Raw genomic sequence first — 71,674 nt, 5'->3', positions numbered from 1 at the left:
AGTTTCATGTGAGCGAGGCAAACAGGCGGCCGGTGGGAGCCTCATTTTTACCGCACAGACCTGAATATGGGGTATCAGTCTTTTAAAGAATGTCAAACTATTCGTTCAATGAGATGAGTCATTATAACTGAGAGTAATGATGGCTGAACTACGAAAATAGATGAAGATGTTGCAATGAACTCAAATTCACGTTTTATTTTTGCACACACTACTCACTCAGACATCGTTTTTCAATACAATCATATCTGTGGAGGTTTCAATGAAATTACATCTGTAAAATGATCACATTTCAAATTTAAAAAAAACTGTGTTGTGATCTTTGTCCATCACAGTGTGGCCGGGGTTTGATAGTCTGCCATGCTTTCGATTTGTCACTGCTCCTTGGCCTTTGCACTCAACGTTGACATTCACCATCAGCTTTGTGGCCATATGTGCACATGGTGGTTGAGTGATAAAAAATTGCCCGTTTTCATATTCACGTCTGACATATTGAGGAATGGAAAGATGCTCGTGGAGTGCTTGTGGGCAAAGACGGTGACATAAGGACACTTTTCTCTCTCTCTCTCTCTCTCTCTCTCTCTCTCTCACATACACACACAACTCTTGGTCAGCAGCACAGATGAGTTCTGGGAAAACAAGCAGCTGCAGAAGGAGGAAAGGACCATAAGGCTGGACGGCTTGCCAAATTTCATCATCTATTATGGATTGCCTGAGATGCACACGCTCCTGCAACCAGGGGCATGTCTCAGATTCACAAGCAATCACAAATCTGCGTGCATGGTCACAGGCACACCTCTAGAGCAGCATTTCAAACCCATTAAACCCCAAAGAACAAGAACCGGGAAGAGCATAGGGAACGTTCAATGCTACATTTATTCATGCATGATGCGTTTCAGGATGCCACCTCGGTCATAATAATCTTCTCAGTAAAGTTTTACTTGTAAACTGGGTTTCAAGAGAACAACTCTATTCACTTTCTAGTCGCAAAAGACACTATAAGGATTTGTGGTTTCTTTATTTTGTGCTAATCATTTATGACATATACTGTATATGGCTTGAATATGTCTAGCTTGCATTGCTATTTACAGTGTCAGTGACTTGTGAGACATAAAAGACCGGTATCCTACAGAAACAAGAGACAATAGGGTATGCCAACAGCAGATGGTGCTTAAAATGTCATCCGAATATGTTGCTTGATTCCAAAGTTATGAAGTCTAATTGTTGCTGAATTTTTTCTAATTTTATCTCAAAGCTCTCGACTCATCTGATGGCCTGTTTTCCGATTCTTTACATCATAATTAGAGAAAAACAGTTGTTGTGAAGTTCAAGCTGTTCCTCAGCAGTCACTGCCGGCCTACTGCCCGCCTGCTTCTTCGCCGCACTCTCATCTTTCCATCTCTCTTGATCTCCCTCGGTTCACCAGTCACCAACTTGATCCAGTCACTCGTGCACTTAGTGTCTGAATCACCTTGGACACTGACTTTGGAGCAAGAAAGGACCTTTTTATTGTTGTCATAACCTAGGCTACCTATAGGCACTCTCCATCTTTTAAGGGAAAAACTGTTTTTGAGTTGATATGGTTTACTTGATGTACTATATTTATGAATGTTCATCAACTTACATTTAATATGCTTACCTTTGAAATGATTGGTTGTTGTTGTTGGTAATATGTCTAAATCTCCATATCAATTCTCCAGATTTCATAATCTCAGCAATGGGTGAGGGTGCTTTTTGGGGTATGATGTGATAGAAGTGGCTCGCTATATAGTTTATTCACCTCATGGGCAGAGGTGCCTCGTAGGGGGACGGTCAAATAGCAGCTGGAGCCCAGTTCACATACTGTATAGTAGACTTTACGTAACAGCTGTTGTCAAGCTCAGTATCTAATGTGCTTTTATGCTGTGCTGAGCTCGGTGGATACTTGTGGTGATGAGGACTTAACACCTAATAACAATGTATTTGTGCGTATATTGCTCTGCACCCTTTGTGATATTCATGTTATACAGTATTTACTCTTTCACTTCGCTGTATGGTGCTGCAGCTGGGATCATTTGCTAACGCTTGGTTTTGCAGCGGCTGCTGTGGCTGGTTTTGTGCTTATAGTGTTTAGCATTTCATGAGCATAAAGCAGATTCTCAGTAGTCATAGTGGAGTGTATTACACCTCAAACCCTGAGTTTCTTGTATGCTTGTGGTGAGTGACACGGTCAAAGACAAATAACTTTCACTTTCAATATATTGTCTTTTAATTAATTCAATGCATCGCATCTTTGCATATAAATGCGGTGAACTCAACCTTTGGTCTCAATGGGATTTCTATAGCAAAAAAAAAACATTTAAGTTATTAGGAGATGTTCATGGCAGATTTTTGGAATGAAATGAGTTGGACTTTCCATGAAGTAGAAGAGAAATACCTTCGATGCCTCATGGGCCCCAACAACACAATCACTAGTCCCGTAGTTAGATTTTATGGAGTGGTCTTGGCATTCTTGGTCTCATCTTCAGGAAGGTAGAACTTGTTGTTGTGCATGTTTGTGTATCTTTTCAGAGGGAGCACTTTGGCAGGCACCATTACCGCCCAGCAGTAAATTGCCTTGTAAATTACAGTGCAGGGGTAATAAAGCCAGATTTGTATATCACCGGGAGTGGAGACTGTGTCTGTCTTGTAAATTTAATTAAACAGCAGGTGCAAAATCAGGTCATATGGCTTTGATGTGCCCCATGTGAGAATGACAGACTAGACAAAGATTCTAATACGAGCAGCATTTACATATTTTTGCATGCAACGGGCGGCTTGTAAGGAGATAGGGGGAGCCTTGCCTATTACCTTGCAGTGTATTACATTTTCCCCAAATTAAAAAGGATTCAAATTAGTTGTCACCTTCTATTTTAATAGATCTCAACTAAATAAATGGTACCGCTCTTTAAAAAGCAGCTTCTTGCTTGTTCAGAGTATGCATACACTCAGCCATTACCAACACCTTGTGCTGAATGAAACACTTTCAGACTAATTGGCTTCTATTGCCTGCCGACTGTACATTACACAACATCAGAATTAACCCATTAGAATGCAATTAAAATCCGTCTCAAGAACTTCAGTTAAACAAGATGTGACATCCAGCCGAATGAATGCCTGCAGTATATCGTGTACTGGAAAAACTGTTAGCTTCTTGCCAACCAGAAGTGTGTTTTTAATATAGATCTCCGTCTGGCTGATGTGCACTGAAGCCAAAAATCATCCTCTTATGGCCGTGCTTGACCTGTGACACCGTCAACGTGCTGTCTGGGCTCCAGAAGGCCCTTTCCTGTACGTCGGTCTGAGCTCACTGCCAGAGAGCTTACCAACGTGTCAGCGGCATCAGTTGACCTGACGGCAACACCTTGGCTTGTTTCTTTTTTTGTGTGTGTTGGGAGGTAGTGGTTGATAATTACCACCTAGGATGTAGCCATCTGTGCCGCCCTTTCACGGCCTGTTAAGCTCGCTTTTCAGAAAGTTTACTGTTGACAGAGGGCACGCGAGAGGAGTGAATGCCAGAGCGCGTTAAAAAGACTGCACACTCAAGCAATATTAAACTCAGCGCTAAGGAGCTGATTTACAAGCAGAAGGTGGAGGAGGAGGAGGAATAATGGGCGAGAGGGGCGGGAGGCCCGAAAACTTGCACTTAAATCTAACGAGTGAGCAGCGACACGTCGCACACCTCAGGGTCACGATCCCCCCGTGGTTTCTGTCCCAGCATGAACACTTTCCACTTGTTCCAGCTCTGTAACTTTTCATCAAACCCGTCCATCACTCAGAGCTGCCTATTGTCGTCCGCCATGAGGGACACCTGTGTTTCTGCCATAAGGCAGCAGTTATCATCAAGCTGTCGGATATCTGTCACTATGGCAGGATCTATGTGGAAACCTTTCGCTGTCAAAACCTGTCAAATTTCACAGTCTTTAATGAGAAAAAGCCAAGTTGAAACCACAGGCGCAGACGCGTGCGTGTTTTGTGTGAGAGCGAGAGATACGGCAGGCTGGGGGAACAGGTGCATGGCTGGAAGCTGTGGTGGTGGTGGTGGTGGAAGGAGCAGTAGGGGCTCCGTGCAGTACGTCATCTCTGATGGCTGACGGTTGCAGTCCCACTAATCAAAGCTGCCAGTGACTCAAAGACACGTGACGGACATTACATAAAGAGCAGTGGGCTTACAATTGATCCAACTCCATCTGAAACTCGCAGACTTCGAAACGGACTTTGTTTCGAGCTTCAGGTATATGAGAAAATAAATGAAAAAATCAATTTGTAAGCTGTGTAAAAAGAAAAAGTTTCTTGCTAAACCAAACATGAATAGAACATGAAAACATTTCTGAGTGATTTCCCTACAGTTCATGTTCCACCTGGCAATATCGCAATCAACTCGAGTCTGTTTGTTTGGACGATGTGCTCATTGCAAACCCGATCCCTCAGGCCTTCGCTGATCTCAGGTATGTCATCATGACAGAAAACAGAGTTTGTTCCTGCCCTCGACAACCGTTGGTGGGGTGGGGAGGATCAGGTGAATGACCCCAGGCATACGTCTCTCCCAGATACTATCAGAAGAAAGAAGGGGCGAGTGGGGAATGAGACAAAACACGTGTTGTCGAGCAAGAGGTAGGACGAGGTAGATCTGAGTTTTCTTACGCAAAAGCTGAAGGTAAAGGGAGCGGCGGTATGTGATGACACATGAAGAGGGAGAGAAAGAGAGTGGAGGGGTATAAAGTTCTCTCTCTAAGTCCCATTGGCAGCTTCTTATGCAATAGCCTCGTGTGTAAAGGCAGTTGCCATTCTGACAAACTGTATGTGACCGACAACAGTTTGCACGGTGTGGAATGTAAAAGGATTTCACTTCTAGTTTTTATTGTGAATATGAACATGCTTTTTTTTTATTTCATGAGATGCGAAGATCAAAGCTACAGCAAGCAGCTTTGCTTCACTTTGCAAAGACTGGGAACAGGAGGAAATATCTGGCCTGGCTTTGTTTAGAAGTAAAAAAGAAGTCCACCTGTCACAGGGTAATACTTTCCCTGTAGGTTACACAGTAATATCTTCATCACCATCATTATTCAAGCCGGTTGTATCGGTGTGTTGCTCTTGTTGTGCAGACTATCCGTATACCAGCAAAGCTAACTATGTAAGTGCATTTCCCCTCACTACTCCTTTAACACATTGCATTGGTTTATCTGTTCTAAATCCTAAGGGTTTACAACAACACGTTTCCCGGCAACCTCACAACGGATCACATCTTGCTGTAATATTTTAATGAATTCCATTGACGATCTCTTTGCCAGTGCTATTTATTAGAACCATAAGTAATTAATTGTGGGGAGAACATCTTTTGTTTTTGAATTGACAGGCCATAGCCTTGCCTTGTTGAACCACAGGGAGCTAATGAGCGCTAATAGGCGTCCGTAGGCCTTCAGGGACAATGAGCAGTACAACTGCATGCTGGGATTAAATAGATCGGAGGCGGGGCCCTGTCATCTTATGTCAGTCACCGGTTGATGTACAGCGGTCGCTGGTCACAATTAGAGTCCTGTGTGCTGTGTGTGTAAGTATGAGCAAATGCAAATGCCTATGATTAACCCTTAACTCCCCATCGGGAACTGGCAGGGAGCTTTTTTGATTTTAATGTCAACGTGTGTTTACTCGAATCTTTCCTCCGCGGGGGCAAATGCTGCCCGTCAGCGTCGCATGTCAGGACTGAGACAAGACCCTCTAGAACGGACAGCAATGCTCAGTGAGACAGAAGCCAGTGTGTTGCCGTTTGCTGCACTGAAGACGGCCCTCGGTGACACATGAGCGAGCAGGTGAAGAGTGCTGAACCATTCAGAATGAATCCGTGTCTGGGCCCGAGCTGCTTAGAAATTTGGTGGTGCTGAGGACATTTTGCCTCTCAGTTTTTGACGTAGCCTATCAAAATTCAAAAGTCAATGTGTACTTTATATTTGACAAACAGGCTGTGCTGTTTTACCAGCTCTCTAGTTCCCTCTTCTGGCAAGCAGATTCACCAGTAACGTCACGTAAATGATAATATTACTCACAATACAACTACGGAAAGGCTTCAGGTCCACCAAAGTGCTCATGAGCATTTACCTTTAGAAATAATGTGGGTAGGCTACAAAGATGTCTCTCAATACTGATTTATGGTTATGGGATGATCATTGAGGTAGCTGACACTTACAATGACATTCATAGGTATGGCCTCATTTTCTGCAGCATGTAGTCTTAGTCTATCGTAGCTTTGGTCAGGGAAAAAATATGACCACTAACTTAGAAATACATTTTCCAATTATTTGACTCTTGCTGCACAGAGTATGCACACAGAGCCAACAATCAACAATTACTGACAGTACAAGTACTGTAGGTTTCTCCACTTCACCTTACACATTAAATATGCATTCCGAGATCAGTTTTAACATGCACATTAAATTCACTCAAAAACAACCGTCATGAATTGTGACAGTAACAAGACATCCCATGATCTCTTGCATTGCTGCTATAGTATTAGGGCCACACGGTTAAGAGTGTGTTGGCTGGTTGGTTTGTGCTGATGGGGAGCAGGAAGAGGATTTGGCAGCAGGGCGTTGGCAGGTAAAGCCAGAGCAGACCCGGCTGATCGGCCTGCAGCCAGCACACGTGTGACAGCAGAACCTTGTGTTCTATACAGAGCAGGTGCAAAGGCCTTGTCTACATTCTTTTCATCCCTTTCTCAGCGTGGCCCTTTGTCTTCTCGGTCTCGCCGTCCATCTCTCCATTTATGTTCCCCCCCCCCCCTCCCCCCCTAGCCCTGTATCATACTTCATTTGCTCCAGATAACACAAACTTCCAACGCCCATCCGCAAACTCTGTCACCATGATGCCCACAGATGGCAACTTCCTGTGGTCCTGCCCAGTGATTGGTGGAGAGACTTCCAAGCAGAGAACAGCTGGTGAGGGATGATATATCACCGAGCGTTTGCACTTTCATTTTCAGGGTTGTCTTGTTAATGCTCCCAATCCAGCATCTGGCAGGAAAGAGACACAAAGGCAGAGCGAGGGAGAGAACAACCTGTTCTTTGGCAGACCTTAACAAAAGACTGACACATGTCTGATGAGCACACAGAGCTGCGATGGAACAGACAGAGCTGCCGTGAATATGAACCAAAGATGCTTGACGCACGACGAGATAAGATGACGTGAACATTTTCACAAAAGGTCGTTGCTCAGAGAATTACAAGGGGAAGATATTGTTGGTCTTCTTTGCATCAGAAATAATACTCGTTTTCATTCTATACTATAACTTGTTATATTATAATTTATTTATTTTTAAAAGGCATACTATTGACGGTTTTATAAAATTCCATACAGTGATTTTTTTTAATGAAATTTTTTGTTTTAAGGCTTACAATACCGTGCCTTTTTAATGGAGGTTATTCAAAACTATATATACCTTATTGTGACAAACTATACTAATTTTTATATGATCTACTAAGTTAGTATACTAAGACATTTAATATCATATTTTTTCATGGGGTACTATACCAATGCACAATTTTATACGATGACCCAAGTATAATGCCAAACAAAGCTGTATTTTTCTTTTTTCATACTATACTTTGTGACATGTCTATATTTATGTGGCATACCTGTTTTTTTATTAAAACATAATATACCACGATATTCTTTAATGATCTTCTCCCATCAAATTGTCATGGCACTGACATTTGTGACATTTTTTAGTACATTACAGCAATACATCACAATTCTTTATGCCACACCTTTTACATTTTTATGACATACTATATACACTATTACTTTTTAAATATATTTTTATGGCATACTTTACTATGACTTCTGTGACATCTTGTATATATATCCTCTGCTTCAAACTCACTGTCCCAGCCGCCACCTGTCAGTGGATCATAAAGTTCCTGCAGACTGGAGGCAGCAGCTTGGGGAAAATCCCATCCAGCAACCGGCCCATCAGCAATGGCGCCACCTAGCGATGGGTGCTCTCCTCTCCCTCGAAACCAGCGACTGCGCCTCAGGAATCTGTGAAAAGAAATGAAACTTACCTCCAGGATACCTGCCTTTACCCAGTGTATTTAAAGATAGATAGATAGATAGATATATACTTTATTAATCCCCAAAAAAATTACACATAAGCAAAAAAAAAAAAAAAAAAAAAAAAATGAAGTAAAAAAACAATTTGTAAAAAAAAGAAGTGAGATCTGGCAAGAGGTGAACTGTTGTAGAGCTGTATCTCCTTGTGTCCTCTAGCGGAGTATCTCTCCCAGTTCTCCTGAGTCTCCTGGAGAGGGTGGTCCGGTGGGAGATGGGTGGAGAGGGTGTCCCTGTAGTCCTGGTCTCCACCACCTGGGTGGACACCCTCTTCCACTCTCCTCCCAGCTCCCAGTGGCAGCACTGGCAGCAGATGCCAGCCGTTAGCCGGGCCAGCCCTTTGTCTTCCCGAGCTGGCTCATCCCCCCAGCGGACATGGCCTGCAGACAACTGGCTCACCAGCAAGCAATGACAAGTGCCGCAACTGTTGGCCTTGCTGCACACGCGAAAGGTTCGTTCTCACGAAACAAAAAGGACGCACAGACTTTCATTGCACCCAGAGTTCGACTATGTCTTTCTTCCAGTTCGGCGGGCTGTTGTACCTTCCACCCACCGTCCACTCCCCCACCGCCCAGCCACCCAGAGGTGTAGGACTGTCGCCCACCTCCACCAAGTCTCTCTGGTCTCCACCCACCCTCTCTGGTCTCTCCCATGGTTCTCTCTAAACCTTTCTCACCACCACTGCCCTGTACCTCTCCTCCATCCCCTCCCACCTATACTCGCCACACTCCACCTCCAGAGGAAAGGAGTGCACCTGTTGTACTCGCAACTTCGTATGAGTCATCTCACTGAAGGAAAGTCAAGAACACTGGTGAAGAGGAAGAAGGAGAGGAGGAGACACGTCAGGGAACATCAGGAGACAGCCATCGCTCCAGACAGCACCCGCCCACTCTGACAAACTGTGGTCTGCCGGGTGGCTGACAGTCCGCCATGGCTCATGTGGCAGCAGCTCATCGCCACACAGCAGCTTCTGGAGAAGCAGTGGGGCCTGGGGTCAAATGCTCAGGGATAGTCAAAGAAGTGGTTCCATCCACAGGGAGTTGAGTCCAGGTCCAGACCCGAAGCTGGGCTAGGTGAGGATCCTGGCCCAGGCCCCACAACCACATGAGGCTGGTGGCCAAGAGAGCACCCAGGTGCGCAGGAGCCTGCGGCGCACGGGGGGAGACCAGCCCATCCCATGGCACCATCACATGGGAGGAGAGAGGGGGCAGAGGGTAGAGGGCGGAGGCCAGATGGTGCTGGGGACACAGGACAGGGACCAGGCACAGGACTCCCCAGCCAGCACCTCCCAGCAGCCTGAGAGGGCCTGCAGGACACTGCTGGTCTGGGGGCACTGCAGGCTGGGGCAGGCAGCTACCCCAGGACCTCCTCCAGCTGCTCGCTGGACCCAGCTCTCTCTTGCTCTGACAGTGAGTACTCAGAGAGGGAGAGGGAGTCAGGAGGAGAGAGGAGACAGGGAGGGCAGAGGAGCAGGGAGGGGGAGAGGAGGGAGTGGGGGTGTGAGGGGGAGAGGAGAGGGGGAGGGGGGGAGGGGACGTGTGATGGACCTATCCAACCAGCTGTTCTCTCTCAGCTTCCAAAAAAACAGGCCTGTCCCTCCCCACCTCCAGTTATTCCTGTCTCCCTCCCACCCACCCTCCTTCAGTTGGAGTTTGTCCCTCCTGGCCCTCCAGCTGCTGGAGTCAGGCCTCTTGCCCTCCCTCTTCTTCACCTTCTCCTGCGCTCAGGCTCTCTCAGCCCATCCCTGCTTCCAGCAGGCTCAGCTCAGTTCATGTTTCAGGTCCCTGGTGATCCAGCTTTCTTGTTGTTGTTGTGGAAGGATGCAGTTCAGGATGCAGATGTGGATGTGTGTTGACAGAATGTGATGATGGTGGTGATGTCATGTCCCGGTCCTTTCGTGGATGCAGTCCAGTACAGCACATCCCAGTCCGCTGACTCGTCTCCGACTCAGCCAGAGCGTTAGCCTCCCAGCACCACCTCCTCACCCCCCTGGTGTCCTGCACCTCTTCACCAGAGGAACATACCTGGGTGTCAGGTCCAGGTCACAGGACATGATCAGACCTGGGGGAAGGCAGCAGGAGAAGGTGCATGTTATTATTCAAGGGCAGCATTGTTTGTTGTTGTTTATTGTTGGTGTTTGGCATTGTTATGTGGTGATGGGCTTGATGCCTTTTCAGTTGTGTTGTGGTGTGGTTAATGTTTGAGTGCCAGCTACTGATGATTCAGCATGATTCAGCAGAGCAGACACACAGTGCCACACAGTCCAGCACCCTCAGCTCAGCCCTCACTGCCAGCAGCATACGACAACCACAACGACGCGCGCGAACAACTCTCGCAAATCTCGCAAATAGTCCCACGGCAACCAGTTCAATGTTCGGAGTTCGAAGCGCGCCAGGCTCCACCACACACCACTGCACCACCCACACAACACCCACCACATTCTTCCCGCCTTCTTACCGCTCCGCCCGGCTCTTGCAGTGTCGAACAGTCCTGGCCGTGATCCGACAGGTCCGCGCGCCGAGTGATCCGGGTGAGCCACGCCCAGTGAAACACTCAGTGAAACAGAAGAGACTAGTCTCTCATCACATTACCAGCAGCCGACGCGCTCATCCTCGCCAAAAGCCATCGCCAAGTCCTCCTCGACGTCCCCGTTATGATCACCGCTATCCTCCCTTCTCTTGCCTCGCGCCTCGCCCGCCCGCCCGCCCGCTTAGCCTTCTCCGTAGCAGCCAGCGGACACACAGGTCTTCTCCTCCAGGCAGCGCCCAGCACAGCTCCGCGATCAGCTGAGCAGCAGTACGGCAGCGGTCATTGTTATGCTTATGCTCACACCACCTCCGACAACAAAAACAACACAAAAGCAGTAAAGTCGAAAAAAAGTAGTGTTATGGTCAGTATCGTCCGTAAGGAAGACACATGAAAGAAAGAAAAAAAAAAAGAAGAAAAAAGAAAAAAAAAAAAAAAAAAATAAAAACAAAAACAACACTATAAAAAAAAAAAGAGCCTGGCACAGCGCTTCCTTCCTGTGTACATGAATGAGTGACTATTTAGCAAGCCGTTATAGGATTGAGGGTTCTTCTATTGTAACAGGGCAGAACTGGAAGTGGCGATGAAGTCTGGTGCATGATTATTATTATATATTTTTTTTTTTAAAGGTATGAAACTTGCCTCCAGGATATCTGCCTTTACCCTGCTTTAGGTATCCCCGTTTACTAAGAAAGTATACACTTTCAACACCAGAGGGAGCCGTTTCACAACATGGACCACAAGACTTCATATTTTTTACATGCAAACTTATAATATTTCAACACACGTGTGACGTGTGAATGAATAAAGAGGGCAGAATCACAAAAAACTACAACCTTTAATACCTGGTGTCACAGTATTAGTGGAACTGTAGATATACCGAGATGTCGTAGTCGTACAGAACGGTTCCAATTATGCCATTTTACAATGTTGAAATCTTTGTATCACCCAGGTTGATTAATGTTCTATTACTACCTAAACTAGAGCCATTGGTTGCTATCTCTAAATACATATGCGTGGTGTACAGACAGCATGTCCTTTGAAAAGAATCCTCTTACTGAGGTGACTGATTTAAATTGAATTGACCAATCAGGCCTGAAGGATTCCACTCTTAGAAAAAAAGTTAATTAAAATACCACAAACTCTGATGTAAAACAGGCTTATAAAAAAAAAAAAATCGAAATCTACAAAAAAGTAGCAGACATAATTAGCCAACCTGCTGAAAAACAGGTCGGTCGATCGACGCTGTATATCATATCGCTGAACATCAAAACATGTTTTTTAAACTAATATAAAAACCAGGCCGCTGACTGATACCATTCCATAGATCTTTAGAGGCTACAATATCGTAATATTTAACATGTAGAAGTCAGAGAAAAATCATGCAGCTTCATCTCGACACTGCCAGTTGTAAAATATAAATTGCTGCGTGAAATTAAACTTGATCTTAGGTTAGTTGCAAAGTAGATCTTGAGCTGATACATAGACTCGACCTTGCTTATTATTCAAGCGCCAAATCTTAGAAGCAATCCCTTAACCCGGTCAGACTGTCGTATTCAGACACCATGACTGATGTTTCATCTGCTTTAGTGGTAATATACAGTTGGTCTTCATATTGAGCCCTGCCAAGCCTCTAGTGTAGAAGACGATATACAATGAGACACTGCAGTGATTCTAATGTTTGCCGTTCGGCCCTTTTATGTTGGTTGCATAATTCAGTATCCACCTGTTCAGAGTTGCCAGCAAACAAAGGAAAAGGAGGATGGCGTCTCAAAAAAAAAATGGAAGCGGCAATGATTTCAGTTAGTTTGTGCCTGCTCAAGATTTTGATGATGGTGAAAGTTGTGTGTTTAAATGAACATGTCTGCACTATTTGAAATGAATCTTTATCATGGTGATATCAGAGCCCTGGTAACATTACATAATGATACTCCTTAAAAAGGACAGTTGCAATCTCCCATATGTATATTGACTTTTCTATTGAGTAGACATTGATTTCAGCTGCTAAACTCATCAGTTAAACAAAGCAGGCACCATACCACACACACCACAGATCATATCAAGAAGCAAAACAATGAAACCCATATACAGTGCAGAGTTTACATAAAGAAGCATTACTTTTTTGTTTACCCTGTAAAAACTGTTATTACATTACAAATACATGGGCAAAATGCACACACACAGTAGACCGCTCTGTCCTTATCCCTTCCTGGAAATCTGCTTGGCACGATTGTCATAAAAAAAAACATAAAATTGAAGAATTTACCTTTTTCTTTTTTTAAGGACAGCACCAAACTTCAAAAAGTAGAAAATTGGGCTGTCTTTGATATCAAATGATCATGCTCGTACAGTCGGTCAATGAAAGTAACAGAGTCTACAGTATAGTAGTCAAAATGTAAGGCTTCTAAAAATTAGGATTATCATACTGAAAGTCAGAGCTAAATTTATGAGCAGTGAAGTGAGTTGCAGATTGGCTATGTTCAGTTTAGATTAGCTACTGTTGTTCAATGTTATTACACTTTTCAGGAAATGCTACATAAACACTTGCAAATCACCAGACGAGAAAGGCAAAAGTAAGAAGTAGTAAATTACTTATACAAAACATTCAAATGGCTATGCATGGTAACAAAGAAATGAGAGAACATTATTTATAGTTGAATGGCTCTACCTTTGCTCCTCGATGAACTGTTTTTGTGAAGCTGAGATTCCCCTCAAATAAATGACATGAACAAAGAAAAAGTGTCCGAACTCCGTCCTGGCTTTCAAGCTAAAAGACGGATAGCTAAGAGCAACTTAGAAGATGGAAATACAATGGATATTTTTCTGACTGATTCCCTGATTAAATAAAAGCTATGATATGCAAACTATATGGTGACATTCTGCAGCTTTCACCAGATAAACCTACTCTTGGCATACAGTTGATTATGACCAATCAATGGCCTTTTTAAGAATGGAAATGCACAAACTTGCATAGATAAAGTGATATAGTATAGAGCAGCTTCATATTTAGGTGCCCAAAAATGGAATTCTTTTATATTCACTCGATAGACTTTTCTTATGCCCGTTACAGGCAATAGCTGCTTGTTATCGGAGCTCTAACTACCAACAAAACAAAACATCGACACTCTGACCACTTACATATGCAAGTTTGCAAATTGGGCAGGTATTTCTTAAGCCTCAAAGACGGGGAGATCTAGGAGTTGAGCTTCAGCTTGTTTGTGACTCTCCTGCCCAAAAAGGCTGAGGCAATACAGGACCTAGGTCACATAGAACATCTGTTGAGGGCAGTTTTTATTCTTCTTTTGTTTTTTTACAGTATGGTTATTAACAGCGTGGCATAATGGATGACATCATAGAATCATCTGAATATAAAGGGCTTCGTTGACGACATGCTTTCCCTGGGATTTATTTTTTTACTTTAATGCACAGGGGGAAATGCCTGATTTTGGCTATTCTCAATGTAAGGCTATTCATATCCATTTGGTTAAACCACCACCGGGGGGACTGAGAATTACACAAGTGACATCTCTTGTAGTGTAGTATTAAAATGGTTCCACAACATGTGGATACAAAGTCCTCTAATAGACTATACATTATTGTTGAACCTAAAAAGGGGAGTACCACTCAATTTGGGAAATCTGCGTGACATCCTTCGCACACAATGTTTCTGTCTCTTGAAGAAATGTCCAGAGGTGTCAAAAGAAGTGATTTCGGACAGATGGTAATAATGAAAAACCCAAGCTGAATGTTGAACAGAACTAGTCTCCATTGTCAATTGACCAAAGATAATTAGTGTGTTTTGAAATGTGAGTGGCAATGCCCTTTAATAAGTGTACCTTACAGTTTGGAAAACACTCAAAACACAACACGTAGACACAACTGAGCACAGTTCTGAAAGCAACAGGTTATAAAACATTGACATCATCAAGAGGACGTGCTATACATTGAGTTGAGAGTGACAACAGCCTCTCATCTCCACCTCAGTCCTGAACATGATATGAAAATCACGTTCCGTGTGCAAATCGAGTGAACACCAAACATGCGTGGTGCAACTCTAATGCTACTGACTGAATCTCTAGAGCTACGTCGGGTGTGGTGGTGGTGGTGAAAAAGATTCTGTTGCCTGCGACAAACCGAGAAAACAGAGCGATAAAGTAAAAGTCCTTTGAAAAGCGTCTCCTGCATTATTATGTTCATACAAGAGAAAAGCAATCGTTGACTACGGTAGCAACTGAGGACCACTTGAAGTGACCCAGACTTCCCCCACGTCCCGAAAACACCAACGCGTGGACACAGTGGCCCTTTGACCTCTGACCTGTGACCCTGCCCCTCTCTCCAGGCCAAGGTGTAAGGTCGCTTTCCTACCACGCCTCTCTCATGCAGAGCAATGGATCCCGAAGCGGCCAGGGCTGTTGCAGGCTCAGCCCACCCCCCCAAAAAAATTAAGCAATTCAAGCTGGTGGGAGGAGAAGAATGTAAAAGGGGGTGAAAAGGAAATAAAAACATGGCCCATCCATGAAGCGCCTCTCCGCTCCAGCTTTGATGGCGTGTTTAGTTTGGCAATGGGTCGTCATCGCCTTTGCTGCACTTGCACTTGCAGCAGAGGACAATGGGAGTGGCCAGAAGGAGGAAAGGGGAGGCGACCAGCAGGAGCAGGCCAAATCCAGCGAAGATCCCCACAACCTGCAGAGAAACATAAGAAAAAGATAAACATATGAATGTAAAAACACTTTTATGCATACGGTGTGTTCATGTAGGATTTGGATGCAGCATCATCGTGTGTATTGGATCAGAATGCATCAGAGCTTTACTTCAGCTTGGCAATAGAACTTTGGTAAATCACAATATAATGTGATGAGTAGGTACATTTTATTCAGATGATAATGGTGATTTACTTGGTATAAATCTTACCGTTTCAAAAAGGTATTGCCTTGAATCCTTCCAATTAAATGCAATACTAAAGGTTGGCCTGCAGGTGGCGATCAATGCCTCAAAACAACACGTTCTCAGCACAGAAGTCTTTGTTTACAGTAAATTAATTAGGTTGCGTCTTCCGACTGACTTGCTCTCCAGGCCGCACTACATTCTACTCACTCACGGACATGCCCCTCTTCATCATAGTGAGAGAAAACACTGGTGTACAAAACAAATATGGAAAGGGAGGACACACCCACTTGTTCTCGTGCAATAAGAGTAGCTCTTTGAAAAGCCTGGAGGAACTGAACGATACAAAAGGGAGGAATATATTTTCACTCCCTGATTTCGGTATCAGGACGAAGACTGGAAAATTAGATGGAAAGGAAATTAAACGCTGTCAACTTTGGAGAGGATGTACAAGATTCTCGCAAGTTTTCATCACCCATATATTATTTGTTTACCGTTTAGATATTGGAATGTAATTTAGTTGCTAATGTACAGCGAGTGTTGCTAGGGATCTCCTGCTTATTTAAATCAATTCTTAAAACCCATTTTTATAGAACAGTTTTTAAGTGATCTCATCCTTTTATGCAGAACTTTGGTTCCCCCTAATTTAGTTTGTCTGTTTTTTATTTTAATTTTAATATATATATATTTGCAATTTTTATAAATGTTATTTTTGTTTCTTACTATTCCATTTGTTTTGCCTTGACTCTCTGTAGAGCACTTTGTAAACATTGTTTTTAAAGCTGCTATATAAATGAAGTTATTATTATTATTATTGTGACACACTTGTTAAGTCTTTAAATCACAATGCTCCGACACAACTTTAACATATTCTAACGAATCATTAAAGCCCCATAATGTAGTTTTTCCCTTTTAGCGACCCCTTCAGTTTTTGAGGTATTTAACGTTTACTTCAGTGTCGTAAATACCCAGTTACGATAGATGCAGCCCGGTAGAAGCAATCCGGCGACTGTTTCTATTTTGGATTCATACCAACGGGCGGGATCACTAATACGAAGACTGCGCAGGAACACTGTGAACTGGGCCCAGCACCTACCGGACTAGGGTGAAGTAGCGCGGGGATTGAACGCGGCGCCTCGCCACGTTTCCGCCTGGTCGGTCAGCTGTTTGCCAGCTTTTGGGGGGGGGGAGGGGTGTGTGTGTGCGCGTGCAGTAATTTACTTTTGTTTTGGGGGACTGCAAAGACTTTGGGGACTGTCGGGATTCGGGGATTATACTTTGTTTTGAGTGGGTTTGATTGTTTGTAGTGTATGTGTTCATTTTGGGGGCTTGCAGATGCATTGAATTTGATTTAATACAATAAGATTTGGGTTTCCGCATATCGACTGTGTTTTTCTTTTACGACCATTTGAGCAGAGAGCGTTAACACCAGAATTCGCAGATCCGCCCATTACCTTTTTTTTTAGCGTATTGTACATTTTCCCCTTGATTGAGTTGCTAAGGGCGAATTGTTACAACATAACCAAAAGAATGACATTTAGTTTAGATGAAATACCGATCGCGTTTTCAGCCTATATACGTAGTTTTCTAAATGTTTGAATGTGGAGTACGTGTGATCGAATACAATATTGTTGACAACACCAAAAAGCTACATAAAAAAGCTACCCTTATACTGTAGCTGCGAGCGTGGAGTGGCACTATATGACATTGCGTAATCACTGCCAGAAAGCAGGTCGAAGTACATCCGCCCCGGAGCGGGCGGCTCCAGAATCCTACATAGCGGAGTTATTTCCCCAGACCCCCGATGGCAATGGCGGAGGCGCAAATCGCCATATTAAAAGTCATTGTAGCGGCACAATTTTTTCAAGCTGTTATTTTAAGGTACAATTGTTACATAATGTTACTTTAACAAACATTGTGTGAAATACCAACATTATCTGAGACTCTTCACTGTTACTGTCGTTAGTGACCACATGGGGGAGCCAGACACCATCAAGGTCAGAGCTGCAAAATCAAATGCATTACATGGAGTCAGGTGCCACAGTGCCTTTGTTCTTTTTGCAAGATAGGTCTGCCCTGGAACATGTTGTATTCATAAAGGAGGCTTTTTAGATGTTGAGGATCGAGGGGGAGGGGGGGAGAGGGGAGGGGAGGAGCGAGACAAAGACTCAGAGCAGTGAATCTATACGCTTACACCAGCTGAACTGTAATCGTATGACTCGGTCTGCCCCACTGTCAACATTAGCGAATGCTAATGTTAGCGTATGCTAATGTTGACAAAATAACAAGTATGTTGGACAAGGAGCCGTAACCACCCATGGATAGATAATTGGGCTCGGGAGAGATACCAAGGAGAAGAATATGGAAACAGAACACCGTCGGCCTTTGTGAAAGACTAAAACCATGTCATAATTAATCCTCCGTAGCCTATGCTACCCATCATTTCATTTGGTAACCTATTAAGAAGATCCTTGATGAGGAAACCTTTCTTTTTTCTTTTCTTTTTCAAGTGTACGGCGTATACAATAGGCTTAGTTGAAAACAGCGGGACACTGACCACCGGGCACTTGTCACTGCATGCGGATCAAGCCGTCTCTTTCCTGTTGTGCCGTCAAGATGATGCTAGTACATCATACGAGTGTGTGAGCCGGTAAGAGAGGACGAGGCAGAACCGGGGAGCACCTTCATGGCCACATGCTGCATCGTGGTTTAAGGTTGTGAGAGAAAGAGGGAGGGGGGGGGGGGGCGGAGGATGGGTTTTTCACCTGTGTTCTGTGCCAGATAACAGATGCCCTGGAGTGGCCCAGCTTGTTCCGACAGGGCCCTTTGTCATAGTGGATCAGGAGAAAGTCGTCCTGTCAGACAAAGAGTACAGATGAAGAGTGACCATTATTGGTTCAAATTGGTCTTACGCAACTTGAGATTACATAATGCACCATTGTTCATAAATCACCCTGATCCAAGCTCAATAACACATATCATTCCTTTCTTATCAGGACCAAGGTTAAGCTACAATATCCTGATAATGAAAGCCATCGCCGTCACAGGGAGACAAATGATATCTACATCAACGCACTGTGCAAAAACACAGAATTGCAATATTCAACGTTGATATTTTTAGTGTTAAGACAAATTAAAGAAAATAAAGCATATTTCTCTCCATTGCAATGGACATCAGGAAATAAAGCACTTCTGAAGAACCGACTCACATCCAGGGACTCCAGACAGTACCAGCAAAAGGCGTGTTTGCAGTTCTTGCACATCATCTGTGCACAGCCTTCGTCCCTCTCAATGTAAACTTTACATTTAGGACAGCGCTTGATTGGTGCGTCATCCTCTTCATTCTTAAAGAAAGAGCTGGGAAGAAACGAGACAAGTGATTTTCTTTATTCCGAACCAAAAATATTATCCAAAAATCACATCATATTCACTCCACAAGAAGCACTGCAGAATTGGTTTAATGCGGCAATCAATATTTACAATCTTTGGTGTAACAGGATTGTGTGAAACCGTGGAGAGCTTTAGCTTCGGAGTCTACAACTCTTCTCAAATCCAGCAGTTACTCAACAGCCCTGAACGGCCTCCAACTCTCTCATTCTGCCCTCCTGTCAGTGTCAGTTTGTCTGGATCTATTTCACTTGCTTCAGTAAAGTGCCGATTCCAGAAATCTGCAGGCGAGCAGGTAGCTGGCATTCTGGGCGATGTCCTTGGACAAATAACAAGCCCATTCATTCCTAGTGGAAGGGGGAAGTCATTTAAGCATCAGCATGCAGCTTTTTTAAACACTCTCACAGTGAACAGGTGTCGTTCAAAAGGAGACCCGATAATCCTCTCTCTCCCTCCACTGTGGCCTTTGAGCTTGGCCCTGAACCTATGCAGATAGAGGAAAGCTCTGCAGAGCCAAGAATATTTCTAGAGTGAGATGATATGACAAAGAAACGGGTTAGCCCTCTTTTAACCTTACAGGCAGAACCTGAACCCTTAAAAGAGTACTAAGCCCACCACAGACTACTTTACGGCAGTTTAGATTCAGCCTATTGTTTTATATCTGCCTATCAATTTGTGCTTGATCCCTGGCTGATGCTCAGCTGAGCCTCAACGCAGCCAAGAAAGCTGTCGCTCTCCATCTAAGAACAAACTGAGTGACTCCTGCTGGATATTCACGCGGTTCAGCAGTCAATGTGAGCTGAACAAGACTTATGGATTGGTGAACATCATTCTGAGGGATCGCATCTGCAGAGATGTTGCAGCCATTCGTACTGTCACGAAATGCCACAACATTATGATCATGTTTTAAAGGTTGAAGACAAACATTGAGACAAATTATAAATGGAATGGATATTGCTGGTGAATGACACTTTAAATGCCTCGATGACTTGTTTTTTGTTTATGTAAAAATATGTTCGTCCAATATAGGCTTATACTCACCTATGCAAATTAATTCTTATCAACCTAGCATTTTTGTTTTTTAGGGGTTATTCTTCTGTATATTTTAAATCCAGTAGCTAAAACTATAGGGCTGCAACTAACTTTATTTTCTTTAGCGGTTAATCTGTCAAATATGTTTTCAATTATGGTCCCTAAGATGTCAGAAACAAAAGTGGAAGTTGACAGTCATATCTTAACAAAAAACAAAAGATGCAGTATTTAGTTCATAAAAAAGAAAACCTTTGATTGATTAAAAATTAGTACATTTTTGAAATAGTTGCAGATACATTTTGACTGCCGATTCATCATAATATAAGATATGTGGAGGTCAGAATACAGAGGTAAGTCACATCCATTCTAATATCTGATCTGTCATAAAATAGATGAGAGAGAAATTGGGCAGCAAATTGCTGTGATCATAAATGGGTCACCGGCTGTACCTGTTTTCTCCCGGCAGGTAGGAGGTAATGGGCAGGTTGTTCTCCTGGCAGGCCTGTCCGGGGTGCCAGTTGGTCTTGCATGCGGCGCAGAACTCGAGGGCACAAACGGCACACTGGACCAGCTGGGGTAGCGCAGGAGAATCTGCTTCCTTTAGTTGGCACACGGCCTGGCAAGTCGAGGAAGGGCACCACGTCCGGCATGGGTCCAGCAGCACCTCTAATAGAACAACAATATTTTGTTGAACACGAATAAATTGTTTTTATTGGGAGACTATTTTTTTCTTTTTAGTAGAAAATAGTAAAAAGGACATTTCCGATGATTTCCTTTTTGTGTTTAAAGCAGCACATCTCTATTGTTGCGGTGGTAGCTGATGCTCAACTTTTCCAAACTCTTTTAAATGTGTGAAACTGTGTTTTATTGTTTTGCCAGTTTTGTTTTAAGTTCCTTGCCCTCGTATCCTCTACTAACGTCCCCTTACATCTCTGTCAAGGACTCGAAGCACACATTCCACATGCACTCTTGGCCCGGCCTGAGCAATATACAATGGCTACAGCAACTGTTCTGCCTGACTGGACTTGGACATTGAGGAGACGGCTGACTGCCTTCATCCAGGCAGGCAGCCTCAACAGCTACTTCTAAGGATTTGTATGAATTTACAGGACCCCCTGTCTGTTTTTTAATGTATTTGTGTTCATGCATTTATTTGAGATGTATAGTGAGATCTGCATGTTCTGTGTCCAATGTGTGTAGGCAGAGAACCCGCAGAGCAACTACCACCAAAGTGAGAGAGGACAGCCTGGTTGCTGCTTTCTCTGGTAGCATGGAACTCTAATATTACTTACCAGCACGTCGACTCTCACACGGACACGTTATCTTTCCAGCAATGACATCCCAGCATTTTACCAGTTGGTTAACCTATATTCTACAAACAGTGTTAACTGCAGACATTGCTGACATAGCTGCACACTGAAGCAGAGATGAAGGGATTTAACTCAAATATCTTGCTATGCAAAGAGACCAGTCAGTCAGACAGTTTGCGAGTCTAAAGCCGAACCAATCCAATTAGAAATTCCTTTCACAAAGTATCCTTGGAGAGCCCACGTGAGCAACACAGAACCCACTGAGGGACGCTGGACCCAACACCGACGTGCCGCAGCTGCCTTTCCATTGACTCACCCCTTTCAAACTGAAGCTTCTTGTATCTCTGCATCATCTCCGTGGCCACCATGCACTCAATCTACGGGGAGAGGAGACGTGGGAGGGAAATAAGCAGCTCATTGTGCATATTTATAGACAGCGGCAATAATACATTCAGTATGTGAATTTCATTTCCAGAACAATGTCCTATTCAAATTGCAACAATGTCTGAATTTACCACTTGCTTACCAACAAAAAAGAAAAAAGAAAAAAGAAGAGAATACAGTGTCCTGAACGTCTTCAAGGTGCAAGCGGAAGGTTAAATGCAAACATGTATTGGGCAATGAAATGATCATCCAGGCGTTGTCAGAGTGCAGTCAAGTATCGGTCAGGGCATTGCTGTCAGAGCAGACATGGCTGTCTTTGCCTGAGTGGCAGCAGTAGCTGGGGTTCCATGAAGGGCCAGTGACACTGATTGATTAGAAGCAGAAGGCTGTGGTGTGCTGGACCATGCTGTGCCTACGGGCCTCCGAGATAAGAGAGTCCATCAACGCTTTGCCCTGAGATTGACCTTGGCTGCTCATTATAGTGAAATAAACACACGGGCAGGTGAAGCGCCGTGGTCATCTCGAGCTTTGAGGGGGTGTGTATTTTAAACTAAATGGTATCAACTTGTACGTTATTTGTGGCAGCGAAAATCGCAGCGTAACAGGAGACATGGACACAATGTACCTGTGGAGAGAACCTCCCTGCTGTTTCGCTCATTCCAAGCACTTGCACTGCCAGTTCTGCACATGCTCCATTTGAATGGACAGACAAAAAGCTCCATGGACAGACGTTTCACGCAAACTTCTGCACACTGCCGTGTGACAATTAGAAGTTGCAATTGCTTTTGAATAGTTTTGATATTAGCAACCAGTCACCACCTAAAGGGCAATTTAAACTGATGACGATCAAAGTCAAAATCATAGTGTTTGACTTTTTATCAATACCTCATTTTCCTGCAAGTGTCCTCTTTTGGGACAGGCAGAGTCTGGACAGCTAATTGCAGTTTCAAGGCCTTCTTTGATCAGGAGTTCCACGTACTGCTTCAGGCACTGAGGAAAAACAAACGGAAAGACAAATAAAGCACTGAACAGGTTCAACATCCAGTCAGATTGATTAAATACAAACAATAAAACACCCACACTAAAGAAAGTTGGTAAACAGAGACCGACCTAAGAGTCTGTCACCTCAGAAAAAGCTAGCTAGCTGGTAAAGAAAATGGAGCACTCAAGAGCTAAAGAGCAAGATATTTCCCTGAGGCTGAGGAGTCCGTGCCGACGAGACCAAAACAAACCTTTCACCGGAGTGAATATTGGAAAAATGCATTTGCTGACAAGAAACAACTCCATATAAATGCTTATGTTGCTGTTGGTCTCCTGTAATGTAAATACTAAATTGTTTGCGAACATGTTTAACTTTATAAAAGGTGATCAAACTTGACGTTTACAGGTTGTTCTGCTGGCGTCAGAGAGCCCGTATTGTTGTTAGTTCTTTGAAGTAAATGTAGCATTTTAAGCAAAAAACTATTAGCTCAAACTAATCCTTTACAAAGCTGAACAATCTAGTCTAATAGTCTTGCACTAGGCTTTCATTAGCTTATATTCCACATTTATGCATTTTGTTACACTGTGGATTTTGTTTTTATCATCTGAATCAATTTAGAAATATTGGTATCAAATATGGTGACACAAAGAAAGTAGCTCATGTGGGGTAAAGGCATTCTTTGTGTTTCTATTATTGACCTCGGTGGAATAAACTGTACCAACTTAACTTTGGAAATGACTGCCACCGCCCAGACTGTGTTCGAGGAAGTGGCTTCTATTTTTAGTGCTCATACTTGGACAATGTTCCCTCATCTATGGACTAGATTGGTTCAGATATGATAGTCAATGGTTGTTGCTAATGCTCTGCCCCGGCCTTTTCACACAGCATCAGTGTTACACACGAGGGGATCTGAGGTTTGTTATAGATCCAGAGTTCATGATTGGTTTTAATACAAATAAAACCCAGTGTTTCTCTCACTACAAACATTTACTTCTGACAATACTTGCACTGCAGATCACATGTTTGCCACTTCTACTCTTTGAAGCATATCTAATGAATCATAACACATTTCACACAAGAGTATTGCTTAATAAAACATATCTGATATTGTTCAACCTTGACTTTTGTGACAATTCATTTCCTCGTAAGTCATCATTCTGCCGAGTATGCAGTACTGTGTAGCGTGTCTCGCTCACCAGTGTACAGAAGACACATTGGCACTGTGTGATGGTGGTCATCTGCTCCAGTGGGAATTCCACAAGGCACAGCTTACATGAGACCAGGGGGTCCACGGCCAGCTCCCAGGTGGGACGGTACCGCGCCGTGGTCATCTTCACCGCCTCAGAGCTGAAACAGAGAGGGCGAGGAGGTACGGTTAATAAAGCCAAAAGGCATCCGGAAATTAAGTGAACAAAGCGGATCGTGGGAATCTCGTAATCCCGCTGATGACAAAGAATCCAAACGGTTAAAAAAGATCCTCAAAGTTGGTTAGCGATCAGCCAACTTGTGACATTTTCACGTGGCTGAAATAACACTCTTCTTTTTTTTTTCTTCTTCACCGTGCGTCATCGCTTCTCTTTTGTGATCGTCGGTGAGAGTTATTTTAAGGCCGTCTTGTCTCACTCTCCCTCTCCTTCTCTCCCTCCCTCTGCAGCTGAGAGCGAAGAGCACCCACTCGGCTGTTTACAGGAAGTGGTACCAAGCACACAACGTCAACACAGTCAAGCTCTCCCCACGCTGCTTAGCAACCGGCCAAGGGAGAATTTCGGAGATGGGAGTGTGTGTGTGTGTGTGGGGGGGGGGGAAGCGTGGCTGAGGAGTAGACGGGGAGAGATCAGCTTGCTTCCACTGGTCATGGTACGGTCTGCTATCCACAGACAAATAAGAAGGGGAAGGTGAGGAGACTTCACATTATTGCTCCACGGACTCGAGTCGAGAGAGAAAAGAGAGACGGTGTGTTCTGGTATAGCAGAGATGTGATATCCCTTCACAACACATTTCATCTTTTAGGAGGAAAAAAACAGCCTCCTCCTTAGATCACCTTCACTGGGATGCGAGGTGTAGGCAATCCACACACAAATACAAATATTTAAAAAATGAGGTGGAGAACAATATGCTGTAGTAATAAATCAAATCCAGGAATCAATGCGATTGCTGTGCAGCCTTTATTACAAGGTGATGTGTCAAGAAGAACATGTTATTTATCTTATTTCATATCGAAAGAAAGAGAATGTGGGTGTGCCATCAGTAAGTAAGTAAATCACTTTTCCTACTGCTGCTCAAGGAGGGAGGGAAGAGGAAGACTCCCAATGGAGACTTCAGTGATGATGCAGGACTACATCCTATGTCTACCATTAGGGACACTTGTTGAAAAATGTACGATTGTTAATAAATATTATTGTGAGCGATCTTCACTTTGCTGCAGTTTGGTCAAACTACAGCAGAGACAGAAGAAACGGAGGAGTAAGAATATCCGATTCCTTATTAATAATTTAGACAAATATATTGGACGCGTATTAACCCTTGTGTTGCCTTCGGGTCAATATGACCCGATTCAATGTTTAACCCTCCTGTTACCTTTATATTTACTAACATATTTTACCCTTGAGGTCAATATGACCCCAGCTATTAAAATCTCCAGAAAATTATTAGAATTAATATTGTTTTCCAAGTTTAAGTGTGAGGTACTTTATGTTTGTTTGTTGACTCCCGAAAGAACACCGACATTAAACATTGAATCGGGTCAAAATGACCCGAAGGCAACACAAGGGTTAAGTGAAGCTTTCAGAGGTAAGATGGAATCTTTCATTCACTCCTTTTTCAAGACACAGCCAAGGAGGTTAATAAAGTCATTGATTGCACCACATGCATGTCATTTCATTCAGGCAATCTTTAGCCGACTTGCGTCTAGTTTGTTTTCATTTCAGCAATAAATACTTTTTGATTGTTTGCAAGTGCTGTTCCTATGAGTCACAGTGGAGTAGCCAAACTATACAATCGTATTGGGCAGAATAAACAACAAATATTTAGATTTTCTAAAAAAGATCACTGAACTACTTTAACATCATTATAATTATTTAGGAATGAATTTACAAGAGGGAATACATAAATATCTGTAGATGCAAATATGAAAAAGACAATAAAAAGCAAGGAAACTGCTCGTCAGATGGAGCAGATTTAAGTGACTTAATAATATTGTCACTACATTGCGTGAACAACTAGAATGACTGTGCATCTACCAACCAGCCAAGAAGCAGTTGTACGTTCCAAAATGTCACAACGTCAACATTTTATCATGTTAGACATTTTTATAAAATTAACTAGAATATGAATTCTTGAGTTATAGCCAAATGCGGGTTTGAGAGGTCAGTGACCTTTGACCACAAAATTCCAAAAGTTCATCCTGAGTCTAAGTGGACATTTGTTCCAAGTTTGAAGAAATTCCCTCAAGTATTCCTAGAAGTACATAAGTACTGATGGACTGATGCCAGAAAACATTGTGCCTCCCGCCACTGCTGCCCATGACGCAGAGGGACAACAACAAGATGGAACAGAGCAGCAACAAGCCCATGTCAGGTGATCCAGCCTTTGCAGCTGTTCTCTGAGTAAGTGAGTCATTCAAATAATGTCACGAGGAAAACACATCACATTTGATGAAATAAGATTCCCTCAATACTTCCTCGTCCTTTGCTTCCCGTCATCGCACTGAGCAGGTGGACGGAGGAGAAGTTGTGACGCGAGAACAAAAAGATGAGATGCTAAACATGCCTGACTCACTCAGATCACCTGACATTCATCCATGTATCCACCATCCATTACGCCGACCAGGAAGCCCTGGATGGTGAGGAAGCTCTAGTATGGAGTTGTTGAGCTTGTATACAAAAGCTTAAAAGGCAATTTGTTATCAGGAGGGAGCCAAGAACTTAAGAACCGTGACCCTCTGGGGAGTGTGTGGGGAAGAGGGTGCTTTGGTGGTCCTAAATAATACGTTGACGGAAGACGGCTTGGAGTAATTGAATCCAAATTGGAAATAAGTCATATTTAAAGTAGTTGAGTGGCAGCTTTAAGTCAATTCTGAGTTAAGTAGTGACATGAAGCATGAGTGAATGGTTCAAAGTACAGGTCGCAGGAGCAACAGCCGTTAAAACGTCAACATGATGTAATGTAACAATATTATTTTGCCAACACAGACCAACTTCCCAGACAAAGAGGGAGACCCGGGCCCACTACCAAACACGAAGGCCTGGGAAACCTTCTAAACACCTCTATGGTGTACAGTCGTACCACGAGGACTGAAAGGAGTGTTTCTTTAACTGCTTCCATGTCTACGCTGCTGGACTCCATCAGCCGTGTGGCAAAAGAAGCGGACTGGTAAACATGAATATGCACTGTACTGCGCAGGACTTTCAGGAAAAATGTCAGGGGTCAATGAGGACAAATGAAATGGTTTTGTAAGGATGGCCTGAGGAGAAGAAAGGGAAGAAGAGGGAGAGAGAACAAATGGAAAATAAGTTTTCAGGACAAAAGGTGGTGCAGTGCCATAGGGCTGCTGCATTATTAACGAGATGGTCCATTATCACCAACAAACACAAACGCAAACATTGGTCCAGTGCATGCAGGCCTCTCATGCACTGTGTGTGCTCATTTCAAATATAGCCCTCCCGAATACTATACATCTGAAGAGGTCCGGTCATAAGATCAATAAAGCGGGAGTCAGTCAAACATCCATTCGGAGCAGTGGTCACCACACGCCAGTCTGAAGGGGCTCCACTCGCAGCTTCCCCCGCTACAGCAGCACTTATGCGGTAATGACTCTATAACTAAAAGAGAGAGACATACACACACATAGAGACACACACCTAACATTGTGGAAAGGACTGGCTTCCATAAATCCTCATCTTCATAGTAGGTCTGATTCAATTAATGGATAACATGCTGCTTCCAATGCTAATTGTCAACACAATACTGTAGTGTAAGTTCATTTCTTGATCATGTTTGTAGAAGCCAGCAACACTCGAGGCCCGATTTATTATCGCAGCCCCTTTAACGTCGTTTTTTGTTAATTATCGGAAATGTCTTTTAAGTACTGAATTATTCTTTGCGTCATAAGTCAATAAACTGTTGATCAGCTTTTTCCGTGGGAATGCTCTGATGCATGTTGGACTGTTGGTGCACAACACAAGCGATCTGAAGCCGTCACGTCAATAACATCTTAAAAATACCCATTCCAGATTTTCAGACACTTAATTGAAAAATGATTAACAGATAAATATGCATCAACGAGGAAATACACTCGCAACCAGTGTGTTGCTGTTGCCATCAGTTTCCACCCCTGACGCCGCTCTGCATTCACGCAAACGCTGCTACCGAGCACACAAAGAAAACAATGACGAGAGATTACATGATAAACCTCACGCTGCAGAGCCACGCAGGCTTCATTCAAGAGGAACTAAACTCCACTAAGTGCTCTCAATGCACAAGTGTGTGCACTCGACATTGCCACGGCTCCTACAGAGATCAGTGAAAGCAATGCGAGAAAGAGGACAATAAAAAAAGGGGCCAACAATCTTTCAGGCCTCCATTATTTTTCTTGGTCCGACAGCTTTTTCTGTGTGTAATTATATAATTTCACAGTGCATTGCGTAAGACTATTTATACACCTCACCTATGGCTCACGTGAAAGAAAGCTGCGAACAACTGTTAGCAGATCTGGGAGTGGGAGCAGCACACCTGTTTTTTTTTTTCCTCACTCATTCTCTCGGAAACACAGACACAAATGATCATTCTTTTAACAACAACGTCCTTCAGCTGATTCACAAGAATGTGCCGTCAACGCATCAGACAAGTCGGAGAGTTCAATGACGGATGGAAACTGAAGACCAGCTGGAGAAGAAGGCAGGGCTGCCGCAGGAAAAAGGACTGAGACCGCGAGGATGCTATCTTAAGTCGGGGGTCTAGCCAATGCAGTAGATGTTGAATTGTGTTCTTATTTGCTGCAGCAGCATTATATGTAGAATAAGAAGCATGATATACCAGCTGACTCAAACCTATTTTATTCCGACCGGCCTTATAAGTGTAGCCTAATCTATTCTTAAATTTACTCTCGTCAACATTTCTGTCCGGCACACCGCTACAAGCATTTGCTACGGTCTCACTGGAATTGCAGATGCAACTTCATTTCATTCAACAAGAATACATGCGAGAAATTCACAAAGCGTGTGAATTCATTCACCTCAAAATCGACGTATATTGAATCCGAGTGAGCTCAGGCTCTGTAACAGGCACTTAGTGATCCTGCTTTTCCCTTCCCAGTCGCTTCCTCCCATTCCTCCCTCAACAGCCCGGCCATGCTCTCCATGGCCAATTAGAAGGGTCTTCAAGTTGCACTTATACCACATCCCCTCTGGGTCCACTGCTGAAGGAAAAAGGAGAAAGCGAGCGAGCGAGAGAGAAAGAAAGAAAAGAGAGAGAGAGAGAGAGCAGCAACGTGGCACTTTTTCATCCATTTCCAGAATCCCCTGGCTCGCCTTTACTGCCTGCGCTTACTTCTTGTCACCTGGCTGTGAAGCTCTCACTGGGCAACGGAGCAAACAGGCAGAGCAGCTCCGAAGCACAAGATGGACCGAAGCAAATCCTCCCATCCGCCCATCAGAAATGGAGAACAAGACAATTGATTGTCTGCCATTTGATCAACAAATCCCCACAAAATATGTCCAGCTCACCCCAAATAAATTAAAAACAATGATTAGATTTAGATCATTTAAATCACTGTCTTCAAATGGCTGAACCCACTTTGAGATTCAGCATAAGAATTTGCACGGTTTGTTTTTTGGATGATATGAATTTAAAGTTAAAGGATGAAAGCTAATAAATGCAGGTCACTTAAGAACAAGGCTGGTCTAAAAATGCCTTTATAAAGTAGATGTGCTGTCCTTGTAACACTTTAGATATTCACCTTTTGTTATGCTTGAGGGTACATTTTGAAGAAATACATTAGAGTGCTGTATTGCACAATAAAAGTGTTCCTTTTATTGGTGGTACTATTTTGTACTCCCAGTATACACATTGCAAAGTGTTTCTGTTGCATGACAAGCTGCCGTGTTCACTTCCTGGGGACGACACGAAAGCATGGTTGCTAAATACACAATTGCATCTACATTAGGCAACAACTTGTACACAACACTATTCTACTTAAATCCTTCGCATCTAGCAGTGAGCACTGCATTGGGCCTAGAGTGGTCCCCGCTTACGCTCAATCTCACAAAAAGACAAATAATAAGCAACGGAAAACCTTTTGATGGCCGCCATCAACCCGACACAGGGTACGGTGTCAACAGATTAATAGTTAACGAGAGAGAAAGCTGTATATGTGGAAACAGCTCTCCTCACGCATATACCGTGTTAAAGCCTTACAATAAAATGACAAGCACATCACCTGCAGCCAAATACACAGCGATGTATCAACATCTTCTGTATTATTCATACATGATTGCTCTTGAACAGCCATGCAAATGTAAAAACAACAAGTCCAGTTACAAACATAATCTAGTCAAAATAAATAATGACATGAATTACCTTTCAGTGAAAGGTAATTCATGTCATGTACATGTATCATACGGATATATCCATGTATATATATATTAGGGCTGTCAGCGTTAACGCGTTAATCTATGCGATTAATTTGGCCGCGATTAACGCACTAAAATATTTTAACGCAATTAACGCAACTTTGTTTACTTCCGGTGTCGTTGAAGTTGTTGCACTCCTCTGAGTGTCAAGCCGCGGCAGTCCGCCTCCTTCCTCCCGTCTGCTCCTTGATATTCACAGAGAAGCAGAGGGCGACGTGTCGGTGACGCGGGGCGGAAGGTGCAGGTGACTTTTTCTTTGTTGCTCCGCCCCGATGCGCGCGCTGACACGCCGGCATGGAGCTCTGCGGCCGCGAGACGGAGAGAGAAGAGTGAACGACACGTCGAGACAGAATGACATGCGGCTGTAGAGACGATCAACAACAGACGTTTAGTTTAATAAAAGAACAAAGACGTCTTGAAGGAAAGAACCGTACATTACTTCTGCTGTAATCTGGCGCGATAGAGAAAATTACAGGGGGGCGGGGCCTCACCCTGATAGAATGGTGGGGGAAACACTGGTATGTATCATATGCAAAAGCCTTTAAAAGGTGAATTTACATGTTTTTGTAAAATCGAGAAAATGAGCCCAGCCTCCAGAGGGTTAACGTGACATATTTGTCAGTTTACCAAGGCCACTGGTTCTGCTGTTGTTCAAGGTTATAGATGACAGGACCAATGGGGTCTCAAATATCCTTGTTTTACTAATCTGGATGTTTCACTGAAGAAACAATTTATCATCCACGATATTAAATACCTCGCTGGCACTTTATAGGTAGGAGCCTCTTTGAAAACACAGCTCTGTGTGAAGTTTTGTCTTTAAAAAAATACAATTAAACAAGTGTCTAAAATACACGCTGTCTGAAGGGATTACTCGTTCATTTAGAAGATTTAGTCTTTAGAAGAAAAAAAAACTTTTAATCGCGATTAATGAATTTCAAAATGTGCGATTAATTAGTTAAATTTTTTTAATCGATTGACAGCCCTAATATATATATATATCCATATAAATGTGGATATGACCACCTTTTCTATTTCTGCACTCTTATAGTTTTGACCCAAAATATTTGGGCTGCAACTAATCAGTTATTTTCACTGTCGATTGATGTCTCAATTATTTTTACCGTTCATTTGTTTTGCCTCAAATGTCATAAAATAATAAAACTCGTCGTCAAATGTCTTGTTTAGTTCGTCCACACACACATATATATATATATATACATAGTGGGTTTTTTTTACCAGTGAGGGAGTGACAGCTACTCGTTGCCACAATATGTCAGTGATAATATATATTTAAAAAGAAGTAAAGTATAAATTCTTTTTCATCTCATTTCAAACGTAGAGAATGCGTTTTCTCCCAGAGAGGGAGTGACAGGCGGCCACAATGTGTGCGCCTGTCACTTGGTGGGGGAAACCGAAGTGCTCGGAGGAAACCCACCCTGACACCGGGAGACGTCTCTCCGTCATGCTCCGAAGAGCTTCTCCTCAGTCCTCACTCCTGCATGACTGCTACAGCTAGTGGTACTGCTAGCGCACTGTGTCAGCCGTTTCGTACTTAACAGCCCTTCTGCAAACAGAAGGGCTGTTGCAGCCTGCTGGAAATCACTTCTAGTTATAGACTCTGGTTCGGCGCTCCGTGACGTCACTAGCAACGTCACAGAACACAGACATACGTCAGAGACAATGGAATGGAATTCTCAGGCCAGGTTACTGATGCTAAAACCACTAGCACGCGATTAGCATCCGCTAGCTAAACGGCGCTAGCCTTAATTAACCGTCTTTTCTTTAACTACTACACACTTAATAACTATCAAAATATAGCACCGCCAAAGCGAGTGAACATAACATTAATATATATATGGCGCTTGTGTACGCTTCTCATCTGTAAATGAACAGGGTTCAAAACAGGGTTCGTACGGTCATAGAAAACATGGAAAAGTCATGGAATTTTTAAATGGCTATTTCCAGGCCTGGAAAAATAAAATCCCAACATTTTTGGAAAAGTAATGCAAATGTATTATATTCAAATGTGAATTTACACGGTATATACAGGACTGTCTCAGAAAATTAGAATATTGTGATGAAGTTCTTTATTTTCTGTAATGCAATTAAAAAAACAAAAATGTCATGCATTCTGGATTCATTACAAATCAACTGAAATATTGCAAGCCTTTTATTCTGATTTATTGCTGATTATGGTTTACAGCTTAAGAAAACTCAAATATCCTATCTCTAAATATTAGAATATCATGAAAAAGTATACTAGTAGGGTATTAAACAAATCACTTGAATTGTCTAATTAACTCGAAACACCTGCAAGGGTTTCCTGAGCCTTGACAAACACTCAGCTGTTATAAATCTTTTTTTTAACTTGGTCTGAGGAAATATTAAAATTTTATGAGATAGGATTTTAGAGTTTTCTTAAGCTGTAAGCCATAATCAGCAATATTAAAAGAATAAAAGGCTTGCAATATTTCAGTTGATTTGTAATGAATCCAGAATGCATGACATTTGTTTTTTTAATTGCATTACAGAAAATAAAGAACTTTATCACAATATTCTAATTTTCTGAGACAGTCCTGTATATGGTATGCTTTGGAATTCTCATTGTTAGTTTAAATACTACACCTTCTCACTTTTATTCTCTGATATACACATATACATACACACATCGATATAAATATACATGTACGATACGATTCTCTGAATTAGTGTAACTGAGGGTTTTACGTTCTGCTCCTTCACAATAAAAGCCCCGCACCGGAACACTGGTGAACTAATATCTTACATTAGGTTGTTCAGCTGTAGTAAGACGGCATTGAAGGCCTAGGTCAGGGGTCGGGAACCTATGGCTCTTCCGGTGACAGCATACTCTTTTGAGTTAGAGTTAAAAAAAAAAAAAATCTCCGCCCGCCACTCTGTAATTTTCTCTATCGCGCCAGATTACAGCAGAAGTAATTTAAGGTCCCTTTCTTAAAGACGTCTTTGTTCTTTTATGAAACTAAACGTCTGTTATTGATCGTCTCCACAGCAGCATGTCATTCTGTCTCTAGGTGTCGCGTGAACACTTCCCCCCCCCCCCCCCCGTAGCATCATGCAGCACCAGAAGTCGCATTAAAAGCAAGACATTTAATTTATTATACATTAAAAATACTATATGGCTCTCAATGGAATATATTTAGAAATATTTGGCTTTTATGGCTCTCCCAGTCAAAAAGGTTCCTGACCCCTGGCCTCTGTAGAAAATGCACGCCCGCCACTGCCTTTTACTACATATACCAACACACAATCGGGTGTCCTTCTGAAATGTAACATTGGTGCACTATCAACATATAATAAATGTGAGACATGAAACTACAATATACAACAAGATCGTATCTAATGGAAAAATAATATTAATAAATTGTGCCAGCATCTATTTCCAGCATGTTTCAGGCCGAATATGGGTCATACGGTTTTTATGGGCCATAGGGTGATGGAGATCAGACAATACGATTCAAAGCTATGACCCGAGTACTCCAGCCACAAACCCAAATGTAGAACCCGGAGCACTCGCATCAGGACTTTATTTTTAGACGGCTCAATTGCTGAATGTGAAAGGTAATATGCCTTCATGGGGGGGGCAAGAGTTAGGGATGGTCTCCGTCCGTCCGTGACAGCGAGGGGGCGCTAAGAGGATAGCTTTGAGTGGTGATAGACCTAGTTTCTCCATGCCCGGAGGAATTACACAATGAACTAGATGTATGTTGGCTTGGTTAGTGGCGTGGAGAAGCTACGTGTGTGTGCAGGGTTTTTCCTGGGTCAAAATGGGTCTTCCCCCAAAAAAAAGGTTGCGCGCTATGCGCGCACGGTCTGTGTTATCGTTTCACCGTAATTAGCAGACATCTATGTATTTTTTTTTTACCCATAAATTATGGAAGCAATGCTTGAGGAAATCATTTTGCTAAAATAGATAGGCTAATAGATTGACAATTAGAGATGCACCGATCAGGTTTTTTGGTGCCGATCACTGAAATCAGTATCTGCCGATCCGATAATACCGATCACGGTGTTGATTGAAGCATTCTATTTATTGTGTAGCATTATTGCCTAGGACTATGAGGAAATACATATATAAAGCACCTCAAACATTAAAGAAATTACAGATTTCTTTAAACTTTTAGGACTTTTCCAAATTGATACATTAAAATTGTTTGATTGCTATGTAGGGATTTCAGATATGTATGGAACACATCTGCATTATTCATTTCCTGGAACTCTTGGGGAGATCTATATACAGGACTTTTTTTAACATACAAAAGTCTGACTTATTTTTATAAACTCTTCCTTGGTACAGTAAACATGTTTTATGTTTAGGGGGAGGGGGTTTTTAGAGTTTTTGTGTGTGTGTTGTGATGCGTCGGCGCGGCGCATCACGGCATACGTATGGGGAGCAGCGGCGCGGGGCTTAGCCCAGAAGAGTGAAGCAGCGAAATTTGTAGACATAGAAACACTCTCAGACAGCAGCTTGCTGTTACGTGCGCCTGCTGCCAGTCTGACTCCGCTGTTTTGGGTGAATGACGTCACTTGCGACCTGGAAGTGTTAACCACTTGTGTGCCAAATCTTTTTATTTTTATTAACATTCGGGGCTAATTAAAAAACATCCGGGGCTTTAGCCCCGGGTTTTTTAGCCTAGGGACGCCACTGGTGAGGATCCCCTCGTGGACCTCTCACTCTGCGGCCCTCGCCAGGCGCATCGTCTCCGTTGCGGTGCGCGGCGATTGAAACGTCTGATAGTTTTTCTCGCAGATGTTACGTCATCTGATCGGCCAAGGTTGATACGCCGTTTTGAGAGCGCCGAAAAAAACCGATAATGGGAATATTGGCCGATATGGATCGGCGTTGATCAGATCGGTGCATCCCTATATAGTCCAGGTGTATTCGTGCACGTCGGGCTGTTGAGTGATCAGCAGCTGGCCGCTCTGTCCATTCGCGCACCTCACAGTTGCGTATTGACCAGACAAGAAGACACGCTTATTAACTCGATTACTATTGATCAAAACAGAACGAGGGTTCGGCTGTAGCCGACTTGAAACATACTATTGAGAACATATTCGCTGACATGCACGTGATAAACACAGTTTTTTTGTTTGTTTTTTTCCATCGCGGACTTTTTTTGCCTTAGGCGCTCTGGAAAACGGCGTAGGCGCGCGCCCAAATGTTCTCTATGCAGGAAAAACCCTGGTGTGTGTGTACGTTTGTGTGTCTGTGTTTGTTTCCTGGCGTCAAGCAAGTCAACGTCCGATTTGCAGAGTGAGCCAGACAGACGCCGACAGTGGTCATGCCTGGGTTTGGAGGACGAGAAAAACCTGCCTCATGCCTACTTGGTCTCTTGCCATTTTTCTGCTGCAATGCAAGCTGAATATCTCCTCTCTAAGCAGAGTGTACAGTTACTGCAGGGGCTGCAATTGCTCTGCAGCTGGTTTGCCTTTACATAAAGTTGGGCTTGTTGATTACGAGGACAACACCAAGCAGGCTGGAGAACAGCGAAATGACTCAGGCATGCTGAATGCATGTTCTTCGGATCCAGCGCACGTGGTTTCATCTTTCTCACAACTGTTGCTACAGCTCTCTATCAACGAGAGAATTAGAAAAGGTAACATGGTTATTGATGATAATACCAGCGTAACCCCGTTAACACTCGGACAAAAAAGCATAGTGTGGCCTCAAGGACCAGTTTATTCTTTCTGGAGTACGGTACATACAAGTTCCAGAAAATGTGAAATACCAGTAACTCTGGATTAATCGTCATCATGTCTGCAACTGTGTCCAGAGGCAGACGATGCTAAAACACGTTGCCCAGAAGTCTCACAAGCCACAACAGTAAAGATGCCCCAAGACAAAAAGACAGAAATAAAGCAGAACAAAAAAAAAGGAGCGACAGGATGAACTAAATAAATAAAAAGAGGAAGGAAGCTGGGGAAGGAAAGTGATGAAAGTGTTACAAGAGTGAAATGTTGAGATAAAGGAAAAGAAAGAGACAGTAAACGAAAATAATCCTGTGAAATTGGGATGAAGAAAGTAAAATCTCCCACACCCCTGGAAGCCGCCTACGTGCACTTTTAAGGATTAAGATTTCAAAGGTTTTTTGTTGTTGTCGTGTGCTTTTCCCCCTTGAATGAGGGAACCCAGATAGCTTCTCCGTACCTGGAGGAGACGGCAGATCGCACACACACTGCTGCTGTGATTACACAAGAAAGACGGCCGACTTCATGACCTCTCGGTGGGCAACATACGCAGAGCAAGAGAGTGAGGCAAGAGGCTTCCTTCCCCACAACGTCCTATTGTTCGGGGCCGTGTACTGAACAAGGGAGACAATATGCAGTCGAGTCCGAGTAGAACAAAGAACGTGCGAAACAAGATAAGACCGATAGGACGTCCTTGCTGGAGAGAGTCATACATGGCCAACCCTCCCCTCCCCAAAAGCCGTTTCGGCTCACGTTGGTGCATCAGAAGCTGAGTAAAGACGACAGGCGTGCCACTTTGAGCCGATTTCTATTGACAGATGCAGAGAGCCTGAGCAAAGGGTCGACTTTGCAGGAAATCTGTTGTCACTCATTGCTCTCCAGCTTCACTCGTGGTGTTTACATGCAAACTAGATCCAGTTCACAGAAAAATCGGGTTAAACTCTCAAATCATTCATCTTGAAATGCTCCCCTTCCTGGATTAATAATAGTTTACATTTACACCCAGGCCAGCCATCAAACTGCTCAGCTCAGCTGGCTATGTACATGTCGTCCTCAACTGCTCTCATATGCATGTGTGTGTGTGTTATTATGGGAATTTATATTGAGTTTCTGATCAAAAGACACACACATCCAGAATTCCCTTTGAACTTCCATCCAAAACAGTATCAAACTAAAATAAACTGGCACACCTTACTGTTTTGATATTCACTCAATTGTATTGGTTAATGTTGTTGGCTTAATCTTTATTATTTCAAAGTAATTCTCCTGCCAGGTTATGTTTTTAAACAGTTTCTTCTTTTGAAGTAACGCTCATTAGAATGAATTGTGAATTTCCATCCAAAATAACATGTGAAAAAAGAACAAACCCACTTTATTTATTAATTTGGGCTGAATAGATTTAAATGGAAAGTTATTTTCTCCAAGGAAATCTCAATTTTAAAAACACCTGGTAACACCCACCTAGGGCTGAAAACCAACAAATATGGGCTGTGTTCACAGTAAAGTGACGTAAGCCGTGGACACTTCAGCACACCGATGGCAGCGTTTATGAAAGAAAAAGAAGAGGCATTTGGCTGCTCGCCAAATAAAAGTGGCAGCCCATAGAAAACCTATTATTAGAGAGTCACAAAAAACAGATGATAAATAGGAAATTTGCTTAATTTGAACTGCAACGCAATCTCCAATCCCACCACCACCAACCATGCCTCGTCACTTCATGACTAACACTTAGAACATTCCTATCAAAACAGGATTAACATCTAAATAACATGACATGAGGTGGAACATTCGGATCGCTTCACTTAATGTTCGAGCCGCCTCATCGGCTTTATCATATGCAAATGACAAATCCATGATGTTACCGCACAGGACCAGCTGCTGTTCCGCTCGGACGCAGGCTCCGAGAACTGATCGTGTTCTGCAGGCGGTTTACACAACTGACTGCAGAACACGACGTCCAGAACAACACGAGCCATTCTTACTTCACTTTCATCCATATCCGCCAGGCTCCCACCCTACCATTATTTAAGCAAGCCCTCAAAACACACCTCTTCCAACTCGCTTTCACCTGCTAACCCCTTGCCCCCGATACGACTCACAGCTTCTCTAGTTTGCTTTCTTTTCTTATTGTTACCATATGTCCCGTTTGTTAGTTTGGTCTGCTTTCTTTTTGTTTTGTTCCGTTTGTTTCTTGTCTCCTGAAAAAGCGTCTTCGTGGAACTAGAAAAGCTCTAGAAGTCTGAATTATTACTATTATTGAATTATTATTCAAAGTGATTGCATAGAACAGGTTGCGACACTTAAACGAGGCGAGACTACATCACCAGTTCACTGAAATGACAACACGCACAACTGGAACCAAACTAACGAGTGTGACTGCTGCACGGTGAGGACCGCCGTCACACCGCTGGACAACAGGGCTTCCATGGTCTCAGGATGAGAGGCACTCTGAGCCTTAACCGCAGGGTACGAAGACACCCTTACAAGCAGTGAACTATTCACACGCAATGTCTGTAATCGCTGAGTCGGGGCAAAGCAGACAAAACAAATGCGGACGGACTCGAGAATGTGCACGTTTTGCTGGTCATCTCAGTATCTCGAGCAGACTCGGAATTCGCCATCTTCTTTCATATCGTCGTCCTCCACAGAGGGCTCTCTCACATCTGATATATTTCGCCACAACTTCACATTCTGGCTCTCACTTGTCTTTCTGCCTTTCGGCCGCATCTTTGCCGTTTGGTGAGCGGCCGCCTCGTAAAGCGAACCCAGGGTCTCGAGTCCCACTGCGGGGGAATGGAGGAAGCAAAAAACTATCTTAGGAAATGCGCTGGCGTCCTGTTGTTGGGTTTGATGTAGATGCACAAAGGATGGAAACGCACTAAAAGTGAGGAGGGAACACTCCTAAAACAGAGATCTCTCTCTCTCTGTGATTACAAATGTCAAAAGAGGGAAGAAAGGCCACGGTGACACATTTAAAAAGGCAGTGCCATGAGCATCTAAATCATCTTTTTCGCTGAATGAAATTATAATGCAAACATTTTGCTGGTTGCTTTAAGCCTTTATAGCACATATTTAGACTTTAGGGCTCGACACTAACGTTAAAAGTGGTTGCCGGGCTGGCAACCAGCTTCAGCTTTTGGATTGATAACGATCAACATTCTTTGTAAGCTCATATTTTGAGTAATTAAGATATTATTCATTATATGCCTAGTTAATAATGAACATGTGTATGTTGTTCATGATTTGCATAATAATGTTCTGCCCAGCTCTAAGAGGCCGGGACTCTTTGAAGACCAAGACTTAACAAATCTCCTCTTTGTTTCTTCTTGACATTCATGGGGTTCGTGAGTTAATCAAGATGCACATTCATTTGTGCCGTTGACACGTTAGTCACACTTTTCACCACGCAGTCAGGAACAGATGTCGGTGCGCACGTGAGTAAACACACGTTACCACATGTGCCGATGTCTGGTTTGGGTTCCGACTAACAACAATGATCAAATATCACTAATGTAACAAATATAAAAAATGCATTTACTTTCGGTGCCAGTATTGCTCTTCACTGTCCCTATTTTCTACATGTTAAAAAGTGGTTGCTATGGATAGCAAGCATATGCCAAGAATTGGTTGCCAATGGCAACCAGACATCCTTTACCTGCACTGTCGCGCCCTGGCCATCACATGTTCTCTTCTTCGGGTGTAGGATCTCTAGTCACAGTGGAGGTAGAGCTGAGTGTTTGATCTTGTGTTAAACCCCACTTGCTGTTACCACGGTAACCCCTGGTGTTGCCAAATCAACAAGGACCGCAATATCAAGGACTCTAACTTTAAAACTTTTTGGGGGGTTTAAGTGGACAGGTCTTGATATAAGGCTCAGAAATGTATCCAATGCTGAGAGAGTTACTGTGTTCCAAGCATTAGTCAGGCCCTCACAAAAGGAAAACATTATCTAGCTCGAGGTTTAGGCGTACTAAGCCGGAATGTTATCAGATCTGTCTTCAGTGTCCTGAAATGCTCGATTTTCATACTCATTGTGCCGTTCATTGGTTCTTTCCCCGTGGTATTCCTGGTTTCACCAGCTTCTGGCTCACAACTGCCCCCACCCCCCAGATCCCGGCCTACCTCGTGACTCATCTTCTTCTACTTCTACTTCAGTTTGAGATTTTCAGAGAATGACATTGAGCAGAGTTCGAGTCTGAACATTCTGTTTCTTTTCGGTGGGGAGCATCATGATGGAGACAGACATGGTAAGAACAGAGAGTTGTTTCTTTCCCAGTCGAGTTGAACCCCGCTATTGAACTCTAAGCATCTTTTGTTATTGTCGTATAGAATATTGAGGCTACTGTGTGTGGGAAAACTACTCCTTCAATGAAAAGTTCCTTCCGGACTTTTTTCCAATTAAGAAACTTTACAAAGAAGCCCTGGCAGGGGTGAATGTGTGGGACGGATGCCAAAATTAGAAGTGGAAAAAGATTTTCTAAAACTCCATTATAGCTGCAGCGGAAATATCCAGACTGGTGTTGCATTATCTATTTTCAGGCACTTTTCTGCAGAAGCCAGTCAAATCTGCCACCAAATAAAAATTTATCCAGAGTCACAATGGCATCTGTTTCTACTCTGTTGGCTGTGGCCCTCATTAGGAAGTCAGGGCGGAAGGATGGATAGTACCACATAATCCTGGTGGTAAAGCCAGACTAGACAATATGACACATACAGTCAGTGGAAACAGTTTTTTTTCTAATGAATGAAGAGAAGAAAAAGGCAAAACCTGGATGTTCAGATGAAGTTCATTCCTTTTCTCATCTAAAATGATGACTCTCGTAGCTCGTTTGTGCGTTTCTCTCCCAACCCAGAGGGCTTGCTGCCATTTACGCATTCCTGAAATCTTGGAGTGTGTCAGCTGAATCGGTGGCGCACGCATTACATAACAAAGCAGTGTTTCACTTTACTAACCCTACCTGTCCGAAAAACGGAGCCTTTACGAAGCTCTTCTAAATGCCAAGCGGCCGTCTGGAAGGAGCACGACACACGAGGGCATCCCATAATGCCATCGTAGCCAATCTCCATCTCATTCGAACTGGCTGGATACAAGCCATAACGCACTGAGCCACAGTGCCGTCTGAGCAATGAATATCATTTTCAGCAGCTATTTACAACCAACATCATTGCATTGCTGACTGTCTGGTTCATACTCTTCCTTCCTTCCTCTTCACCACACACCCCCACCCCCTACACACACACAATACGGGAAAACCCAGCACCACCCTTGAACACTCCCAAAAGCCCTGCTGAAATGGCATTTTCGATGTTGTTGCATAATCCTTGGCAACCGGACTGCACAAAGGCAGAGCTCCGGTGTCAGATTACGCCAAAATGTCTGACAGATGAATAGATGTTCGAGAGCAAGTCAACAAGTGTACGCTGCAGTAGCGTCCTGCATATTTGAGGCAACATAGTGTCTTTAGAAACGATAGATTTTAAAACTCCATCATGTCCTGCCCCCACAGACCCTCCTCGGTGAAGCCACTCAAATAACAGGCCACGAGGACCCGACACTACTTTGAGTTGTAATCACTGTTTAAAAGGTATTTAAACAACCGGGTGTCACATTTCTAGATCAACTCTCAGGCCGACTAATCTCCTTCGCATTAGATGCTGCCGTGTGATGTAAAAGCAGGCAGATGGCCTCTTCAGGTCTGGAAAACCAAAGCACTTCCTTGTGTATTCCCTAGAGACACACACGTGTGCGATTGCAACAGAATGCAAAATGACATCCTACAGGACATCCTTCAAGCACCAGAATGTGAGGACAGCATTAAGCAGAAATATTGCGGTTACAACCCTGCTGTGTCATTTTCACCCATAAAAACCCGTCGACGGGGGATTTGCAGAACAACAATCTGAGGATTGTGCAAAAGGCCCAAAGCTGAGTCAATGCAAAACAAATCCAGTTTCAAACTTGCCTGGAATCACACTGTTATGTTTACCAGAGGGCCTTAAGGAAGCAGTGATGTGGTCATATGTCAAGGTCAGGCAGCCCCATGGACGGCTTGTTATCTAAACATGAAGTGTTTTCTGAGCTTGTGCTTCGTGAGGCTTTGACAGCGCACCAAAAAACTATCCCGACCCCTCCCTGTCTATATGAAGTGCACTCCATACATCCACGCCCGATAACGTATGCGTTCCCATGTCTCATGCCTGTGTATTTCGGACCCGTGCTCCCTCTGGACTGGAACGGCACACAAGAGTTCTGGCCACCATAACTTCATTCCCTCTCACTCATGTCCACTTTCCCACAGGGAGCCTGCTGCCGGTCACAGGAATGCGTTGCCGCTCTGTACAAGACGTCTCTTGTTTTCAACCAATCGGCAGCGGCAACGTAGTGGCTCCATGCAGGTATTCCCCCAAGTGGAACAAGTGCAACACAACATCGCCTGCATGTCACTCACACTGGTTCACAACCAGCACTTGAATACACAATTTCTAAGTGAACCAGTTTAACTCCACATAGTTGACCTCTGACCGATAGACTTCACAGGATGATGATGATGATATTTGAGAGAAAAATAGAAAACGGGAGAGGAAGATAAAGAGAGAGACGAGAACACGAGGTGCGGGAGAGACATTAGAAATGAACGGCATGTGCACACACACACACACACACACACACACACAGTTTGTCCAGTAGCCCGATTCCTCCGCTCGGCCTCTAAGGGGACTGAACCCTGAGGCAGGACCTGCTCCTTCAAATGGAAAGAAGAAGTCACTGTGTGACCTTTCCTGTTGGAGGCCTCCACTCTGGGCATGCTCTTCGTAGAGTTCAGAAGCAACGCTCTGCAGTTGCCCGATGTGACACCAGTGCGATGTAAAGCTGTGGTGGGCAACGGCGACAGCAACTTTCCTCAAGTGTCGGCACACACACGCACGCACACACACACACACGCACATGCATGCATGCACACACACTGAAGCCCTTCCTGGTGTCCTGTTTGAAGCAGCTACCTGCAGCCAGTGCTATGTTATCGTCTATCGACTCCCCGTTTACTCTAAATAGGCCACATGTTATACACGTCAGCTACCGCAAACAGTGTGCGGGTCTGAGGGTCGAGATGCGGCACATTTGTCGCTGTGGATACGAGGAAATGGCGAAACATTAAATGCGACAACAGTGTTCAGGCTCACTGTGACAGATTGCTGTGGCTCAGACCGAGGAGACGCGAGCTCCGAACAGAAGCGCAAAAGCCGCGTACCTGGCTTCCTGGGAAAAACGCCGTCCTGCTGGTGTCACTCCAGGAAAAAGGTTGTTCAAGATGATCTCCTGAAGTGGATTAGCGAAGAGGCGGCCAAGTAGTCAGGCGGAGGATGAAGAGGAGGAGGAGGAGAAGGAGAAGGAGGAGGAGATCTCTGAAGGGGTGATGCCCATGTCCGCTATGCGTCCCTCTAACGTCGGGGTGGAAACATTTGACCCGCTACTTGTCGCCTCCAGCGCGTGAGATCCGGGCCCCGGCGACACGCTAACGCACAACGACCATCGGCGACAAACACAGCGCAGATTAATGCGCACGCTGCGGCTGACACTCTCCGCGTCGGGTGGTTTTGTTTTGCACCCCCCCTCCCCGGAACAACAGCGGTCTGATGTCGGTGAGACTGAGGAGTGCGCAGCGTCCAGCCGTCACTGCTCCGCGAATCCGGCGCAATAAAGCGAGAGTCTTATCTCATGGCAAAGGAGTCCGGGGGCGGTGTGTTTACCTCTCCGCCGTGCTCGGTGGAGAAATCAGCTGCTCCGCACAGGAGGGACGCCATTTGTTCGTGAGAGGTTTCCCGTCTGCGGCTGCTTAAAGGGGAGCTCAGCGCCCGGCAGCGTTTCATACGCGACAGCGCCCCCTGCTGCCGGAACACTGCCATCGTAGATTTTTCTGACAGTTGGTTCACTTTACAAGTTAGACAGGTGCTCACTTCCCTCGAGTGACGGAGAGCCATGCAGACACTGTGAATAAATACATACATACATATGTTAATGATGTTGAGATCCTGGGCAAATAATGCACCCCTAATGCAATATAGGTGAATTGAATTTAGTTTATGGTGCAATTTTTTTAATTTGTACCAAATCACTACATTTGATCCACATGGTATTGGGATCCTCTGTGTGTGTGTGTGTGTGTGTGTGTGTGTGTGTGTGTGTGTGTGTGTGTGTGTGTGTGTGTGTGTGATAGATTATCCCTCCCAGGGATGCTCTACCATTCTGACAATGAGTGTTATAGTCAATGTTCTCTCTCTCTCTCTATATATATATATATATATGTATATTTATGTATATTTAGTATTAGTATTTAGTTTTTAGTTTTTAGTTTTGTGTTTTATATTTATCTTCATTGATGCTCTGATGTGCACCGCTGCTGTGATTTTTTAAATGTCCCCAATGTGGGACGAATAAAGGAATATCATATCATATCATATATATACAGGACTGTCTCAGAAAATTAGAATATTGTGATGAAGTTCTTTATTTTCTGTAATGCAATTAAAAAAACAAAAATGTCATGCATTCTGGATTCATTACAAATCAACTGAAATATTGCAAGCCTTTTATTGTTTTAATATTGCTGATTATGGCTTACAGCTTAAGAAAACTCTAAAATCCTATCTCATAACATTTTAATATTTCCTCAGACCAAGTAAAAAAAAAGATTTATAACAGCTGAGTGTTTGTCAAGGCTCAGGAAACCCTTGCAGGTGTTTCGAGTTAATTAGACAATTCAAGTGATTTGTTTAATACCCTACTAGTATACTTTTTCATGATATTCTAATATTTAGAGATAGGATATTTGAGTTTTCTTAAGCTGTAAGCCATAATCAGCAATAAATCAGAATAAAAGGCTTGCAATATTTCAGTTGATTTGTAATGAATCCAGAATGCATGACATTTTTGTTTTTTTAATTGCATTGCAGAAAATAAAGAACTTCATCACAATATTCTAATTTTCTGAGACAGTCCTGTATATTAGGGCTGTGAAACGATTAACATTTTTGGAAGCTCATTCTGCGCATGCGTTAAATGCGTTAAAAAAAAACCTAGTTAATCCTGTAATTTAATTAACTGAGTTAACGCGTTATTTTTCACAGCACTAATATATATATATATATATATATATATATATATATATATGTAGGAGCGCGGGAATGAACGATATGGACAAAGTCACTTTCTTTGGCTGCACACCTCTGTGGCCGTTTATTTCCTCACACAAACATTTCACCCGTGACCCTGACACCTCGTGACCTTTAAACCTCTCGACGCCACCCCGTTGCCCTGGTTACGCTCCCAGCTCTTAAAGGGACCCGGTCACGTATCCTGCACACCACCCGACTAGTCTTGTGAATTATGTGCTCCCAACAGAGTCCCCTACATACGCCCCCCCCAGAATTCACCAAGACTGCACATACAACATGAGACACAGCAGAGCGGACAGCATCGTCACCCACAGGACACGCTTCTTCAACAGCTTCTTCCCTGCCACAGTCAGACTGATGGCACAACAGAACTACTGAGAAAGAGGCACTCCTTGAAACTGTGAACAATGTGCAACACTACAATCAGTGCAATAGCCCCACACAACCTTCCCCCAACATCTGAACATGTGCAATATCCCCATATCACTGTCCCCTCCCCCTCTTTCTTCCCTTTTACAAGCTAGGTACAGCACTAGCCTACTTACCTACTTATTACTGTGAATATTGCATACACTTTACCACACTATGTACAGTGTGTTTTTTTGTACGGTGTTTTTTTAGATATGTTTCATATTTCTATTATTATTACGGTTACTGTTATTGTTATTATAGTGTGTTTGTTTTGTACCTCTTGACTCGGAGAACCCTGCAAAAATAATTCCGATGTGTCTGGACTGCTGGTCTAGGCACAGATGGCAAATAAAAAACCTTGAACCTTGACTAAAGAAAACAAAAAAAACACACTCATAGTCTCGGGGCCCGAATCAACCGTCCTGCCCGACTCCTTGTTACTGGAGCCGGAATTGGAGGCAGCGCGGCCGTTGCCGGCAGCTTCTGGGCCTTGCAGCGGCGTGGTGGAAATATAGGAGGGCGCCCGCCAGGGGCGTCTCTAGGATTTGGATACATCTGGGGCTTAGCCAATGCAGTTTAGATTGGAAAGTGACCCACGGCGAGCGTTGTCGACGGGGGGGGGGGGGGGGGGGGGGGCGGGGTGCTAGTGAGTTTTTCTAACATTCGGGGCTAATTAAAAAACATCCGGGGCTGTAGCCCCGGGTTTCTTAGCCTAGGGACGCCACTGGCGCCCGCGCCGCGGGGGTTCGGCCAACCTTACCGGCTGGTCTAGGTCGAGCTGTGCTGGTTTCAGGCGATCAACCGACAATTGCGCCACCTTACCGCCAAGGTCGACTTTGAAGGTTTTGTCCCCGGCCTCTAGAACGCGAAACGGTCCTTCGTAGGGCGGTTTAAAGGGCCCATGGCAGCCATCCTGGCGAATGAAGACGTACTCTGCTGTCTTTAGGCTGGACGGGACGTGTGACTGCGGGAGGCCGTGCTGCGACGTGGGCACAGGGGTGAACACTCCAGCCTTTTCCAGGAGAGCGGCCCGCTGTTGTGTCGCAGACCACGGGTCTGTGACCTTGGGGATGAACTCCCCAGGAACCCGCAGCGGCTGGCCGTACACCAACTCGGCGGATGAAGCTTGAAGGTCCTCCTTGGGGGCTGTTCTGTGCCCCAACATGACCCATGGGAGCCTGTCCACCCAGCCCCCGTCCTTGAGGCTGGCCCGGAGAGCAACTTTCATTGAGCGATGGAACCGCTCGCACAACCCATTAGCCTGTGGGTGATAAGTGTGGTGGAATAAATGTTCCGATGCCTTGTGAGAAATCAAAAGTGTTTTAAGCACGGTGGTCTTATCACACTTTATTATATAATAACAAGTTCACAAATGATCAGAATGTGAGCCAGGTACAAACAAGTGGACAAGTGAGTCAACTAGACCAATAAGTCATCAGACAATAAGTAATCACACAATCAAGTCATGGAAACACCCAGCTGAGCGGAGCAAAATCCGAACCCTCCGAATGAGAAGTCTCAGACTTAATGCTGCCTTCTTGGTTGATTCTCCTCCTCTTTATACACCTCGCCGTGATGTACACATTCCAGAGTCCATCTGTTTCCCCTCAAGTCATCGGTTTGTGACCTTTTCGGTTGGTCCCACCCAGGTCATCGGTTTGTGATCTTTTCGGTTGGTCCCACCCAGGCGGTTTAGATTACCCCCATAGACATTTGGGAGAGACAACTGTTCACACATTTTCTCCTACAACAATAAGCAGTAGTACGGTGGAGCTTCACCCCCAGGCTTTCTGCGACTGCGTTCCAGAGCTCCGACGTGAACTGTGGGCCTCTGTCCGAGGAAACGTCAGCTGGGGCCCCAAACCTGGCGACCCACGTCCCAATGAACGCTCGAGCCACCTCATCCGATGTCGTTGATGACAGCGGGAAAGCCTCTGGCCAACGTGTGGTTCAGTCCACCATGGTGAGGAGGCGTGTGAAACCCTGGTACAGATGAAGGGGTCCCACCAGATCCACATTCACACGATCAAATCTCCTTTCTGGAACCGAAAACTGTGCTATTGAGGCCTTTATGTGACGGTGCACCTTGGCGCGTTGGCACACCACACCCGGCCCACTTTCACACATCCTTCTTGAGGCCGTGCCAAACAAACTTTACTGTAACCAGCCTCTGAGATGCCTTGTTGCCGGGGTGCGACGGACCATGAATAGTGTCGAAAACTTGATGCCTCCATCCGGTAGGAATAACCGGTCGTGTCTGACCTGTGGAGACGTCGCAGAGGAGCGTGGTCCCTTTTTCGCCGAATGGAACCTCCTCCAATTGCAGTCCCGTTGTTGCCGTCCTCAATTCCTGCACGCCTGAGTCCGAAACATGATCCTCCGCCATTTTAGCATAATCCAGTCCCAAATGAACCGGCCCCACGATAGCTCTTGATAAACAATCTGCGACCAGGTTATGTTAGCCTGCCACATGTTGAACATCCGTGGTGAATTCGGAGATGAAGGAGAGCTGGCGCTGCTGGCGGCCTGACCATGGTTCAGCTGTCTTACGCATAGCGAATGTCAATGGCTTGTGATCCACAAAAGCTGTGAACTGTCGAGCCTCGAGCAGGAACCGGAAATGTCGAATGGCAAGAAACAGGCCAAGGAGCTCCCGATCAAAAGTGCTGTACTTTCTCTCGTTAGGACGCAGCTGTCGACTAAAAAAAGCAAGTGGCTGCCATGCCCCTTTCACCCACTGCTCGTACACGGCGCCCACTGCAAAATCTGAAGCGTCAGTGGTGATGGCGATCGTAGCTTTGGGTGCGGGATGTGCCAGCATCGTTGCTCTTGCCAGAGCAGTCTTGGTATCCCCAAATGCCTGGTCCCGCTCCTCTGTCCAGTCAACCGCTTGTTTGACAGTCTTGCCTTTCAGGGCTTCGAAAAGGGGTCGCATCAACTGTGCTGCCCGGGGGATGAATCGATGATAAAGTTTACCATTCCTAAAAACTCCTGCAGTGCCTTCACTGTGAGCGGGCGCTGAAAGTTAGCCACCGCGTCCACCTTCGCTGGAAGGGGAACAGCCCCGTCTTTAGTGATGCGATGTCCAAGGAAGTCAATGGTTGTCAACCCAAACTGACACTTAGCTGGGTTGACGATCAACCCGTGTTGGTTGAGCCGAGCAAACAATATCCGCAGGTGAGACATATGCTCTGCCCTCGATGAACTGGCAACCAGGATGTCGTCCAGGTAAATAAACAAAAAAGGCAGGTCCCTAAGCACAGTGTCCATGAGGCGCTGGAAAGTCTGTGCTGCATTTTTGAGGCCAAACGGCATCCTCAAAAATTCAAAGAGGCCGAAAGGTGTGATCAGTGCCGTCTTGGGAATATCCAGAGGTTGAACGGGCACTTGATGATAACCCCGAACCAGGTCGACCTTAGAAAACACCACGCTACCGGACAAATGGGCAGAAAAATCCTGGATGTGCGGAACTGGGTAGCGGTCCGGGATCGTTGCATCGTTGAGCCGGCGATAATCCCCACACGGACGCCACCCACCTCCAGGCTTCGGTGCAATGTGCAGGGGTGACGCCCACGGGCTGTTGGAGCGGCGAATGATGCCCAGGCGCTCCATGTTGTCAAACTCTGTCTTGGCGATGATGAGCTTTGCCGGGTCCAGGCGCCGGGCCCGGGCATGTACCGGTGGGCCAGTGGTCGAGATGTAATGTTCTACCCCATGTTTGACCGTGGAGGATGAGAAGGTGGGTAGTGTGAGGTCCGGGAACTCAGCCAGCAACCGAAGAAACTCATCCGCAGCTGAGAGGCTAGCCAGCCTGGTTGCATCTGCTCCCCCTAGTGTGCACGGGTAAGAGAAGAAAGTCAAAGCATTCATCAGGCGGCGGCCCTTGACGTCTACCAACAGTCCACAGGCACACAGGAAATCCACACCAAGTAAGGGCATGTTAATCTTAGCCGTCACAAAGTCCCAGCGGAAATGCTGCCCCCTGAAACACAGCTGTACGCTCCGTGTCCCAAATGTGCGGATGGAGCTGCCGTTCGCGGCTTCAAGGGGGGGGGGGGGGGGCATGTCCGTCTGTCAGCATGTCCACCCGTGATGCCGGCATGACGCTGATCTGCGCGCCCGTATCGCACAGAAATCGCCGCCCGGAGATGTCGTCCTGGATGAACAGCAGCCTGCCCGCTCGGCCGACGCTCATGGCAGCTACTGAGCGCCGGCCCCGGTATTTCCCTTCTTGCTGTAACTGCATGGCGAGCGGCACCGTGTAGCCCTCGGTCCAAACCGTGCGTGGTAAAAACACAAGCCGGCGGTTCCCCGTCGTTGACTTGCTTCCGCTGTCGCGACCACCGCTGTCTCCGCTGGTAGCCATACATCTTGCGCCGGCTTCTGCACGGCCGCGCAGTGTTGTTGTCCGGCAAGAAAAAACTCATCGGCCTCCTCGGCCAACTCCCGACAATCCTTAATCCTGGAATTAGCCAAAGTTGACCGCACCTGCAAAGGCAGCTGCTGTAGAAACAGTTCCATGAATAAAAACTCGGGCTGGTGTCTACCGAGGAGAGCCAGCATCTTGTCCATAAGCTCCGACGGCTTGCTGTCGCCGAGGCCATCCAGTGAGAGCAGCCGGCGAGCCCGCTCGGTGTCCGATAGTCCAAACGCCTTCAGCAAGTGTTCTTTCAACGTGGCGTACTTGTCGCTGAACGGGGGGGTTCTCTAGGATGCTCACCACTCGGCCCGCTGTCGAACTGCCGAGCGCCGCCACTGCATAATAATATTTCGTCGAGTCTGCGGTAATGTCTCTGAGTGCGAACTGCGCTTCAGCTTGAGCAAACCAGACCGATGCATGCGTCTCCCAAAACTCCGGCAGCTTAAGCGAAACTGCGTGCGTCGTCATGTTCGTCTCTGGATCCGTCCAGTAGAGCCAGGGTCACCAATGTAGGAGCGCGGGAATGAACGATAGGGACAAAGTCACTTTCTTTGGCTGCACACCTCTGTGGCCGTTTATTTCCTCACACAAACATTTCACCCGTGACCCTGACACCTCGTGACCTTTAAACCCCTCGACGCCACCCCGTTGCCCTGGTTACGCTCCCAGCTCTTAAAGGGACCCGGTCACGTATCCTGCACACCACCCGACTAGTCTTGTGAATTATGTGCTCCCAACAGAGTCCCCTACATATATATATATATCAATCTGAAGAGAGTCCCCAGCAGGCGCTCAGTTCCAAGACTGATGTGCAATCTTTGTAAAATGCAATATATATATCCTCGTGGAAATTTGTACATTTTAGTTTATTGACAAGATTCTAATATATTCAGAGGCAGGGCTGGACTGGGACAACAATTAGGCCCTGGCATTTTTGGCCCAGACAGGCCCACCCCAATCGGTCGGACCACACCCACCAGCACAAAAATACTCGCCTTATATACTCGTCTTATATAACGTGCTGTACAGTCATATATATACAGTATTCCCCCAAACCACTACAAAGATGACTACATGCAGTAAGCAATGGTACCAGTGCAAATAGACCAGTGTACTCACTCACTCTTGACTGGCGGTGGTGGCCATGGGGTACACAATCTCCATACTTGACTCAAGTACAGTAGAAGTAAAATGTTATCAAATAAAAAGCACCAGAAGTCAAAGAATAATTTCAAATGTTTTATTATATTAAATAATAAATTCAAATAATTTAGTACTAGTAATAAATACAGCATACTGTAAACTCACTGCTAAACAAAAAAGAAAGTGTGAAGTCCACTCCAGTGAAATTTCTTCTCTTCAAACAAATGACGGCAGCCTTTGAGAGAGACATACAAACTGTGACGTCCCTCACTGTATGTCAGCCACTTCCTGCAACTTCCATCTCTGGTGAACACCTTCCTCACAACAGGGCTTTTAGCCTCTTGTTTGGGATGGTAGTTTAAAAAAGCCTGCCTCAATGAAGGGTCAGGACGGGCAAAGTTGTTACGAACTCAGACACTTAGGAAGTAGGACCCAATTGCACGACCCGGGAGACAGAGATAAAGTATTTGTAAGTACTTTATTCTTCGGTTCTGCAGTGAACAAAATGAAAACGCTCACGTAGTGAGGGATCAAAAACTTTTCAAGAGCACAACATAACCCGACCTGATCATGGCAAAAGACCAGACGAACTGACAAGGAACACTGGGAGACAGGGGAATTTAAGCACATGGTAACAAGACACAGGTGGGACCAATCAGGGGCGGGGCTGACACTGATGAGCATAGGAGACAGGTGTGATGACAGGTGAAAACAATCAGGAAGCCTGGAATGAGAGAAAGCGAACATAAATGACATGAACCTCTCTAGCATATCTGTCGGTGCACAACAGTACCCCCCCCTCTAGGGCCAACTCCTGATGGCCCAGGCTGATTGTAAAAGTCGTGGATAAGAGTCTTGTCTACGATAAATGAAGCAGCTATCCAGCTTCTAGCCTCAGGACCGTAACCCTTCCAGTCTACCAGGAATTGCTTGCCCTCCCTATTACGGACCTCCAGTAGCTTACGGACCTTGTAAACGTCACCCCTTCAAAGAACTGGGGCGGTGGAGGGGCTTGAGGCGGGAACAAGTGTGCTCTCACACACCGGCTTGAGTTTACTAACGTGAAACGATGGGTGCAGTCTCAAGGTCCTGGGAGTTGCAAGCGATCGACGCCGGGTTGATGACTCTGGATACTGGAAACGGACCCACAAATCTCGGAGCCAGTTTCTTTGAGGCGACATGGAGTGGTAAGTCTTTGGTAGAGAGCCAAACCTTTTGGCCTGGACTGTAGGAGGGAGCGACCCTGCGATGAACGTCCGCAACAGCCTTCATCCGAGCTGAACTTCGGAGAAGAGACTGGCGAGCACCAGCCCAAACTCTGCGACAACGTCTGATCATGGCATGTGCCGATGGAACCATCACCTCTTCCTCGTTGTTAGGGAAAAGTGGAGGCTGGAAACCATTGACACAATGGAATGGAGAGAGACCTGTGGCCGCCGTAGGAAGGGTATTGTGGGCAACCTCGACCCATGTGAGGTGGTCACTCCAGGTGGTCTGGTTCCGGGAGACGAGACAACGTAGCGTAGTCTCTAGTTCTTGGTTCAGACGCTCCGACTGTCCATTTGACTGAGGGTGATATCCTGATGACAGGCTGACGGTGGCACCTATGAGTCGACAAAACTCTTTCCAGAAGGCGGAAATGAATTGTGGACCCCTGTCGGAAACAATGTCATTAGGGAATCCATGGATCCTGAATACTTGATTCATCATGACCTCTGCGGTGACTTTGGCAGAGGAAGCTTGGTCAATGGGATGAAGTGAGCCATCTTTGAAAATCGATCAACCACTGTTAGAACCGTAGTCTTGCCTCTGGATGAGGGAAATCCTGTCACAAAATCCATCGAAATGTGTGACCAAGGACGATGGGGAATCGGCAGCGGCTGGAGCAAGCCCATCTTAACTTGAGATGAGGTCTTATTACATGCACACACCGGACAAGCCGCTACATACTCGGCCACATTTTTCTTCATGGATGGCCACCAGAAACGTTGTTGAATCCTGAACATTGTTCTTGCTACTCCCGGATGGCACGAAAGCACAGATGAGTGAGCCCAGTGGATGACCTTGGAGTGAAGAGCCTCCGGAACAAACAGCAGATTGTTGGGACACTCGCTAGGCGCTGGATTCATGACATTTGCCTCTTTAACGTCTGACTCCACTTGCCAGGAAAAGGCTCCGATCACCCGGTTAAGTGGAAGGATGGTCTTGGGCTCTACCGCAAGTGGTTCGGGATCGTAAAGACGAGACAAAGCATCGGGTTTTGATTCTGAGACCCGGGACGAAAAGAGAGTGTGAAGTTGAATCTACTAAAGAAAAGTGTCCACCTGGCCTGACGGGAGTTGAGACGCTTAGCCTTTCTTATATATTCTAGATTCTTGTGATCTGTCCAGACTAAAACGGTTGCTCTGCACCCTCTAGCCAGTGTCTCCATTCCTCGAGGGCAGCTTTTACAGCTAACAATTCCTTGTTTCCCACGTCATAATTCCGCTCTGCCGTTGTCAACTTCCGCGACAGGTAAGCACATGGATGCATCTTGTTGTCTTCTGCAGAACGTTGAGACAGTACTCCTCCAATTCCCTCATTGGAAGCATCCACCTCGACCATAAACTGGCGCTGGGGATCTGGAATGGTGAGTATGGGAGCTGATGTGAATCTATCTCTGAGAAGTTTGAAAGCAAGATCCGCCTGGGGGGTCCACTTGAAGGAACCTTAGGAGAAGTCAGAACATGCAGAGGAGCAGCAACAGAACTGAAATTCCTAATAAACTTCCTATAGAAGTTAGCAAATCCTAGGAACTGCTGAACCTTTTTCCTGGAGTCTGGTGTGGGCCACTGGGATACTGCACTGACTTTCGCAGGATCCATTTGGATATGATTAGGTGAGACTATGTATCCTAAGAAAGACACCTCTTCTGTGTGGAACTCGCACTTCTCTGCCTTGACATATAGCTGATTATCCAGTAGTTTCTGCAAAACTTGGCGGACATGGTTAACATGAGATTTAGCGTCTGGGGAGAAAATCAGTATGTCATCCAGATACACAAACACTGAAATATTCAAGAATTCCGCAAAACCTCATTCACAAAAGCTTGAAAAACAGCGGTGCATTGCACAGTCCAAAAGGCATTACCAAGTACTCATAGTGACCATTCTGAGTGTTGAATCCAGTCTTCCACTCATCCCTTGTTTTATTCTAACCAAGTGATATGCATTTCTTAAATCCAACTTGGTGAATATCTTGGCCGTTGAAGCAGTTCAAAAGCAGATGACATGAGTGGCAGAGGATAGCGGTTCTTCACCGTAATGTCATTTAGTGGACTGTAGTCTATGCAAGGTCTCAGAGACCCGTCTTTCTTTCCCACAAAAGATAATTCCGCTCCGGCTGGAGACGATGAAGGACGGATAATCCCTGATTTGAGTGAAGAGGAGATGTATTCATCCATTGCTGTTCTCTCAGGTCTCGAAATCGAGTAAAGTCTCCCCTTGGGAATGGGGCTCGGTAAGAGATCAATGGGACAGTCAAAATCTCGGTGAGGAGGTAGCGACAAGGCTTTAGACTTGTTAAACGCTTCTTTAAATCATGGTAACAGGAAGGTACCTTGTGTAGATCAGGATAGTCAGGGTGATCTATAATGATCCTACTAGAGTCTGTTGGTGCATTAACAGGTTGCGAAAGTTTACACCTGCCCTTACAATCCTCTCCCCATTCTTTAACTTTCCCTGAAGGCCAGTCTATGTGAGGATTGTGGATCTTCAGCCAAGGAAACCCCAAAATAATCGGGTGCTGAGTCGACTCAAAAATATGAAATTGCATGCTCTCGGTATGGTCCTTATTTATAGTAATCCGTATGGGCTCAGTGCAATGGGTAACTGTGAACAACAAGCGGCCGTCTAAGGCACTGGCACTAACAGGATGAGATAGCGGGACAGTTTTTATTTTTAGCTGTTTGACTAGGCCCCAGTCTATAAGGCTTTCGTCAGCCCCTGAGTCTATTAACACACCCTGGTCAATGGTCTGATTGTTAATACAAATGTCTACCTGAGTAACAGGTCGAGGAGGGAAGTCTGCGGGAAACTTGCTCACCAGCGCCCCCCTTTTGACTGGTGAGCACGATCTTTTCCCGGGCATGAAGCGAGTTGATGACCCGGCTGGCCGCAGTAGAAACAGCAACCCTCCGTGACGGCGCTGCCTCTCCTCCAGAGAAAGCCTGGTTCTTCCAAGCTGCATGGGTTCACCGGAGTCATTCGGAAGTGTAGTCCTCTGATGGTCCGGTAACATGAGCTGAAATCCTCCGCTGGCGGCGCGACCCTCCGAGGCGAATTCTGGAAGCTGGGAATAACATCTCGGTTGCGTCGACGCTCCTCTCTCTTTCGAAGACGGTTATCGATCCGGATGGCCACAGCGATGAGGATTCCAGATCCCGGGTGTCTCCAGTGGAGCCAGCTGGTCCTTTATCGGTTCGAAAGTCCTGTCATGAAGGCGTCACGAAGAGCCGGAACATTCCATCCGCTGTCCGCTGCTGCTGTACGAAACTCGATGGCATAATCAACCACCTGACGGTTGAGCTGACGTATTTGAAACAGTCTTCTGCTGGCCTCCGTAGCAGGCGATGAGTGGTCAAAAATGCGCCTCATAGTCTCTATGAAATCGGCCAATGAGTAACATAGTTCGGTGTCTCTAGACCATTCTGCAGTAGCCCAGGCTGCAGCTCTTCCCGTTAAATGAGACACAATAAACGCCACTTTACCATGCTCAGATAACAACGCTGCTGGGTTGTGTTGAAAATGCAGATCACACTGTACCAGAAAGGCTCTGCAATTCGAAGAGTCTCCGGAAAATCTCTCCGGAAGAGCCAGCCGTAATGGGAGGAAACAGCCTGACCTGGGTCGTCAGCTGGAGTATTGACAGGCAAATTCTCAGCTGTGGATGACGTCACCGGAGGAGCAGTCTGTTGATGAGTGGAAAAATTATTCATTTGGGCAACCAGTTGTTGCATCTGTGTAGATAATTCTTCCTGAACCCGGCCTGGCGTCCTCTCAGCTCTTGTATTTCCGGCTGACTTTGTCCAGTCTTTCCTCGTGATGAAAAATCGTCACGCCCTGTACCGACAGAGCGGCGTGAAGCGTTCTTGGGTCGGCTGGGTCCATAATGTGGTCAGTTCGTTCTGTTACGAACTCAGACACTTAGGAAGTAGGACCCAATTGCACGACCCGGAGTCAGCGATAAAGTATTTGTAAGTACTTTATTCTTCAGTTCTGCAGTGAACAAATGAAAACGCTCACGTAGTGAGCGATCAAAAACTTTTCAAGAGCACAACATAACCCGACCTGATCATGGCAAAAGACCAGACGAACTGACAAGGAACACTGGGAGACAGGGGAATTTAAGCACATGGTAACAAGACACAGGTGGGACCAATCAGGGGCGGGGCTGACACTGATGAGCATAGGAGACAGGTGTGATGACAGGTGAAAACAATCAGGAAGCCTGGAATGAGAGAAAGCGAACATAAATGACATGAACCTCTCTAGCATATCTGTCGGTGCACAACAAAAGTAATCTACACCCTGTTCTTCCTCATTGTTTTTATCCTCCACTGCTCCGCCTCTAGCCTCCACTCCAACTGCAGCTTGACTTGCCTGGACATACAGAGTCAAGGAGAGATGATTACAAGTAGGCCTAACTTTAACTTAACAAGGTCCAAAACAATAAGAAAGCTATTAAAACTATAAGTATCTGCTCCTACTTTGTACTACTGTATTTGACATAGTGGCTGTCTGTATACATTGGCTCTTTGTAGGCTATACATGTTCTATTCTCTTTGTATGTTTGTTAGTTTTGCAATAATAATAATAATAATAATGCAGCTTTTTTGTTCTTGTTGCCATACTGTAGGTCACTGAATGACATCACTGGAGTCATCATGCATCACACATCGACATCTTTATAAGCCCTCTAAGATGATTATTTGTTGAATTGGATCCCCATTAACTTATTTGCCATCTTGGTGACAGCTATTCTTCCTGAGTTCCGCACATTAAAACAAACAACATTCAACATATATGAAAATGTGACACCCAACAACAGTGTGTGCACACTATGGGTATTTTTTTAAGCTGCCAGCGTCCGTTTTACTATAATCCTATGGAGTAGACCGTGCTGAGCCTTTTTTTCTCCACCATCGGTAGCATTCTTCTGCAGCTCAGCGCGTGTTTTCCAGTTGAAAAAAGTGAAACTTCTCAGAGAAAACGCCCACGCCACGTCAAGCACTTTTTTGACAGCTGACCAATCACAAGCAAGACCTGTCCGGCTGAAAAGCTAAAAGGTAGCTAGCGTAGCAAGTAGGTTGGCTAGCTTGTGTGGTTGGCTAGCTAGCTAATTATATTGTCATCAAGTGCATTACGACAAACACATCAACTGATTATTGATATGTGCATGAATTCAAACATGTTGACAGTGTTGTTGTCTTGGGTAGTTAGCTTATTCACCTGTTTAACGTTTTGTACTATCGCGAAAATGTTGTAGTAACATTGTTATGACAACAAAAGACCTCTCGGCTGCTTTTTGTAACAAATGTTGCCAGCGTCTTTTTCTACCTGAAAAGCGCTCCGGCCGGAGTTTTTCATTTTAAAAAAACGCCAAGTGTGCACACGCCTAAGCTAGCTGTGTAGTAACGTCAGCCAGCTGTAGCTATAGTCTGTAGCTATATTTTCCTGACCGGATCAACTAAAGTTAGAGGCTGACTCGGCCCTGCTTCCTCTGTATCTGTACCCTGCTGCTCCTGCTCCTCTCTGCCAGCCTCCTCTTCAACCTGTTGCTGCTGTGGTAACGTTAACATTAAACTTGTGGGAGCAGCAGCAGCAAACATGTCCCTAATGTTGACACATTTGGCAGTATCTGCCTCGAGTCTCTTTTTCTTTTCTCTATAATTTTTTCCCAGGCTCCCTTCCGTTTTTGTGTGCTTTTCCCCCCCTCCATCTCTCAAGTATCCAGGCTCAGCAGCACCGAAAGTCAGACAGAGGTCTCGTGCGTAAACCCCCCCCCCCCCCCCCCAACCTCTCTCTGTTGATTGGGCCAGCCCTGTGTCTGTATAGAAAATGGACCAATGGGCCGCTGTCCCCGATTTATGGGCCATTCGATGGTAGCTTTCGGCCGGGCCGCGATATTTTCGGGCCGGCCGGTCCAAAACAAAAACAAAATTTTTTTTTTTTTTTTGGACCGGCCGGCCGGCTCGGCCCAAAACTACCGCGGCCCAGCGGGCATTTGCCCGGTATGCCAGATGGCATATCCAGCCCTGTTCAGAGGGAACAATATATAATATGTTGTCAGAAAATATACTTATTTCCATGGTTGTTTTGCCATTCACAGAGACGTTAAAAAAAGATTGCTTCACAATTTCTCTTATGATTTGAATTTCCCTGTGAAATATCCATTTACCAACAAAAGAGAAAGTAGAACAATTGGAATGTAGTTAGTATAGGAGAAGCTGTAATGGACAGGTTATAGCATGGAGAGAGCCGTCCTCAGCAGTGTGGACAGGACTCGACTAGTTCTGGAGGATAACAAGTTCAAAACCACTAAAATTGTTACAGCATGGCATCTGTTCCACAACCTTTACTGGAAGAGTCAGTTGGACTGGTTTCTGCGTGGCTATGGATTCAAATGTCACAAAACAAATTATTCAAGCAAATGTTGCTTTGTTATTGCTGTTTATCATATGCCATGACCTTTAGACCGGCCTTTATTTGGCCATAATGGGAGATTACTTTTTATTAGAAGTTGCTAACATCGACCAAAACAAAATGAAATAAAACACTTCATAATTATGTTATTTTTTAAATATTTTTATTAAATCAGAACCTCACATCATATACAACACTATATATATATATATATAAATATATATTTATTTATTTAAGTGCAAACATTTGGATTTTGAAGTTGACACTCTTTTTCAACATCCATAAGCGTGGAGTGAGTTTTAAAAGTAACACAAATACAAATAAAAAAATGAACATGTACAATATCTGTGGAATCACGCAGGGAACGTGAATCTGATTTTCACCACTCCAGCTTCATGTCGGCTTTGCTCCACACATATTTCCCTCCTCTTTTCAGAAACATATTTTCATCGAAGCCACTGAAGCAAATGGCCTCCTTCACGCCAACATCCAGGATGGACTTGGACGGGTCCTTTCGTCCCTCTCGACAGTCCAGGAAACGCATCTGAAAAGTGAAGAAAGAGGAAATCAGCTGCACGTTTAAATGCTCATCAAATGTGGAAAGTTATGGAACAGTTGGAAAGCAAATGACAATCAATCGTAATCTTATGTTTGGTCAATAAACAATACACCATAACTTACATATTCATCCAGGATCAGGTATGAATTCCTCATCTGTGAAGACAAAGAAGACCACAAACTTCAGTTATTTGAGTCTAGGACGTGGCCTGTTGTCGCACTATTTTGGTGAGATTTGACTTGCTGTCATTCTTTTAGAGACGTCACCGTATCTCAGTTTGAGACTGTGTGACTGGAGCCAGACCACACTGATCTATCCACTGATTTACAGTTTCTCACTGGGTGGATCATGTTTGTGTAAGAAAGTGTATGTATAGGTACAAGGAAACAAATAAACCAAAAAACTGTCAACAGTCTCCTCTCAAACCTTCTCATTGGACTCCGGAACCAGGCAGGGAACGCTGCTGTGTCTTTCCAGGAAGTCCTGAAACATCTGCTCGCTGATGACGAACCCCTCTGCCTCTCTCAGTGCTTCCTCTCCTGCATTTTCCCCGTCAATCAGCAGACACTGGAATACCTGAGCACAGGAAGCCCAGACACAGAGGGTGAGTACGTGCGTGCCAAGATGTCATACACGCCAACATGCACGCTCCCCCCCCCCCCCCCCCCGTCCCCCCCGTCTGCTGTCACCTTCCAGCGGACCGGGTTGAGCTGGAGGATGTTCTCCGTCATGTCTTCGTCCACGTTGAAGGTGTTGATGACCGAGTTGATTTTGAACGCCACTTTGTACTCCTGGCACCAGGTGCGGATCTTGTGGAGGTTGTCAACGTGGCTCTTCTTCCCCTGAGCTCTGCCAATCAGCTGGTTGGTGGCTTCATCAAAACTGTCACAGGAGATGGCAAGGATGTCCAGATTGTCACCTGATGGAGAGAGAAAGGGGGGGGGGGGGTGGGTAGTGAGAGAGAGAGTATATGTATATAACGATATATACATATGTATATATATGTATGTATGTGTGTGTGTATATATATATACATATATTATATATGTATATATATATATATATATTTATAGATATATTTTGTTTTGTTGTTTTTATATTAATTTTCTTATTTATTTGATTTTAATTTAGGATAGGAATTTATAAGCATTTCTTGCTTCTACCTATACCTTTTCAGTCTTTCTCTTTTTTATATTATATATAATAATATTGTATTGTATTTGATTTGATTGACTGAATAAAATACACAAACAAAAAATACACAAACAAACAAATGCTTTTCCTATTCTTGGTCTAAAAATATGCTTCGAACTAGTGCGCAATATTATATCAAGTTCAAGAAAAAATCATTTGCCCTCAGAAGTTGAGATTAATTTGGAGTCTCACCATATTTCTGGAACCACGTTTCTTTGATCATGCTCCCGTTGCTGACAATGCTGACGCTCGGGAGCTGCAGGTTCTGTTTGCAGTACTGAACTAATTTCCCCAGGAATTCTCCTTTGTTGTGCAAGAAAGGCTCTCCTCCAGAGAAGTTGATCTTCTCCATGCCTTTAACAAACAGAGTGATGAACGTATGAATGCGAGAGGTTTGACAGCACACACAAAGGACAACATATCATAATCTGCCATCATGTACCTGATGCCTGCAGGAGTTGGAGGCCCCTCTTGGCTTCAACCAGAGGCAGGACGAAGGATGTTTTTGCCGTGTGGAAGCAAAATCCACATTTGTAATTACACTGGCGTGTGAAATGATAGTTGACACTAGTTGGAGTCATCGCATCTTGGGCTCTGCCTTGGCCCTGCACTCCTCCGTCAACAGGTGCCACGGAGGACAGTGTTCCCCTACGGGCTTCGGGTATCCTCCCTTTTAAAAAGACGCGCGCATAGATGTTTCTCAGGGTGTCGATGCAGAGCTGCAGCAGCAGCAGCAGCAGCACCGGAGCCGCGAGCATGGAGGAGAACCGCATCCTCAGTCAACCGGCCGAGTGTCACGGCTTGTGGACGCGGAAGCGTCTTAAATACGGGAATGCGGGGCGAACCTTGACACCGAGAAGGAAACTCCATCAGCTGTGCGCGACTCGAGTTTCTGTTTACCTCAAGTCGAAAACGAAAGACAGGGGGGTGGGGGGGGGGGGGGGGCGTTGACCTGCAGTGAACTGTTGCGTCACTCATCTATCATACAATGCAGTCAATGTGAAACAAGGAGGAGATATAGATAGATAGATAGATATATACTTTATTAATCCCCAAGGGGAAATTTGTCGAGCCAGTAGCAGCAACACACAAGAATAAAAAAACAAAACACAAAATATAAGAAGGGTTAGGGTGATCTGGCAAGAGGTGAACTGTTGTAGAGCCTCATAGCCGTCGGCAGGAATGTTCTCCTGTATCTGTCCTTGTGGCAGCGGAGCGTGAGGAGACGTCTGGAGAAAGTACTCCTCTGTCCCTGTAGGAGGTGGTGGAGAGGGTGGTCCGGGTTGTCCAATATGGACACCAGTTTCTTCAACGTCCTCCTCTCCACCACCTGTTCCAGGAGCTCCAGCTGGCAGCCGATGATGGAGCCAGCCTTCCCAACCAGTTTGTTAAGACGGCTGGTGTCACCGGCTCCGATGCTGCTCCCCCAGCAGACAATGGCAAAGTGCAGCACACTGGCCACAACCGACTGGTAGAATAACTCCAGCATCTTGCTGCACACGTTGAAGGATCGAAGCTTTCTCAGGAAAAAGAGTCGACTCATCCCCTTCTTGTACACAGCGTTGATGTTGGCCTTCCAGTTCAGTCGGCTGTCGATGGAGACGCCCAGGTACTTGTAGGACCTTCAATGTCTCATGGGATATTTGCTTATGTGGAATCTAAGAAATATGATGTGCTGTTGAATATAATGGTGCAGTTGTTGTTTTTTTCGGTGACTTTTAAAACAGGAGCAAAGCAGTCAAAATGCATGTTTGTAAACCTGCGTTTAATTATTTCATGCCCGAGTCTGTTGCACGTTTTCAATAAGATAATAATAGTAACTGTCAATGTACTGTATTTCCGCATCTGAAGCGCATCAGTCCTGGAGGGGGCCCTTCATGCCCCACCTGAGGAAGTGCGCACCTGACTAAAAGATGTCACAGAGGCACTAATACTGTAACCCAACCAGCGCGTGTTTCTTCTGGTCGCCTCACACTTTTCTATAAACACAACTTAGAGCCAAGGGGAGTGTGTTATTTTCACAGCGCAGGCAAAGTTTCGTTTTCCGTCGAGCGCGCGGTAACTTTCGTTTTCCCCGCGGCGCGTCACGTCACGCCTCGCTGTCATTAGACCTGAGTTGAAAGCCGAGCATAGAAAGAAATGGCACGGCGCGCCATGATGTCCCTTGTTCCTCCCTGGTCCTCCCGCGTTCTCTCAGTGGAGCTGGATGGAGCGCCGTTCTACTTCTCCACCCAAGAGAAGCACCGCGGAGAGGAAGTGCCGCGCGTGTTCAGCGAAGCGCAGAAGGACGCGAAGCTTTACTCCCTCCTCGTCTGCAGCGACGACAAAATCACACGCGCCAAGTATCACGCACAGCTGAAAGACACGTTGTTGCGAGAGTTGCCTCCAGGGTGTCATTTGTCTCCCATGTCCTCGTTTGTGCCAAATGTCAGGGATTCCCTCTTAAAGGGTTACTTCGTAAAAGATCATTCGGAGAGCTCATCCCCGACGGAGCGCCTTTTGAGGGATTTATCTCAGCGCGATCCGGTGTTGGTGTGCTCATACCGGAAACGTGAGGACAGCCAACTGTGGACTCAGCACCTGTGGTCTCGTGCGGACATGCCAACGGATTCCTATGTGGTACCCTCAGAAGCGCCAGAGTGTCACCCATCAACCCTCAACATCATCAACTCCGATGTGTTCTACAGTTTTGAGGAGGCCTATGACGTTCTCAACAAGGTTATTATTGTCTCATTATGAAATGCCTGTTCTAATAATAATAAAAATCGTCTTGAGATATTGCTTCACTTGCAGGACTCGGCAGAGTGGCGCGCTCTTGAGGTAGAAGAAGGTATAGCAGTATGCTCCAAAGAGCTTTTTAATGCCTCCATTTATCTCGCAGTGCCAGGTGGCCCACAGTAGTGTGTGTGTGTGTGTTTGTTCATGCGCACCACAGTCTATGGCTCCCTCCCGCCTCCTCTCGCAGCAGCAAACTGATTGTGTCTGTTTTGCAGTGTGGTGACATCATCCCAGAGGCGATGTCTGTGCTGGAGCTGCTGCCCAGCGGAGCGGAGGGCAGAAGTAAACCAGACTTCCCTGTTATTGTCATAGAGGGCCTGGATGCCACAGGTTAATACCATTACCTCATAAATAAATATGGGATCAGTTTGATGTATAGATGTCTCGCTACGATTGCCAGTTGTTCTCTGCTAAAGCCATTATCTGCCAGCGAGCTTGGCCTAATGGAATATCATGTATCATGACCTCAGGAAAGTTACAGCGCTGTGAAAATGGTTTATCGAAGAGCTGGCTCATCTAATACTCTTTGCAAACCTCATGGAAGCCCAACCATGCACAGGAGGTGGGATGGGAGTTTGAGCTTTCCTAAGAGTCATTTCAGTCCCTATTACATCTACAAAAGAGAAATATCATGAATTCTACTCTCTGCCAGTCTTGTGTTTATTCGCTGTGTGCAATTGATTCTTTCCTCCCACCATCTCCCCCATCGCAGGTAAAACCACGCTGACGGAGTCTCTGAGGGATGCTCTCGGGGCGTCTCTTTTATACTCCCCTCCCCAGTGCCTGTCCCCCATGCGGGCCCGCTTTGATCGGGAGCCTCCCCTCATCCGCAGGGCCTACTTCGCTCTGGGGAACTACATCATAGCAGAACAAATACGCCAGAAGGGCACGGAGACGCCCGTCATCGTTGACAGGTAAAGACGGCTGCGATGTCGCAGGTGTTGTGACGTTCGCCTGCTGCGTGACCTGTTTTGAGATAGTGGGGACGATGGATACATTCCACTGTGATCCAGACCTACAATTCGATGTCGTACATCCCCCCCCCCCACGAGTTAGCCGATCATCCATCAATCAATCGTTCACCTTTCAATCCTCCATCTATTATCTGTCCCTAGATTCTGGCCCAGCACAGCAGCGTACGCCATTGCCACAGCAGTGAGCGGTCAAGTGAGCAACCTTCCGGCAGAGGGTTCGGAGGTTTACCGTTGGCCCAGTGACCTGCTGCAGCCCAGCCTGGTGGTCTTACTCACCCTGCACCCTGAAGAGAGGAAGAGGAGACTGTGCAATAGAGGTCAAGAAGAGAGTGAAGAGGAGAAAGAGCTGGGTCACAACCAGCTTTTCAGACTCAAGTGAGATATTTACACATAGCATATGTGTAGGATACATACATGTTTGAGTCATGTTTACGGGGAATTCATTTCATAATGAATCTACTAATTGCTTCTTTGATTTATCCATTCGTTGTTTTTTCTTTAAAATCTTAGAAAATGTTGAAGAATTCATAAAAACTTACGGTGATGTCTTCAAATTGCTCGTTATGTGCCACCACAAATCCCAAACCCAGAGATATTAAATTTACACTCACACAAAACAGAGGAAAAAAGCTCAGTTTTGTCACCAAATTCTTTGTATGTCTTATTATGAAAATAGTATTTAATTTAATCGACCATTCGATCATTTCATCACAATTACTGTGAACACCTTAAAACATGTGAAAGAAACTGAAGAAGAAATTGCTTCAAATAAAATAAACTAGTTTCTAAAGATTCTTAAATTGGAACAACGTTAATAACCACCAGAGTTACCATTACAAATGCCTCATTCAATGAAGCAAGGGAAATTGCACTCTAACTATTTCATCAACACTTTCTACCTGTTTTTAAGGAAAAATAAGGTTTCAAGACTGACATCTATCAAACCAATAAAACTGAAGGCCTAAGTAATTCGATAAAATGAAAAAAATGTTGTCGTCATACAATAACATGTTATTGTCAGTGTCTTTGAGATTGCATCAAGCGCACACTATTAATCTGACTGAGGTCCAGTATGATAGTTCTACTGTATGTTACACAGAGTGGGAAATAACAGACAGAGAGAGAGAAACACTTAGCGGTGTGACATGCAGTCTGGGATGAAGAAAGTTCTCTGTGAGTGTGAAAACATGAAACCACAGATGGGCTTCAAACCGTACGGCACGTTCCACTGAGTCCGGTCAGCTCAGTCTTCGTCTGATCCATCAAACACTTAACAATCAATTGCCGTCCCGTGGGGGAAGCAGCTGATGAGAAAGAACAGGTGATTAGTTGCCGAGCTGTTGTGCTCCATTAAGCTGGTCAGAACTCGCGAGGCACTGCCTGCTCAGATAGTCGCTTCGCAGACAGGTCGATGGCTACTTTCATTCATCCTCTCTTCTGACATAATGGCCTTTCCACACGGGACAGCCAGATGTTGGGCCAGCAGAATTAGAAAATGGTGGGAGTTGACTGTCTCCGCCGCTGAGAGAGTGAGAGATTCTGCCGACTTAGTCAATCATTATCGCTAGGACTATTCTTCATTTGTCTCAGGAAATGGCTTCGCTCAGATCCATCTGTGTTGTTTTCTGGTCCTAAATTTCTCACATGTTGTGCATTTGTATCACTCTCCTCACTGTTCACCAACACTGTGAGCAGTTAAAATACTCAAATTTGTCTTGAAAACTGATTATTCAGTGTAATTTAAAGTGTCATCTGCTGTGTTTATATGCTCATTCTCTTCACTTGTTGACCGAGGTGTTTGTGTGTGTCTGCAGAGTGGAGACGGCTTACCAGCGGATCAGTGGCCCAGAATTTGTCAGTGTGGATGCTAGTCCTTCTGCAGACCAAGTGCTACAGCAAGTGCTGCTTTTAATTAGGGCCAAATGCCACTTGTAAACAGTTTTCCATCTCCCCTGCTGTCGGCCAAGCATCAAGTGGGCGCAGTACCTCCTTTCGCCACTGGGGGCCAGTAAGGTGTTGTGGAAGCAACCGGCTGGAGGAATTGTGTCCAGATCGGAGTGAGAAGAGATTCTTTTCAGAATGAGTAAAGGTTGAATGGCTAGGGGCCATAACTGCATGGTACAATCAGAAATACATATTCATGTAGACACACACATGCATGCACTGTTATTGACGCGCGCACACACACACACACAAAAACTATTGTGAAGAAAAGTGCACTTAACAGTAACTGCTGTTGTGACCTCTCAGAAATGAGTCACAGTGCAGCCGCACTTATTGACTATCACTTGTATGTGGACCGACACAGAGGGATTGGATGGTAACATGTCTAAAAGCACCAGAGAGTTAGATTTTAGTGAAGCACATAAACCAATCTCAAAATAGACAATAGAGCCACAAGAATGAAAACATTGAAAGACACATTCAGATAAAATACTTTAACGAAATCGCATTTCAAATTAAAAGAAAATGGAACCAAGTATCTTTGTGGGGGTCTCTTCTTGAGTGAGCATGACTTACATAAGCCTATGCCAAAGAAGATGTACACAATGTGTGTGCTTACATAAGTACATAGATGAACTTTCTGTGAACACAATTTTATTTTTTTACAATAAAAGAGTGCTTTTTGCAGATGGCGATTCCCTGCACTTCAACAGTGTGATATTGACACAACTGATGCCACTAGTATTGATAACCTGTGTGGCTCACAGTGGAGCTGCCATGTCCTCGTGGGCGCAGGCACTCACAAGTGTGCACCCATAAATGTACATTTGCAGACACACACACACACTTGCACATCTACTAAGAGCATATACTGTAACTCATATAAATATATAGGGAGGAAGTATATATTTGGCCTTTGTGATGGGAAGATTAATTGGAGGTTTTGGTAATTATGAGCTTGGCAAAGCTGCAGGCTGGAGAAGACAGAGTGACCCATCTCTTTTACTGTGATGCATCAGCAGAGCGCCAACCACTACAGACCCTTTTCATATGGCAATTAATGGAGCGCTGTATATCAATGTCATTCCAGTGCTCCCCCACAAAAGTGCAAGGATTACTCCTACTACCAATTACGGCAATCCAATGTTTTACTGAGTGGAGAGGTGCTGTGGATGCAAATCATAGCATTGCATGTAATCACATAAACTAAAATAAGGTGTCATTATGTTTATGGTGTATGGATTACTACATGAGGTAAGTATCTCAGAAGGGTTTATTGAATTTATAGGCCCTCAGCTTAGTGGTGACCATGTGTTTGTGCTGTATGACACAAGAGAGTCCAAAATGTATGGAGTAGGAGAGCAATGCAATTAGGCATTTCGCCATATACATCATACCTGAATGCAAGGCAGTGTGTGCCTGTGGTGTGAACCATATTTCCAAGTCAGGTGTTATGCTTTGCTATTCTTGGCAATGCAAAGTGATATCATGCCACGACTGCCCCTAAACACGACTGTAATATGACGTTAATGACCCATAATCACAGCACATTACAGATGCACTGAAATGATTCTCTATTTGTTAACAGTGCTTTTTTGCATGTTGAAACATGACGTTTTTTTGGTCAAATATTCAGGATATATTCTTAACAATAACAACAACTCTCACACTGAATATTTGTGTTTGGAAGTTAAACCGTGGTTTGAGGAGACAAATAGATGCAATCTGCTTCCAATCTGTGATTTCACAACTAAAGTTCCAAGATAAAAGTCCAAACTATAGTTGTGGGGACAAAAAAAGGATCCGCCGGGAGGCCTTACACACATGTCCATACACACATACAGTACACTTACACCATACACAGCACACACACACACCTTGCCCTGTATGGGGCCACTTTGCACTACACTCCTCAACTTCAATATTTCATCTGCACAACAGAGAAGGAGCAGCAGAGAGGAGGAAAGCCCTCCAAGAAATAATTAAAGATCCAGCAGGGATGCAGCAGCACAGCAGCCGCCGTCCCATCCTAAGTAATAGATCAAATGAAAGCTGTCCCTCAGATCATTAATAATGAGTGTGGAGACTGAGGGGGTAGGGGTGGAAGGCAGGGCATAGGGCTGGTACAGGTTGGGGGAGGAAGAGAGGGCCTCGGGAGAAGCACAAGGTGTTTTTATGTATGCGTGTGTGTTGGGGGTGGAGGCGGAGGGGTTGCATCGCAGTTTAGGTCCCTTGGCAAAGACCCCAGTGGGCCTCACTTGGCAGCCACATGAAGCGGCATGGCAAGAGGAGTCATGCATATGATCTGGCACCAAGTGTCTGCCAAACTCTAAAGACCCTATACAGCAATGTCCCTATACATCCCGTGTCAAATACACAACCTTTTACACAGTGAATAAGCAGGTTAGCAGGGGCTAATAATGCTCCCTTTAATCAGGAGCGGGAGATGATCGTGCATTTGGGAGAGCTGAGTTAGCGAGACAGACAGGGATGGGCTGCCTGTATTGGGGGAGGGGGGATACAAGAGGGAAGAGAAGCCGAGGGGGAGGCTGGAAAAGGTGGAGGGGATGGGGGAGGGGAGGGGGGGGGCAAGAGAGAAGGGAGATGTTGCGGATGCTCATCTGTGAGCTCAGGTCCCTCCAGATTCCTCCAGCTGGGCCGATACAACGTATTTCCCAAACACTATCCTTATCCCCCCCAAATACAGTATGTAGCATTGCCTGGAGCGGCTTCAAATACCGTATGAGGTATTTTCAAAATATACACAAACCTCCTTAACATCCCAAACAACTGCCAGGGTGGGTGTGTAAAGGGAGTACACCAAATTGGATTAGAAAAAAGCTGATTAAAACAGTGACTGCAAAAAAACAAATACTCAAATGTGTTTAGAAGGGCACTCAGAACCCACGATTTAAATAGCCTACTCAAGTAACCCCGTATTTTAAAGACGTTGAAACAAGATTGGGAGGAAACAATCATATTGTATTGAGGGTTAGAGTTATCCAGGAGACTAAATGAAATGACATCATCACAATAACAATTGTTCGCCCTTCTTGACCTGCACGCGCTTTTGCCCAACTGGACCAATCTCCTCACCAAACCTCATTCCCTCTCACACACGTCCAGAGTTGCACACATGAACACACCACATGCATGCACAGCACCTCCCTCTGAACACAGCAGGTAGTAGCAGACACCCCGGCCCCATTCTCTGTGAATGACGTGCGGCGGGATGTAAAAACACAAAGAGCGTAGGAGTTGAACTGATCGGTGGGGAAATGTTTGTCAAAAAGCATACAGCAAAGCTCAGAATGTGGCGGAAAAGGCAAAGGCGAGGCAGAGATGGTGAGGGAATGACTTTGTTCGGGAGGAAAAAAAATAAAAAGGTTTCGAAAATATCCCTTCAAAAACATGTATAATTCAACAGCTTTTCATCATCATGCTCACCCTTTGTCATGGTGTGTGAATACTTATTTGCAGGAGCAAAGACAGCATCTCTGCCGATAGGTGCAGGTATTAGGCACAGCACGCTCTATATTCAGGATGCCATTATATATTCAGGTTGTGCTTATTTTCTGATGTTTTCTGAGGATAGGTGCCGTATAGTCTGTGATGATTGCATGAAACCTCTCCAGTTTTGCCTGGCGGCTGTTGGGGAGGCTTCACCAGGAACAGTTAAATATTTAAACACTGCTGTGAGATCTCATTAAAAACGGCACACCAGCCCCCATAAGGCCCCTACAGCACTCCCTCACACACTCCCCGAAAACCCAGTTAGAACTCGGTGGAGTGTGACAAAACAGTTATTGTCTATTTACTGAGGAGAACTTGTGATAAATCATCATATCCTGTCAAATAAGGCAGCTGGCACGAGTGTTGACAAGTGGTAAGTCGTCATATGAGGGTAGAAAATGATTGAGAATTCAGTTCTGTTTTGACAGCTGCAAAGACACAGAAATATGCCAGAAACAAAACAACATGACAGCTCGACCAGACTAATATTTCCATAACACACATATGAAACAAGACGGAGAACAAACTTTGGCTCTCTGGAGCCTTCTTTGCCTTCTAACAAAATCTGGGCAATTAATTCCAACTCTATTGTTTTGGGCTTCCCTATTTTTAGTCTGGCTGCCCTCTCAAATAAATTGATTTCCTGTGGCGAACGTGGAATGTTCCTTGTGTGCCATGTTTTTTTCTTCCCCTACTCCAAACACACAAATGCCGTCCTTCTTCCCCCAGAGGAATAAATCAAAGGCAACACTGCCGAGTTCTATGCAGCTCTGCGTGTGTGTGTGTGTGTGTGTGCGTCTCTTTTTATACTTGGAAATGGTTTATTTTTGTTTCAGTTCCATTATTGCTTCAGCATGTCTCCTATACTTCATCTGGCATCAGCAGACAGCTGAGAAGCTACTTGCTTGACAGGCAAGTGGCCGACTGACTCTCAAAAATACCCACACTCCCCAGCTCTGGTCTGACTCGTTGATTTGATCTCTCATGAGACACAGAGGTCTGTTTTTGATATGCTCTCCACCACAGAACTAATGCCTGGGTCAAAACACACTAATCTCTCAGAGCGCAAGATTTAAACACACAGCGCTACACACAAATAAAAGTAGAGCAACTTGATCCTGGGTTCTTGGAACGGCGTCGGGGGAGCCCGTGGTCTTTGATGAGCACGACTAAAGACAGATGCATAGCGGATGGGGGAATCTGCGCTTGCAAGGGAAAAAGAAATTACAATGCAGACTGACAAAGAAAGCGAGGAATATGAATCATTAAGGAGAGCAAATGTTTGCTCGACTTCAGCGGGACAACTCTGTAAACGTGCACCACGTAGTGTCACACGTCGAATGCCTTTTTAATTGGAGTGCACCGAATGCTCGCGGACGTTGAGGGTGTATTGTGAATTCATGAGTGAATTTTGTTAAACCAGATGACCAGGGATTTGGTGCGGTTTTCGTTTAAATTTCGGGTGTCACATTCGACCGCGTGAAAGGTAAAGGATCGTAAATAAGGCCTTCGGGGTGTGAAAACAGATAGTGATGGAGAGAGAAGAGGAGGGAGAGAGGCAGGGAGACACAAACGAGAGAAACATACCACTAGATCCCAATTTCTTATCCAGACTAAGCCGTCTGAATCCCTCTACACCCGTTCAGCTGGCTCACTCTCTGGCGCTCCTGTGAGGGAGACGAGGCATTTCCCTACTTTACAGTCTTCTCATTGCACCTCAGACATTTTTTAGTTTATCGGCGCTCATCTCCATAATCAACACCATATACCCAGCAGCCTACAGGGGAGAAGGATTCACTCTGGCTTTAGCTCCCGACTCTTCCCACAAGTCGCTCCTCCTGCTGTCTAAATGGAGTTTATCCAGCCGTCCTCAGGGCCTGATGTTTACTGTATGTTCCCACAAGTCG

The 71,674-nt window shown here is 44.9% G+C and overlaps 3 protein-coding genes across 3 annotated transcripts; 1 reads left to right on the top strand and 2 right to left on the bottom strand.

Annotated features, from left to right (window-relative positions):
• Positions 1–12,514: 12,514 nt before the first annotated feature.
• On the bottom strand, positions 12,515–43,950 carry rnf144aa (ring finger protein 144aa). The gene is made up of 8 exons (XM_056426619.1): positions 43,226–43,950; positions 23,820–23,970; positions 22,527–22,631; positions 21,574–21,634; positions 20,397–20,613; positions 18,738–18,885; positions 18,294–18,383; positions 12,515–15,327 (listed from the first exon to the last, which is right to left on the bottom strand). The coding sequence occupies exons 2-8, from the start codon at positions 23,952–23,954 to the stop codon at positions 15,196–15,198; spliced, it is 888 nt and encodes a 295-aa protein (XP_056282594.1). The 5' UTR covers positions 23,955–23,970; positions 43,226–43,950; the 3' UTR covers positions 12,515–15,195.
• A 15,009-nt stretch (positions 43,951–58,959) lies between these two features.
• On the bottom strand, positions 58,960–61,390 carry rsad2 (radical S-adenosyl methionine domain containing 2). The gene is made up of 6 exons (XM_056427152.1): positions 61,001–61,390; positions 60,751–60,912; positions 60,054–60,283; positions 59,791–59,940; positions 59,487–59,519; positions 58,960–59,349 (listed from the first exon to the last, which is right to left on the bottom strand). The coding sequence occupies exons 1-6, from the start codon at positions 61,329–61,331 to the stop codon at positions 59,185–59,187; spliced, it is 1,071 nt and encodes a 356-aa protein (XP_056283127.1). The 5' UTR covers positions 61,332–61,390; the 3' UTR covers positions 58,960–59,184.
• Positions 61,391–62,597: 1,207 nt separating this feature from the next.
• cmpk2 (cytidine monophosphate (UMP-CMP) kinase 2, mitochondrial) lies at positions 62,598–66,790 on the top strand. Its single transcript, XM_056427151.1, has 5 exons — positions 62,598–63,276; positions 63,552–63,666; positions 64,049–64,250; positions 64,452–64,685; positions 66,125–66,790. Exons 1-5 carry the CDS (start codon positions 62,698–62,700, stop codon positions 66,243–66,245), a joined length of 1,251 nt encoding a protein of 416 aa, XP_056283126.1. The 5' UTR covers positions 62,598–62,697; the 3' UTR covers positions 66,246–66,790.
• The last annotated feature ends 4,884 nt before the right edge of the window (positions 66,791–71,674 follow it).

This window comes from Pseudoliparis swirei, chromosome 11 (genome assembly GCF_029220125.1).
Source record: "Pseudoliparis swirei isolate HS2019 ecotype Mariana Trench chromosome 11, NWPU_hadal_v1, whole genome shotgun sequence".
NCBI classification, from domain to species: domain Eukaryota; kingdom Metazoa; phylum Chordata; class Actinopteri; order Perciformes; family Liparidae; genus Pseudoliparis; species Pseudoliparis swirei.
This window is presented reverse-complemented; position numbering and strand designations above follow the sequence as displayed.

What these genes read in the sequence shown, in the direction of transcription:
- rnf144aa (XM_056426619.1), bottom strand. Translation starts at nt 23,954, where the DNA reads ATGACCACGGCGCGGTACCGTCCCACCTGGGAGCTGGCCGTGGACCCC. An exon ending in GACACTTGCAGGAAAATGAG is followed by an intron (nt 21,635 to 22,526) that starts GTATTGATAAAA and finishes CTCTCCCCGTAG; the next exon opens with ATTGAGTGCATGGTGGCCAC. An exon ending in TTATCTGGCACAGAACACAG is followed by an intron (nt 15,328 to 18,293) that starts GTGAAAAACCCA and finishes GTTTCTCTGCAG; the next exon opens with GTTGTGGGGATCTTCGCTGG.
- rsad2 (XM_056427152.1), bottom strand. Translation starts at nt 61,331, where the DNA reads ATGCGGTTCTCCTCCATGCTCGCGGCTCCGGTGCTGCTGCTGCTGCTG. An exon ending in CCAACTCCTGCAGGCATCAG is followed by an intron (nt 60,913 to 61,000) that starts GTACATGATGGC and finishes TGTTTGTTAAAG; the next exon opens with GCATGGAGAAGATCAACTTC. An exon ending in TCAACCCGGTCCGCTGGAAG is followed by an intron (nt 59,941 to 60,053) that starts GTGACAGCAGAC and finishes TCCTGTGCTCAG; the next exon opens with GTATTCCAGTGTCTGCTGAT.
- cmpk2 (XM_056427151.1), top strand. Translation starts at nt 62,698, where the DNA reads ATGGCACGGCGCGCCATGATGTCCCTTGTTCCTCCCTGGTCCTCCCGC. An exon ending in CCTATGACGTTCTCAACAAG is followed by an intron (nt 63,277 to 63,551) that starts GTTATTATTGTC and finishes TCTGTTTTGCAG; the next exon opens with TGTGGTGACATCATCCCAGA. An exon ending in AACCAGCTTTTCAGACTCAA is followed by an intron (nt 64,686 to 66,124) that starts GTGAGATATTTA and finishes GTGTGTCTGCAG; the next exon opens with AGTGGAGACGGCTTACCAGC.